The sequence below is a fragment of the Temnothorax nylanderi genome, unplaced genomic scaffold (assembly GCF_030848795.1).
Source record: "Temnothorax nylanderi isolate EJ_2023f unplaced genomic scaffold, tnyl_v1.0 TNYL_tig0847_pilon, whole genome shotgun sequence".
Classification (NCBI taxonomy): domain Eukaryota; kingdom Metazoa; phylum Arthropoda; class Insecta; order Hymenoptera; family Formicidae; genus Temnothorax; species Temnothorax nylanderi.
Genome location: NW_027249909.1, coordinates 1 through 60,591, shown reverse-complemented (window position 1 = coordinate 60,591; position 60,591 = coordinate 1). Strand labels below are relative to the sequence as shown.

The following is a 60,591-nucleotide window of genomic DNA, read 5'->3' as shown; positions in this document are numbered from 1 at the left end:
ATCTCCTCACCGCGAAAGTCGATCAACCGATCTTTCTGATCCACGACTCGCACCGTGATATCGGTGACGTTTCGCGCGACGATCGGGAGGTAAATGATCTGCGTCGGAGTCTCCGACAGTTTATATCCCGGTGGAACTTTCGGCGCGAATTCGTGTATCGCGTGCACCGAGCGTCCGTTGCTGTACGCTCCCGTGGTGATGCTGCATTTGATGCGAATTATGTTCACGCTCATGACGTCAACGGGTCCGTCGGAAACGTACCATTTGTTCGGTTTTAGGACACGATCGCGCGAGAAACCCAAAAGAGAACCGATGTTGTTCGGTTTTGTAAAATTCACTCTGTAGGCGCACTTTATCTCACTCCTCATGGTATTCTCATTGGCGCGAAGAGCGAGTATCGTTCTATCACCGCCGTCATCGTCGTCGTCGTTCTCATCGTCGTCCTCGTATATGCCATAACCGTCACCATCATCGTCGTCTTCGTCCTCGTATATGTGATAACCGTCGTCCTTCTCCGTTCGGTTTTTATCTTTTACCCGTCCAGCGTCATCGGTCTGCGCTTTTCCTCCTTTCTCTTTAATTTTTTCTCTCTCACGCGCGCGACGTTCGCGATAAAGAAGAGCGGCGCGCAGATATCTGCTCACGGCTCGCAGCTCGTACGATCCTTCCGGAACGACGATTCTCCGGTCGTCCTCGCCGAAGTAGAAGCGATTGTTCGCGGACGTAACGTTCGATATCGAATTGTACGTCTCAAAAGTCGCTAAACCCAGCTCGTATTCACCGTCGCTCAGATCCAAAGCGGGAAAGTGACTCACCGTGAGAACGCTGCTGGTTCCGGTCAACGTGAGCGTCAGCGACATCGCGAGAGAATCGTCCACCACTCCCCCAATCGATCTCGCGAAGAAATCGCAGGCACAGCTGTCCGCAGATTCTCTGATCGAATGTCTGAAACGCGCGACGATTGTACGTCACGATCGCGTTCTCGCCGAGATATCGCGCGAGCTCCCTCGGTGGACGGAGATTTCCAAACGCGTCGAAGTAAATCACAGCGTTCCCTTTTTTCGCGTAAGCGACCCAATGCGTGCCCGGACCCACCGCGTCGTCGAGATTCACGATGCCGCACTCCGCGCGTCGCACCCTCGTTGGCAGAGCGTCGCGCATAAACACCCCACGGAAGAACGGTATGCGTAGGCGACGCGCCGATCGATCGAGCTGCTCGTTCGTCGTGACGCTGTACGGAGGTAGATGCACTAACGTAGGCTTCTTCCGCGAAATTTCTTTTTCGACGATTCTCCTCGCGCTACCCCCACGCTTCTTATACGGCGCGAGGTACAACCCGCGACCCTCCATCGCGCGATTGTGTCGCTGCAATTCGTCGAGTTGTCGCTGCGCCGCTTTGCCGGCGCTCACCGTTTCGGCCACGCCAGCCGCGCCACCGATCAAGGAACCGAGCGCGCCCAACATCGGTAGAAAAGGCAAGAAGCCGCCGCGTTTCGCTGTCGGAAGTATCCTCCGCTTCTTCCTCTCGCTCTTCCTTCTTGTCTTCGTGTTTCTCCTCAATCCCATTCCTTTCCCCGTTTTCCTTTTGCGTTCCATACCCATGCCCAGTTTCGTCTTCGCCTTCATAGCCGCCCATACAGCCGCCGCGGCGAGTCTCTCACCAGCCGTGGAATCCTTCGCGGTGACGCGCTCGCGCGCCCTCTCGGCGAGCTGTCGATCGGCGACGTGTCGCTCGGCGAGCTCGCCGCTTCGCGAATACGCGACGTCGTGCTCTCGACACGCCGCGTCCAACGGATTGATGCCTTCTTCGCCGCGCGCTAGTCTTTTCGCTAGACGCGTACCGGGTCCGCAAAATTGATAGCTGGGTATGTGCAGCTCGAAGGGAAGAGCGTTTATCGCGCGATTAAGTAGACTGGCGCCGCGCATTCGGTCGCGGTTGTGGGAGGATTTATTTCTTCTTACTTTGAACGGGAAGTCGATGACTCACCATTCAGAGCGAGCATGCTATTGCACACGTAGCAGTCCTTGATGAGCGGCGGTGGACCGTCTATGTGCGTTCGCTGCCACGAACGATTGTAATGTTCCATACACGGGCGATATCTCTGCGTCTCGGGATCCTTTTTTATATGTTCCGGCAAACGGTCCCACAGCAGGTGCACGTATTTCTCAAAATTGCGCAACAGAACGATCTTTGGAACAAATTCCAGATCCTCGGCCGTTAGATTGAGAATATCATGCCTCTCCGTCAGTATGGGAAACATCTCGATCACCGATGCGCGCGAACGAATGGTTGCTTTTAGATTAATTTTTATACGAATACGACGACACGCTCGCACTATTTATACCCGCGCGCGAGGCGTTTGCGCACGCGCGACGAAACGAAACGACGTCCGCGCTTCCCTCACCCTTTCCAGCGAACGAGGAGCTCATCGCGAACGAATCGAGCTAGCGCGCGCTCGCGGAAAAGACCGAGAGAGAGGGCAAAATGCGATTCGTGCGACAGTCGGTGACGATAGGAGTCTCGAATCTGGATCGCAAAACGCTGGCGAAGTCAAGCGCTGGCGAGAGAGGAAACGGAGAATCGCGCAGGCACGGTCCTCTCCTGCCGAACGTCGTACGCTGCATCATTTGCGGTCCCTCGAATTGCGGTAAGACGAACGTTCTGCTGAGTCTGTTGGAACAACCGCACGGTCTTCGTTTCGAGAACGTATACGTGTACTCGAAATCTCTGCAACAACCGAAGTATCGATACCTCGAACGATTGTTCGAGCCTATGGACGAGATCAGCTATCGCGCATTTTCCGACAATCGCGACGTCGTTCCGCCCGACGAGGCGCTTCCCGACTCGGTCTTCGTCTTCGACGACGTGGCCTGCGACAAGCAGGACCGAATGAGAGAGTACTTTTCTATGGGTCGACATTCGAATATCGATTGCTTCTATCTCTGTCAGACGTACGCTAAAATACCGAAACATCTCGTGCGCGATAACGCAAATCTGTTGATCCTGTTCAGGCAGGACGGCACCAATCTGCGACACGTGTACGATGATCACGTGAACATCGATATGTCGTACGACGAGTTTCGCGCCTTCTGTCGCGAGTGTTGGCGACGCACCTACGGTTTTGCCGTGATAGACAAGGACAGCGCGTTGCGAGGCGGACGGTACAGACGGGGGTTTCACGACTTCGCCGTGCTGTAGAGCCGATCAGTGCACCTCGCCGAACGACGCGAGTATGAGCGCGGTCGCGGGAGAGAGGACCGCGCGAGAGATAGCCAAAACGCGCGCATCGATTCGCAGAAAATACGCCGCTCTCAGGGCTGGAAAAATGGAGAGCGAGATCGCTCTGGAAAAGAGGTACGAGCCTATCGTCAAACCTCTGAAACGGCTCGCCGATGATGTGGAACGTAAGAGTAAAGGGTTGGACAAAATTGACGACGACGACGACGGTGGTAACTTTACGTTCGCGAGAAAAATGAAAGCGACGAAGAGAGCGAAGAAAGACAGCGAGAATGACGACGACGACGACGATGCTGGCGCCGACCTGGAGCACGATTACAGGGAGGATGACAACGTATTCACGCCAATCAGGACAACAACAACCGTGGAAAAAAGAGAGTCGCGTCCAACACGGTTGAATTCGGCTCCCGCGACGACGACGACTATCGCGAGCTCCACGCCGATCCACGCCGATTCGGTCCGTTTTTTCCCCAGAGAACACGAGATCGTCTCGGAGACTACGACTCCACCCCCCGCGCTGGAGACGTCCGTCAGAGAGTCTTTGAGCACGGTGGAAGGTCGCGACGCTCTGAATAGCCAACTAGGACCGTTAGGGCGGGAGTACGTGGGCGCTCTTCTGAGCGGCGACAGTAAAAAGGAGATCGACCACGTCTACGGAGTGTATCTCGGCGAGCACGGCACGATGCTGGGTAACAAGCGATTTGACGTGGCCCCGGATGAATCCGTGATCATCGATGGTGTACGGTACAAGGGCACGCGCGGTCTGTACGAGTTGATCTTCATGCGAATTCCCAACGCTCGCGTCTACACGGAGAAGGACAAACGAACGTACAGGAGTATACTTTTCGCCACCAACGCTCACAAACGCGGTCGCAGCGCTGGCATGCCTGTCAAGGGTAACAGGGGACACAAGTACACAAAAATAATAGCGCCGCTCGTACACCCGTCTAGCAAAGTTGGAACCACGAAGGGTGCCGGATTACCGTCGGACATGCGACTGACCAACAACGCGATCGATTACGTTCACTGGGACGATCCCAACGAGTTGGTCGATCGACTTCGACTGCTAGACGCCTCTCGTCGGGCCGGCAACGACGCTCACGACAACGAAATCCTGTCGATAATCGAGGAACTTCGCGAGGCCGGTTTCGTCATAAATTGATTGGTCGCGTCGATCGCGACGGCAGTACGAATCGCGCGCCCGTCAGCGCGATGTCCGTGAACAAATTCGGCATGTCTCTGACAAATCGGTGCAACGGTGACGGAATCAACGGTGCGTCCACGGTGAGATTACGCTCGTCGATCGAATCCCTGCGTAATTACACACGCAACAATGCGCTCTTTATGAGCGAGGATTCCTACAACGCGAAGGAGCGCAAGATACGAAGAGTAGCCGCGCCGGAAATCGACACCGACGCGACGAACAGGAGTTACGTTGAGGGCGCGATCGAACGATCGAAGAAAAGCGCGACCGAAGAATTGAAAGGCAAGATAGCGGCGGTGGAGAACAACGCGAAAAGAAATTTGAGAAATGAGATAGCGTCGGTGAGGAACGCAGCGCTCCTCATTCATTTAAACTCTTATGAAGCGGATCAGCGCAAGATACGGCGCGTAGCCGCGCCGGAAATCGGCACCGACGCGGCGAACAAGACCTACGTAGATGGCGCGATCGAGCGGCTCAAGAGCGTCGTAATCGAAAAGATCAAGAAGAACAGCGCGATCGAAGAATTGAGAGGTGGAATCGCGGTGTTGAAGAACGACGCGCTCCGTTTGAACGAGGATTCCTACGACGCGGGGAAACGCAAGATACGAGGAGTAGCCGCGCCGGAGATAGACACCGACGCGACGAACAGGAGCTTCGTCGAGAGAGCTATCGTGGAGCACAGAAAGACAGCTTTGAGAGAAGCCAAAAAAGAATTTAAAGACCATTTCGAAACTGTGAAAAATACCCTGGATAAGCACGAGGTTGAAATCATCGCAATTAAGACTGTTTTAAAAATTCTTAAAGAGAATGAGCGTGGAAAAACGTAGACTCGTGGAAAAATTGCACGCGCCGGCGCGAAAAAACTTTCCTCGTCGCCGCGTTGTGGTGCGCGGTTACGACGACCTGTGGCAGGCTGACGTGGTCGAGATGCGTCCGTATTCGCGCGAAAACGCGGGTCACAATTACATTCTGACGGTCATCGATGTGCTGAGCAAGTACGCCTGGGCGATCCCGCTTAAGACTAAGAGCGGAAAGGAGGTCGCGACGGCTCTCCGAAAGATCTTTCGCGAGGACGCGCGATACCCTAGGAATCTGCAAACGGACAAAGGAAAGGAATTCTACAACGCCGACGCGCGCAAAATCTTCGACGCCCACAAGGTGAATCACTACTCCACGTATTCGGTGATGAAAGCGTCGGTGGTGGAGAGATTCAATCGCACGTTGAAAAACGACATGTGGAAGCTCTTCACGCTCCAGGGATCGTACAGATGGATAGACTCGCTGCCGCGTCTCTTGTCGAATTACAATCGTCGCAGACACAGAACGATCGGAATGCGTCCGACGGACGTGACGCCCACCGTTGCCGAAAAACTGCTGCGCACGGTGTACAGTCGCGCGAAGATCGCCGCGCCGGCGAGATTTCGAGTCGACGATCCGGTGCGCGTGAGCAAATTCAAAACGATCTTCGAAAAGGGCTACACCCCCAATTGGACGACCGAGATCTTTCGCATAGCTAAAGTACAAAGGACCAATCCCGTTACGTACCTATTGAAAGACATTCGCGGAGAAGCGATAGCCGGAGGATTCTACGAATACGAGTTGCTACGCGTCTCCGATCCCGACGTCTATCTCGTGGAAAAAGTTCTGCGTAAGCGGGGCAATCGAGTGTACGTGAAGTGGCTAGGAATGGACAGTTCGCACAATTCGTGGATAGATAAGGCATCTGTATTGTAACAAAAAAATAGTTAGACATTCGTAGACACACGCAACGTGTACTTTATTAATAAAAATTTACACATTCATCGGTTTGTTTCTTACGTGCTATTGACTTTACGATAAAACAATTTTTAGGAAGCCTATGATATTGTTTCTTTTTTTACAACGGTATTCCGTAATGTCCCCACGGAAGCGTTTCCTCGCTGTTCAACGTCACGTATCGCTTGTCGTCGTGCGGACTGAGAGCTAGTTTTTGCTCCGACACGGTGTAAACCTCGTGCAACGTCGAGCGTATGCACGACTGGCGCGTCTTCAGCTCGCGCGCGTTCCGCAGGCACGCCACGTAATCCTCGAACGTGATCCTCTTTGCGACTACGTTTCTTTTAACGCCCTTTATTCTCTTGGTGTCGTCGCGTCCGAGTACCTTGTAAGTGTACATCTTCGCTCTGAGGCCCACGAACTCCGTCATGATTGCGCCATTGTTCTCGTCCTTCATCAAACCGGGCACCTTCTCGTTGACGCGCGGTATACCGTGCGCGTTATTCTCCGCGTAATCGCTCGTGTCGAATCTGTCTATGTCGCGTCTCATACGATCGTACGCGTCTTCGCACTCCAACGAATAGATCAGACTATCGGTATACGTGTAAGCAATTCGACACCGGTCGCGATAGAGCGGCACCATGTAGTCGTAGTGAAACTCATAGAGACGCGTCTTGGATATCTCGAAAATACACATACCCACGTAGACCGGCTTGTTGAATTTTACCTCGAGCCTTCGCAGCTCGATCGCGACGAGATTCTCCGAGAAGACGCTTCTACTGTGAAAGTTCGGCTTAGCGATCATCGCCTCCGCGCCATATCTCCCGTCCCATCGCGTCACGAGACGCACGTCCACGTGATCGCGCACGTTCTCCATCGTCTTGCCGAAGACGGCATTGTTCATCAGTTTGTACATATTCCGTTCGAACTCGTTGCTCGCGCGCGTCCTAAGCGTAGTGTTCAGCTCGATGTAGCCGCGAAGCCACGGTGACTGGGTGAATCGCAGAACGCGACGAACGCGCGTCAGACGCAAACCGAGTCGCAGACATTGCTGCAGGTTTCGATAGTGCGTCACGTAGCGCGATTTGTCGTAGAGAGTAGCGAGTAGTTTCTCCTGCCGCTTACCGGGCGGTTTATCGCGCGTCGGGCACAGCGGCAGGTCCGCGTGGACGTCGTGGAGGTTCGGCGGATACTCGAGATCCACCTCCAAAATGTAACCGATATCGCTGTCCGCCGGCACGGTCGTCACGTCGAAATTCTCAGGGTCGTCGAGCCACTGGAAATTCGCGTACGGCAGCGATTCGCTCATAACCCAACCGTACAGATTGTTCACGTCGTAATACATGAGATACGTAGTGGGCTGGGACGAGTCGTACGTCGGTACGTGCCTGTTGTTAGCTCGCGCGTACCTGAGCGAACATTGACTGAGGCCGCCGCGTATTCCGCGTTCCACGAACAACACAATGTCGATGTCGGTGAGTAGCTCGAAACGCACGCTGGTGTATCTCAGCATGGCGTCCCACGTGTACCCCGGTAACGTATAATAATGCGCAGGATCCAGCCCGTAACTCGCCACACACGTGTCTCGAAAATTTTCAAAGATATCTGCCAAAAGAAGCACGTCGGTCTTGAGATACAGATCGCTGTACTCGCCGAGATCTCGCACGCGAAAACGTCGCCAGACCCTCGTCGCGTGCTCGTCGTCGCTCTCGCTCACGGTCTCGTCGGTCAGGGAGCTGTAAAAGACCTCGCGCGGCGGAAGTTCGGTCTTCCGCAGTTTATCCACGCTGTCGACGTACTCGTACGGAAACACTCCCTTGCGAGTGAGCAGATCGAGATCCTCCGTGCTCAAATCCGCGTACTCCGAATCACGTACTCCGAACGCGTTATTCTCAGCTTGTCCTTGTCCAGATAGGAAGCCAGAGTTTCGATATTCGCGGCTAAAAATTTGTACGAGTCCACGAATCGAAGCTTCACGTACCGATCCCATCTCCCGTCCGTCTGCGTCTCCTTAACGGTCTTCGCGAACGATATGTAGCTTTCCTTCGTAAGCGGCAGGAGCTCGACTCCACCCTCGAAATCGTTCGCAATTTTCTCGACGATAAAGTGCGCGTCGTAACCCGACAGATTGTGGAAAAACACGGGAATCACGCACACATTTCTGTAATTCAGATTGCAACGAGAATGCGCCGGACCTCTGTAGCGTCCGGTTAGATGACAGTGATCTCGCACGCGTTTGTCCTCCGGTTTGAACGCTTTTCCACACACGTGACAATGCGTCGCGAGCCAAAACTCGCGTTTCTCGTTCTCCGTAAGTTCTACCATCGATATATTGGTGGAGAATTTAGTCTTAACGCGATGTGCGAGAACGCGAAGCTCGTTCACGAACCACGAAACGCAATCCTCGCCGCGATGATATTTGTACGTAGATACGGTATCGTCGTAGGTGCAGCACAGATAGTAGTCCAGGCTGAACGGTACGTGACGCTGATAAGCGTATCTTTCCGTTCTCGCGCCCCCTTCGACATTCTCCCTCTCCCGTTGTTCGAGAAGACACTCCAGATCCGCGTACACCACGAAGGGAAGTCGCTCCTTTCTGTCGTGATTGTTGAACGACAGCCACTTATCGTCCTCGTTTGGAAGAACGATGGCGCAGTCGTTCATTCGGCCGCAGTCGACGCTGTGAGCGGCCAATTTTTCACGCGTATAGAAATAGTGTAGACATCTGCGAAATAACGTGTGTGTAATTACTATGTGTTTAGTATATATAAAAAATAATACCTCGTCGTTTCTTTATTCCTCAGGTTTTTTTTTACTTACCGATCGCAAACGTGCTTCGCACACCGTTTCGCAGTCAATTGCGAATTCACCAATCGCGACAGATTCTTTATCCAGGCGAAATGGCCCCTGTTGACGCCGCGTAGCGTATCGCGCAAATACAAAAGATTTACGTGTCTATGCCTCTTATCGTCGGTCAACCGCAGAGGCACGATCGCGTTGTCATCAGCGCCCCGTCCAAACTTAGTTTTTTTTTCAATTCCTTCCCGAGTTGTAAATACATTGATCGATACGTCGTTCTGACGTTCGAACTTTCCGATCTTTTTCAGATCTATGGGAAGATTGATCCCGTCGAGATTCAGCACCGTCGCGTAATCGGGATACGAGCCGCATCGGTCCGCGTTCCGCTCGACGGGATACAGAGCAGCGACCACCGCACGCGCGAAACACGTGTCGTTCTTCGACCGCACGTTGACCACCGCTTGTTTAAGTCTTATACCTCGCGGTATCTCCATCCAACATCCCACGCGCATGGGATTGCACTTGTTAACGTTCACCGTTAGGTTCAGTATTCGCGACAACGCCCATCCGCTGTCGCGTTCCTGAAATTCGTCCAACGCCGCTAGAATCGCGTCGCGCACGTGCCTGTCGTACCACTCGCCCAGATCGGACCCTAGGAGGAGCTGTTCATTCCGCGTAGAGATACTCTTCACATCGGTCTTAACATCCGCTACGAATTCTCCATTGAATATGACATTGACCTTCAGACACGAGTATCTGGTCAAATTATCCTGCACTTTTTCGAGCACGGTGCCTTTCGCATCCTCGAGAAATCGCGCTGGTTCGATATACGTAGAATTCGTCACAGCGCCGGTGAGTACGCGACTTCGGAACGCCGTATCGATCTCGACCCACGAAAATTCTCTGCTAACGCCGCTGCTGCTACCGCCGCTCCCACCGTCCAAACCGGCACCTACGACGCGTTCGAATCGTCGGCGCAGATCCTCCCTCGAACCTTCCAATCGCGCTATTCGAGCCACCAGAGCGTTCACGGCTCCCGTGTTTCCTTGCCTCCCAAATTGTCTGACTCGACAACTCTCCCGCAAGAGCCGGAAACACTCGTCGCATCGTCGTCCCCACGCGCGGTACCCGTCCGCGTCGAGCAACTCGTCGCACTCTTCCCACATCCCATCCAGAAGGGTCTTCCACCCTCGGGAACACTGAATTTCACTCGTTCGAAAAGACGACGAGACTTGTAGGTCTGAATCCTATGTATCTTCTCTCCTCCGTCCACCGTCTGATAGTAAAGATAATACTCGAGCGGCAGGCAACGCATATAATCCTTCGCCCTAACGGAGTTTCCCATTGTCGTCTCTATCCACGCTCGCTCGCGCGCAGTTCGCGCCCCGGTCTCCCTTCGCAGATGATGAGTCGCCAGATTCCATCGCGCGTCCTCCTTCACCACCGACTCGCATACGTTTGACGGCAACGACGCGTCGACTCTCGCCGATTCGTCGTCCGAATCGGACGAGAACTTGGGCATGGACTCGCAACAGCGCAGTTCGCCGTCCGATTCCTCGGACGAGTAATAACGGCGATCGTTCATTCGCGAGTACGCATCGCTAATGTTACCAACAGTTCCAATACGCATCAAAATCAATATGAAAGAAAACACCGTTGCTTATAGAAAACGTTCCAAAACGCATCCCACACGTCAAAATCAATATAAGTGCGATCACCGTCGCGTATAGTTGTTCTTTCTTTAATTATTTCATTATAGAGATACATCCGGTGCGATCGGCGATCGGCGATTCCGATTTCGCGACGGATCAGATATCTCGTTACGTCGACGCACCGCGGATCCCCACCCCTCCTGAGCGGTTCGCTAACTTTCACGATCGGTTTCCCGTATCTTTTCGACCAGATCCAATTTTTGCAAAGGTCTACGTACTCGTCACTCATACCTCATTTTTTAAAAAAACAACTGTAACTTATCCCATTCCCGGTGCGCTTTACGTCGCACCACTCATTCCGATCCGTTCGCACCACTCGCTCTCTCGATACATTTGTCCGTCCGCGTCACCGTTTGCCGCGCTGTCGCGCGCCTGTTCAATTTATACTCGTTCCTTATCTCAAACGGAGGATGTACCTACGGGATACACTCTTTCCCGGAAAAACGACAACCGCTCGCCGCATCCTTCGAAAAGAATAAAAGAAGAAAATGACGAGAGCGACCTCGAACGAGTTCGAACGCGCGTTGAAAAATAATCGCGAAACGTGCGAATTGGGTGAACGAAGAGAGTAGACGCTCTTTCCCGGAAAAACGACAACCGCTCGCCGCATCCTCCGAAAAAAAATAGAAGGAGGAAATGACGAGAGCGACCTCGAACGAGTTTGGACGCGCGCTGAAAAATAATCATGAAACGTACGAATCGGGTAAACAGGAGAATCATTTAGCGCGCGACGACCGACGCGGGAGGACGCGCGATTTCCACGCGCGGTCGGTAATACTTCTAGCCTCAGGCCGGTCGCGGGGGGTGAGGGGATTCGGGTGAGGGGGGAGTGCGCCTGACCAATCACCAACCGATCCTTTCCGTACTACTTGTGAGAACGGAAAGGCAAGACGGTGATTGGTCAGGCGCACTCCCCCCCTCACCCGATTCCCCCGCGCCCCTCACCCCCCGCGGCCGGCCCGAGCTGGTAGTACCTGTTACATAGCTACTGTCAGAAATATGTTCGACATCTATTCGCAATTCCTTTGAAATGTTAATCTGCGCCAGAAAATTTATTACTGATTTTTTAAAAATTAATACACCCTCTCGTCCAAAATTTACATCGGCTTGTTCTAATATATCTCTACCTATAACTGCTTCCATGTTTACAGACTCATGTGGTACAACATATAACGTCAAAGGGTAATCCTCTCCATCGATATATACAATAGTTTGAAAATATCCTAGCGTCTTTGACTCTCCGCCTCCGAAACCGAAAAATGTGCGTGACGAATGAACAAGTGTGTACTTTCCTAATTTTCTAAACGCGTCTTCTCTAAGTAAACTAACTGTACTACCCGTGTCCATTAGCACTTGAAAACTTACGTCATTTATAACAATACTCTTGCATACATTCATTGGAGATACATCTACCAAATTAACCGCTTGTTCCGCGTCCGATGCAGCTTTACTCTTCTTTTTATCCTCGCAGTCTTTTGCTTCGTGTCCAAATTTGTTGCAGCTAAAGCATTTTTTTCCTAAGGGCTTCTTGTCGCAATTCTTGGCGTGGTGTCCATTCATACCACAGTTATAACAACGTATTTGTGATCCGACTTCTTGATCGTCTGGCGTCTTCTTCTTAACGTCTTCTCCTGAGGACTTCTTACCAACATGTTTGTTTATTTCGTTTCGAGACCTTGCATGTTTGGTTGTTTTGTCTAAACCGCTCTTCTTCATCTTCTCGTAAGTGTCGAGCTTGTCTTTAAATTCGCGGACAGTCTTTGCTCCGTACAAAATTTGCTTATTACTTATTTCGTCGTTGATGCCGTTTATCACGTAGTCGAACAATGCATCTGATTCTATAGAGCCTCTTGACGCTAACTCTCTCATAGCAAAAAAATACTCTTGGATTGTCTCTCCTTTTTTTATCCTACGTCTTTCCAACAGTTTGTGTAATTGTGCACTGTTAATCTTCGTTGAAAATTCTTCCGTCAAGGCATCCTTTAGCTTCTTCCATGTCTTAATAACACTTTCACTTTGTATAAATAGTTTGGCGACTCCTTTCAAGGATTTCTTCGCGAACACAACCTTCTGCAAATCATTCCATCCGAACATAACAGCTGCTTCCTCAAAATCACTTATCCATCGCTCGATCGGGTATGAGTCGGTTCCGTTAAACGAACAAACAGAGTCTTCGACATCTATATAACTTAGCACAAAATGTTTATTTCCTAGTTTGCAACTTCTTTCTGATCTTGCATCCGATCTTTGAGCCTGACTTCTAACATCTTCGTCTTCCTCGTCGTCCCCGTCTGTTTCACCCACGTCGTCTAGTTCGTTCACGCTAACCTCGTATTTCTCGTCGTCGTCGTCGGCCATGTCGTCTTCGTCATCGGTGGGGCTGAGGGCGTCTACATTCATTAAGGCTCTCAATATTCTTTTTCTTATCTGCTCGGCGTTTCCTGCATATTCGAGGCCCAGAACGTTGCAGATTGATATTAAATCTCCTATTGTAAAGCGTACTGCATACTGCATCTTAGCTGCGAATTCGGGTGAAGCATCCTTGAACGTAAAAACCTTTGAACTCGCGTAAACGTCGTCGGTTATTTCTGTCTCCGTCTTCTTCAAAAACGAATCTATGCATGGCGATTATTACTGGCTTGGACGCCGTGCCAATCTTTTGGTTAATTGCTGGTACGTAACCTAATTTTCCCATCGTGGATTGTACGTTTTGCCTCTTTTTCTTAACGTCTTCTCGTCTCACGTCTTTCTATCGTCGTTTTAGCGTCTTCTCTCAGCGTCTTCTATCAGCGTCTTCTATCAGCGTCTTCTATCAGCGTCTTCTATCAGCGTATCTTGCGAGAGGTTCCGGTTAATTTTCCGTATATCCCGGACGAGCCCCCAAATTTATAAGATTTTATTTCCCACAAGTTTTACAATTAGGATATACACGAGATCCATGAGACATACGCTCGCACTCACTATGCTTTATTCACGCTCTTACGAAATTCTCCAATCAACCAGTTCCGACCTCTCCTCCTGACTGACTGACTGCCACGTCTCTCGTGCGCTTCGCTCTCGCGCCGCTCAACGCCACACACTCCCTCTTTCGGACTACGCTCTTACTCTCTACTGTTGTCGGCTCTTACTCTTCCGCGGCCAACTCAAATTAAAAGAAAATAAAGAATAACTAAAATAAACTAAATAATCTTGTATCTTATCCTAATCCTACATATATATATATTTTTTTCAAAGATATTAATGTATTAATTATAATTAATACATTAATTAATAACTATTTGACAATCCCACCCTTCATTAGTACCTCTACTTTACTCCTGTAAAAGGATTTTGCGATCTATAAAGCCGTTTCAAAGAACGAGCTTTGACTGTAATTGTCGGTAATTTGAGTCACTTTAGCATCCCCTTAACCGGTCGTGGCAGAGGACAAAACACAGGTATGACGGCGAACAGAGAAACCTTATGTTTCCGTTGCGGATATAAAGGGCATGCCTACAAGGACGACAGATGCCCGGCTAAAGGAAAGAAGTGCAACACGTGCGGAGAGGTCGGCCATTTTGCGGGAGTATGCAGATCGGGTGACAAGGCGGATGCGGACAGACAGGGGCGCTGGAAGCAAAGGAAAAACGTTAGAAAGCTGGACGAGAAGGACGACGAGAGGAGTGACGACGGAGATGACAGCCATGCGTTCGGATTGCAGCCGGCGGGTAGGATCTGGGCGTTATGCGGTAAAACGATAGACGCGAAAGTAGGAAGTATAATTTTAAATCTGTTAATAGACTCAGGGGCGTCGTGTAACGTAATTGACGAGGAGACGTGGAAATATTGTAAGGCTAAGAAAATTAAATGCGTGTCAAAAAGGGACGTAGCACAAAAAATTTACGCGTACGGACAAAGTAAAGCACTCGAATTATTAGGGGAATTCAGTTGTAACCTCGAAGTCGGGGACAGGAAAACGCGAGCGACTTTTGTTGTAATGAAAGGAAAAGGCAAAGGAATAGTGGGGTACGAAACAGCGAAAGAATTAGGAATTTTGCGAATAGGGTTAGATACGTCAGTATATAGTAACGAAATGAGAGATCAAGACGACGAAGAAATTTTTAAAGGATTAGGAAAGTTAAAGGATTTTCAGCTAAAGCTACCAATCGATAGATCGCGACCGGCGGTGGCACAACCGTTGCATAGGGTACCATTCAAATTGCGGGATCAAATGCAAAAACAAATCCAAAAGTTGCTGGATGACGATATAATTGAAGAAGTGCGGGGTCCCGACAGCGTGGGTGTCGCCGGTGGTCCCGATATTAAAAAAAATGGGGAGCTTAGGTTATGTATCGACATGCGAAGGGCGAATGAAGCAATAAAACGTGAACGGCGTTTGTTACCAGTGTTAGAGGACATTTTGGATACGGCAAAAGGAAATAAATGGTTTAGCACATTAGATATTAAGTCCGCGTACCACCAAATAGAATTAAGTGAAGAATCGCGAGATATTACGACTTTTGTAACAGATACGGGGTTATATAGACACAAACGATTAATGCTCGGTATTACCTGCGCTCCAGAAATGTTCCAGGGAATCATCGAGTCAATACTGAAGGGAATCGAGGGAGTAAAAAATTTCTTTGATGATATCGTGGTCGGAGGCAAAACAAAAGAGGAACACGATAAAAGGTTAAAGCAGGTGTTTGACAGATTACGGGAACACGGTTTAACGTTGAATAAAGAAAAATGTGTATTTAGAAAGCAAGAAGTTGTATTTATGGGTTTCCGTATTTCGGGTGCAGTATATCAACCGTTGCAATCGAAGGTAGAGGCGGTACAGAGATTCAGACTCCCCACATCGGCGGATGAGATTCGTAGTTTTTTGGGTTTAGTAAATTTTTGTGCGGCATTTATTGCGGATTTAGCGACGATAAGCGAACCGCTGCGCAGATTAACGAGGAAGGATGCAAAGTTTATTTGGGGAAAGGAACAGGATGAATCGTTTAAAACATTAAAAGAAAGACTGATTAACGCAAAGACCCTCGGGATATATGATAAAGACGCGAAAACAAGAGTAATGGCGGATGCAAGTCCCGTAGCAGTGGGTTGTGTGTTAAGGGGTTACATGGGTCTTGAAGGCAAAGAAAAAGCTTATTTTCTCGAATGTTTTTTAAAGATACAACATGAATTACACAATTTATTTTTTTTATATAAAAGTACAACATGTAAACAATATTTCCTCAAAATTTCAAAGGAAAATATTAAAAATTCAGCCGTTGGCAATTGCTTCCAGTAGACCATCCAGAAAAAAGTGTCCCCACGGTAGTCAGCATAACTTTTTTAATTTTTATCTGAAATGAAAAACCCAAAGTTTTTCTTATAGTAGGTGAGTATAGCTTGTCCTTGAACGAAGGATTTAAAAAAAAATTGAAAATTGAATTTTTGGTAGCGTTTCTTGCAAAAGATGTCATTTTTGGCATAAAATTAGGCCATGTATTGGCTTGTAAAATGAGTTGTAATCGAAGATAAAATAAATCCTTCGTTCAAGGACAAGTAAATCATGTCTAAAAGAAGTGTGCAAAATTTCAAGTCGATCGGTGCAATAGTTTTTGAGAAATTTTGACTACCGTCTTCGAAAAAGTGGTTTTGAGATAAACGCGTTTAAAGTTTTAAAGAGGAATAAAACAGAGAAAACAATTTTTTTTTTCAACTTACATGGAATCATCGATTCCAGGTCCATAAAGTAGAGGCCCTTCTGCAGCTGCAATGTCTAAAGCGTCTTTTTGTTCTTGTCGAAGTCGAATTCTGGCTTCTCGCGTCGTAGCCTCCGCTCTTTTCTCGGCTGCAAGAATGCGTTGGCTGTCTTGATTTTGCGCATATTCATAGCTCTGTCTCCCAAGTTTTACATCCATTGCATGCAGAAACGTTAGGAGAGCTGAAGTCCCTTCATTGAAAACGCCGGCAGCGATAAATGCAGCTATTTCGATGACTTTTGAACCAGCTGGGAGTATTTTTGGACTGATTTTCCAAATGAGCTGGTTCAGGCTCTCGTTATTATTTTGTATAAAGCCGCCAAGACAGCGCTCTAAAAGCGCATCCTTGCTGAGGTTTTCATAAATCGACTTGATTGCTGCTAAAATATCACTTGATAACGGAGGCTGGTCGTGCTTGAATGACGAAATGCCAAATACAACGGGCTATAAAACTCTCTCTTTTCTACAGTTTTATTCCGATCGATTTGAAACTTTGGGAAAATATTCCTGACACTTTGTACTTTTATATAAAAAATTATCAAAAAAATGAATTTTTTGAAGTTTCAAGACCCATGTAACCCCTTAACGCAAATGGACCATACGGGTAGATGGCGAGTGATAAGTTACGCGAGAGTTGCGTAAGAGTTGCGTAAGAGTTTAACGGATTGCGAGAGACGCTATTCACAGACGGAAAAAGAAGCGCTTGCGTTAGTTTATGCGTGCGAGAGAATTTATATTTAATTGTATGGTATCGAATTTGACCTAGTCACTGACCATAAGGCACTAGAATTTATATTTGCGCCCAAGACAAAACCAAATGCTAGAGTAGAAAGATGGGTATTGCGTCTGCAACAGTTTAAGTATAAAGTAGTGTACGAGAAAGGGAAAACAAACATAGCGGATGCATTGTCGAGATTAAGTACAGAGGAAAAGAAAATAGGAACTAGAAATCGAGGCATAGATGAAGAGTATGTATATTGGGTGACGAAAGAAGCCGTGCCGAAAGCAATGACGTTGGAAGAGATAGATTATGAGTCGGGGAAAAACCGGGTTTTAGAAGACGTAAGAGAAGCGATTAAAACGGAAGATTGGAGTAGACTAGAAAAATCTAGATTTAGGATGCTAAAAAACGAATTATGTTGTAACAATAATATTGTTTTAAGGAGAACGCGGATAGTTGTCCCGGAATCACTGAAACGAGCAACGCTTAAAATAGCGCATGAAGGCCATCCGGGAATAGTGGCCATGAAGAATAGACTAAGAAGCAAAGTCTGGTGGGCTGGAATAGATAGAGATGCCGAGAGAACAGTAAAAGCATGTAAGGGATGTCAGCTGGTACAAGATACTGTATCGCGACCACCGTTGAAGCGAAACGAGTTGCCCGCGGGTCCTTGGGAATCTATTGCGATAGATTTAATGGGTCCGTTGCCGACAGGAGAAAATATTTTGGTGGTAACAGACTATTACAGTAGATATTTTGAAGTACAAATTTTAAAAAGTACAACTACAGATAAAGTAATAGAGTCCCTTTTTGAGATATTTGCGAGACACGGATTCCCAAATATTCTAGTCTGCGACAACGGACCGCAATTTACGAACGAGCGATTTAAAGATTGGTTAAATGCTAACGGGATTAAAATTGCGCAAACGGCGCCGTACTGGCCCCAAGCTAACGGAGAAGTAGAAAGACAGAACAGAAGTCTTTTAAAGAGGCTAAAAATTGCGCATGCGGAGAATAGGAATTGGCGAGAGGAGATCCAAAATTTTTTGCTAATGTATAGATCTACGCCGCATTCGGTTACCGGAGTTACACCCGCAGAATTATTATTTCAGAGAAAATTAAAAACTAAGTTACCGGGAATAGAGCATCAAACGAATTTGGATGAAGAAGTAAGGGAAAGGGATGCCTGGGAAAAGTTAAAGGGTAAAGATTATTATGATAGGAAGAATAGGGTTAGAGAAAGTAATTTGGACGTTGGTGATAGACTGTTAGTCAGGGGGGAAAAGAGAAATAAGCTTAGTACTGATTTTAAAGCGGAAGAATTCGAAGTCATGGAGCGAAAAGGAAATACGGTAACGGTACGATCCAAGGATGGGAAGATATATCAGAGAAATTTGACGCAAGTAAAGGAATTTGTTGACTCGGATTCGGAAGAATCAGCATTAGAAAACGAGGAAAGTGATTAAGCGGACAGAAAGGAGAGGTTGATATAGAAGTAAGCGAAGGTAGACCAAAGAGAAATCGGAAAGTAACTCAGCGATATGGAAATTACAGGGTACACAGTATTATATAATTTCTAGTAGATTAAGATATCCTTTTGTATGCGACGCTTTAGGAGACATCCTTTTGTAAAGTGGTAGGTTAATATGTAAGTCTAGTGTTAAGATACTATGTGCTATACATTATCACTTATTGTTATTATAAGGAGGAAAGGAATGTAGGAGATAATACACATGCGCGAGACCGGCTATACCGACCGGCAAGGAATAGCGCGCGAGCCGGGACAGGGCGAAGAGCTCAGAGAGGACCGCGACAGCGTAGGGTGCGGTTCGGTAGCGTGTGCAATAAAGAACAAGTATTGCTTAAGCTCGTGTCACTCATTACCCCGAATACACTACCCTCCGGACCTATTTGGTGGGCCTGACCGATGGCGGCTATAATTTCCTCCATCAGCGGTGGCGGCGTTGGAGCCAGGATCGGCATGCACAGCGCCGACATCATTGGCACCGGCGGTACCGCCGGATATGCCCCCTCCCGGGCTTCTGGCATCACTCCCGAACTCGCCTGCGGCTCAGACGGTGAGGCCGCGTGATTGCTTGGGGGGCAGGCTTCTCCTCGGGTGCCTCCAAACGGCGGAGTAACACGCGGGGGGAGCCCGGTTTCTGACGGCGCAGGGGCTCCGAAAGGTGCGGTTGCAATATCACCATCAATACCATACTCAGCTATATTGCTTTATTGCTTTATGCGTAAATAAGAATACGACACGCACTCGTGCTCCGTATGCGTATTTTTATTTACGCATAAAGCAATTCTTCTTCTTCCTATTAATATGGCCGTCGAGCGCAGCTCAAATATAGGCCAGGATGGACCACTCGTCGTATAAGCCGCAAAGGGCGTCGTAAAAGAAAGTTGTAGGCCTCGAAAGGCGCCAATACACGGTACTAATATTGGAAATCACAGTGCAGACAGTAACAGTCGCAATACTTGAAAAAATTTTCCGTCCGGACAAACACGTCCGAACGCGATCGAGCACGCCAACCGACTTGCATAAAGCAATTGAATATAGCTATAGGGGAGACCGGAGCTAGACCGTTAGTTTTTTTTCGGTGCCGATTTTTAACAACAAAATAAATAATTGTAGTTAAATGTGGTATACCACTGTAAAGAGTAAACCTTTAGCTACAAAATTTATACAGGTAATATTTATCTACGTCGCTTTGTTTAACCGGTATAGAGCAAAAACGACAACGGTGCAAAAATTGAAATCTCAAAAATGCCGGGGTTTAACCGTTACACTGCATTTTCAATACATATACGTACATCTAATCCTGAAAAATGATAGGATACATCTTAATAATTGTTTTTTAAGAGAAAAATATAAAAATTTATTTAAAATTTTTATGCGAAACGTTATTAAAAAATAGTTACGAGGGTTCCTCTTTCCGCAGAAGTCACTCGCCCGACTTGTTTCACTCCTCGACGTCCGATGACTCTATTCGGTGTCTGAATGGTTGTAATTCCCGTCTCATCCATATTCCATGTGCAGTGAGCCTCGAAATGCCCGGAAATGCCTTGGAAATGCACCCGGACTGCTTACTGACGGATTAACCCCAAACACAAGTTTCAGGTTTGATCGCCCACAAAATATTAGACATCAACGATAATGAAAAAACTACACTGGATTCGTGTTCAGCATGCATTACTCTTTATAATCACGTACCTCGAGATTTGGAGAGCAAATATTATAGCAGATATTACAAAATTTTACCTTCCGAAAACACGTTTGCCCTCGTAAAAATCATAACACGGCAGGTAACCTGCCGAAATTCCGTTGGTCACATGGGTACCATAAGCAGCGTTTACAATGTTAATAGCGAGTTCGCACAATATACAGGTTCCGAGATATTTGATTTGGCGGATTTACCCCGTTAGCGGTCTAGCCCCGGTCTCCCCTACTCTACTCATGCTGCGAGAAACCGCTGCCCCACTACTGACTACTGGATGGTGGGCGAAGTCTGAAGCGATAAGAGTGGGAGCAGTGGCTCCTTCGCTTCTAGCAGTTAGACAGGCCTGCTTTAGACGAATCTTTGACGATTAATGAAACTGATTCTATACCATGTACAAATGTAGCAACGGAGATTTGCACTAGTACGGATATATTATTACAGCCCAATATTAAAATACAGAGACTTTCCGAGAAAGATATTGTAAATAAGAAAAACCTACGAGTGCTTAAATCGATAGAAAATGTCAACAAAAAATGTAAGATTTATTCCGAATAACATATAAGATATATTTTACATCCATATAAACAAATAAAGGAACTTAAATACTCTTTCTCCACAGCACGAGAATCAATAAATCAACGATCCAAACCTGACAACTTTCCAATCCGTAAAATAAAAAACAAAAGAAAAGCTACAACGGGCATTAAGAAAACTTGTATTTCGAGAGACTCACACTGAGGTACATTTGAAAAAGAAATGCAATTTACCATTGGCCTATGTTTATTCATAAAATTGCAATATTATCTTAAAAACAAAAAATATTATTTTATTACTCGACTAACTGGCAACAATATAACTAGTAGGCACTACGTTTCGACTCTAGGTTTGAGTCCTTATCAAGTGCAGTCTAAAAATAAGGAACATAACGTCATAATATAATAACACAGGCACACAAAAAAAAGTGTCTTGGCCGAGACACTACACTAGTGTATTCCCATGTACTTTTTCCCGCTGAATCCGAATCCGAAGTCAGAATTGTCAGATTGGCTAAAATTTATGAGATAACCACAAAAAAATGCTCAAAAACACGAATTAAAGGCAAAAAAAATTATTTTGGCCGAGACACTACACTACTGTATTCCCATGTATTTTTTCCCGCTGAATACGAATCCGAAGTTAAAACTGACAGACTGGTTCAATATTATGACGTATCCTTAAGGACGTTCTCCGGTCCTTATACTAGAGAAAATCGATTTTCTTTAGATTTTCTTAAAACTGTGAATATACGTTAATTTAGGTGTGCTTTATGCGTGGTATAAATTTCAGTACCTCTTCCGGTATAAAAAATCAAGATACTGAGCCTCAAAGTTTCAACTTTTACTATGTATGTATGTATGTATGTATGTAGATTTATTGTGTATCCCCGTAGGGTTTACAAGGCGTTTTTTTTTTATGAGGAACGTACCCAAACCTCTTACAAATCACTCCCTTACACGCCCTGGCCATATGCGACCTTACAATTCATTCTATTTCCCTCTCCCTCCCCCCTCTTCCTTCATCCCTCTGTTTATCTTCTTCTGCTTCCTCTGGTTCCGCGTACCTTCGCCTTCCTCCTTCCTGTCTCAACTGTTCCCTGTCCTCATCCGTTTCCCTCAGCCACCTCTCCGCTTCCCTCCTATCCACCACTGCTCTCCTTTCCCTCCGTCTCTCACCCTCCTCACGCTCACCACACCCCTCTATTTTATTCTACCTTCTCTCCTCCTTTCTTCCCCTGAACTTCGTCCTCGTCCGTTTCTCCTCCATCCTTCTCGTGATCTCCTTCTCCACACGACCTTACAATTCCTTTCCCCTCCTTTGCGACCTTACATTTCATTTCACCTCCCTCCGTCTTCCATCCGTCCATCTCCTTCCGCCTCCCTTACTTCTCAACCACCTCTTTGCTACCCTTCTTTCTGCCAATGCTCTTCCCCTTTCCTTCCGTCTCTCTCCCTCCTCTCGCTCGCCGCCTTCACTCCTTATTCCACCTTCTCTCTGAAAATAAACTGTGTTATAACATCATCTTCCCTTGCGACCTTATATTTCATTTCCCCTCCCTTCGTTTTCCATCCGGCCGTCTCCTTCCGCCTCCCTTGCTTCAGCCACCTCTTTACTTCCTTCCTTTCTGCCACTGCTCTTCCCTTTTCCTTCCGTCTCTTTCCATCCTCTCGCTCGTTGTTTTCCCTCCTTATTCCACCTTCACTCTCTTTCACCTCCGCCTTTACCTTTAACCCTTCCAAACAGACTCTCCTCCATCCTTTCCGTAATCTCGTCCTCCTCCGTCCCCTTCTAACTCCTCCATTTCTCCTCTCTCCTCGCTTACCTCTTTCACCTCCGCTTTTACCTTTAACCCTTCCGAACAGACTCTCCTCCGTCCCCTTCAAACTCCTACATTTCTCCTCTCTCCTCTCCTTTCTCCTTTCCTTCTCCTCTCTCTCTCTCTTACCCTCCTCGTATCCACCAATTTATCCTCGTCCATCTTCACCCTTAATCTACTCCCTTCCTCGTCGCTTTCTCTCCTTCTCCTTCTATCACCTGTCTATATGGCCGGCCCCTTCGATCGTTCGATCCATCGACCCGTCTCGATGACTCCCTGCTCCGTTTCGCACCTGCCGCGCCACCATCGACAATCCCTCTGTCTCGCGACAGGTCGATCGATCGCTCGATCGAAACTCCATGCTGCCAACTCGCTCAGCTTCCTCATCGTGTAACCTGGCCCCTTTATCTTCCTGCTTCTCATCCTAACCTCTCAAGCGTTCCCTTACTTTCTCTCATCACTACTCTTCAACCACGCTATCCTCGACTTCTCCTCCACTTTCACGGCTTCCTCCGTACCTCCTTAACAAGCTTCGCCACCTTACTTCATCTTCCCTTACTCTTTACCTTCTCAAAACCCTTTTCTTACTCCTCTCCAATCCGGGCCAACTCGTCCACTACGTCTCCCCATATATATCCAAGTTTCAACTTTTACTAATGAAAAGGTTTTCTAGGCCAAACGGTAAAAGATACGAGGTTGGTCAAAAGGACCAAAGTTGCTCCTCTCGTCGAGTTATATAAGGAAAAAATGCCAAAATAAAAAAAAATTAAATTAAAAAATTTTTTTGGTAAAAATTGAAACTTTGAGGCTCAGTATCTTTATTTTTTATACCGGAAGAGGTACTGAAATTTATACCACGCATAAAGCACACCTAAATTAACGTATATTCACAGTTTCAAGAAAATCTAAAGAAAATCGATTTTCTCTAGTATAAGGACCGGAGAAAGTCCTTAAGGATACGTCATAATATTGAACCAGTCTGTCAGTTTTAACTTCGGATTCGTATTCAGCGGGAAAAAATACATGGGAATACAGTAGTGTAGTGTCTCGGCCAAAACAATTTTTTTTTGCCTTTAATTCGTGTTTTTGAGCATTTTTTTGTGGTTATCTCATAAATTTTAGCCAATCTGACAATTCTGACTTCGGATTCGGATTCAGCGGGAAAAAGTACATGGGAATATACTAGTGTAGTGTCTCGGCCAAGACACTTTTTTTTTTGTGTGCCTGTGTAATTAATAAATAATCAGTAAAATAGAGAACAATACCTAATTATCAAATTTGAATCGTCAGATGGTAGTCAAAAGACATCCTTGTGTTTATGGAAATGTTCCAGCATGGTCATAAAGTACAACTATAGATAAATTATTTATATATAAAAAACAATAAAAATTAAGTCAAAGGACCCTCGAAATTAAAAATATAAATAGGAAAAAAGGCTGTAAGGATCGGACGCAGTTCTTAGTGCGTAGTATCAGTATTACTGATTTATTCCTCAAGTTTTACATCCATCCGTACGTTTCAGATCCAATTTGAGCCATCTTCAGCGGTATAATATTTAAAAATAAATTAAGTTCTCCTTTCAAACGCGGTGAGTTTCCTGGGGACCTATTATGGACTTGTTCGGAATGGATTCCGATCGGAATTATTCCGTTTTCCCTAGAAAAGACAATAGAAATCTAGGAAATAACTGAACAATTCCGATCGGAATCCATTCCGAAAAGTTTCATAATACGTGCCCTGATTGGAGATTTCAATTTTCTTGTTACAAAAAGTATTTATTAAAAAAACTAAGGTAACTCACCAAGTAGTCTAGAGAACTAATGCATCAATATAAGTCGAACGAAGCAAATATAAAAATATGGTATTAACATCTGGTAAAAGTATAATCTGTACTGAGAGATCCGAAAATTCTGTCGACACGACGCACAACAATTATATAATTTGGTATTACAAGAAAGGGCATGTCTTAAGTCAAAGCATCAGTAAAAATAAATTATAAAGTGTAGGTCAAACAAGTAAAAAATAAACCTAATAAATATTCAATGTATAAACAGTAACACGTGAACAGTAACACTGACGAAAGACAAAAAGTTTATGGACATGGTTTACAATTTATTTAAAACTAGATTTTTCGTCCGCGCTTCGCGCGGGCTCAAAATCTATTCCCCTCTCCCCAAACTCACCCATTAATTAGGAGCACCAATAGAACCCCGTGAAACCTTAAATTTTCAACCCCATAGTAGCCATCCCCATAAAATTAGTAATCTTTTGGTACCAGTTTCATCAAGATCAACAAAAAATTAGAAAAATTTTGCCACTGGTTTCAAGAAAATTGATCCATTAATAAAAAATCATCCATTAATAAAAAATAAAACTTATCCTTCAAAAATTAAAAGACTTTTGGCACTGTTTTCAAGAAAATCGGTCAATTAATACTTAATATTTCTCGAAATTTGAATAATTTCTGTGACGGTCAGCTGTCCGCCACGAACGCGCGACGGTGCGCGACACAGGCAGTATGACGGGAGGCGCGCGGCGCGGGCGGTAGCACGGTATCGATCGGCGGGATAGTTCGGCGCGCGCTCGCTACGCGGCGCATTCGCCGGTACCCTTACTCGTAAGGAAGATTCGACACCGACCCCTATATCAAGGGCAGCTCAGCGGGGTTTCTCCAGCTTTCTTCGAGATCGCCAGTCAGGGTGCGCTCACTACCAGGGCCCCTGACATAACTCTCTTTTGGCACGGAGCGTGCTCCTCACCCGGGGCCTTCGTTTATACCTGCCTTGCAGGGCATTAACTCTCTTCGGTAAGAGTCGACAGACACCCTGCCGCGGAAGGGTTTTCGGGGTTGTAGTGACCCAGCCCGTCGGGCAACACCGAATCCGGTGGAGACCAAGGCGCTGCCTTCTCCAACTCCGATTCCTGTTCCTGAGACCAAGACCAAGGATCCAATCCTGATCTCCAAGGTGGGAACTCTTCCACCGTGGAAGCGTATCCCGAAGACCACAACGAAGTGAAAGTTTACACCGATTGCCAACTGGGGTCATACTGACCCAGCCAATCGGGCAGCACCGAATCCGGTAGAGACCAAGACGCGGTCTACTCCAACTCCGATCCTGGATCCGACTCCTGCTCCTGAGGGTAAATCGAAGAGTCCTAACTTAATCTCTAAGGTAGAGACTCCATCGTGGAACCTTATCCCGGTCACCTTTCCGGCTCCTGAGACCAAGACGAGGTGGAAGTTCACCCCGGTTACCATTCCTGAGATCCAGGCAAAGGATCCATTCCTGATCTCCAAGGTGGAGACTTTCCTACCGTGGAAGCTACACCTCATTGATCTTCCAACCCGAACACCGTGCATTCGACACCTACCTAATCCAGGAGAACCTGAGAATTCTGTGGCAACACAGACGGACCATGTCTTCAAGACTCCTCCACGACCTCGACTTCCTCGGGCCCGTTTCAGTCCCATACCGTCCACTCCAAGAGGCAAGCCAGGGACTCCCGGACGGAACTTGGTGACCCCGACGTGATCTCGCTCTATCTCGCTCTAATTACATAAACTAATTAACGATGACCGACACGCAAGTAGGACCCACAGGGGGCGTATCAACAGAAGAACGCTCGCAAATCAACAGAGTGGCTTTAAAAGTACCTCCTTTTTGGACAGACGAGCCTGAGTTATGGTTCGCACAACTTGAAGCCCAATTTACACTAGGGAGCATAACGCAAGACAGCACTAAATATGCTTACGTCTTGGCACACATAGAGACTAAGCAAGCCAAGGAAATTAAGGACCTGATAATGAAGCCTCCTGAAGAAAATAAATATGAGAGTATCAAGAAAGCATTAATACAACGCCTATCGATCTCTCAGGAACAACAAATCCGCCAGCTCTTAGAACACGAAGAAATGGGCGATCGAAAACCTTCGCAATTCCTACGGCACCTACAGGCTTTGGCTAGCACGGCCATTCCGGAGCAGCTCCTGCGTACATTATGGATGGGCAGATTACCATCCCAGCTACAGGCTATTTTGGCCACACGGAACGCTGACAACCTAGAAGACGTAGCCGAGCATGCCGACCGAATACATGAGGTCACCTGCAGAGCTGTAGCAGTCGCCAGCGTGCAGTCGCCAACACCAAGCTCTACAATGGAAAAGCAAATTACCGGACTGACTAAGCAAATAGAAGAGTTAGAAAACCGGCTATCTCGTTCCAGGAGCAGAACCAGGAAGATCCGGAACTAAAAATATCAGATGGCAGCATCCAGTCGCACACCCCTACATTACAGAACCATGTAGCAGGTTTTCCAAAGCCTGCATGATTCGTCACATCCGGGAATAAAGGCTTACATATGGCCAAGCATACAACACAACTGTCGAAAGCCAAAGTATTCAAGCAAACCTTCACCAGCTAAGATGGTCTACAGAGAATCAATCCGATTATCCGGACAATTCCTCGAAAAGACCTGCGCAAAATTTGACGACACGGAAGGTTTTGCAGCACGACTAAATAAAATAAAACCTGCAACCAAAACTAAAAAGACACGGACAGAAAGCTACTTTTACGTATAAAGACTTAACTACAACACAACAAGTGTTTCTTCGTCATGACGCACCAACAGGAGCTTTGCAGCCACCATACGATGGACCATTCAGAGTTCTAAACAGAGGAGAGAAGACCTTCAAGATCTGCGTCAATGGACGACCTGTCAACGTGTCAATCGATAGATTAAAGCCCGCCTACATTCTGGAGCGAGAAGAACCGGAGCCAGCTCAGCCGTCAACAGGAACCACACAGACTCCCGAAGAGCCGCAGCAGCAGCAACGGACGAGAAGCGGACGAATATCACGTCCACCAGTCCGTTTCCAGGGACTCTAAAACAACCAAGGGGGTTATGTGGCGGTCAGCTGTCCGCCACAAATGCGCGACGGTGCGCGACACAGGCAGTATGACGGGAGGCGCGCGGCGCGGGCGGTAGCACGGTATCGATCGGCGGGATAGTTCGGCGCTCGCTCGCTACGTGGCGCATTCGCCGGTACCCTTACTCGTAAGGAAGATTCGACACCGACCCCTATATCAAGGGCAGCTCAGCGGGGTTCCTCCAGCGTTTAAGCTCACCAGTCAGGGCGTGCTCACTACTACTAGGGCCCTTGACATAACCATCTTTTGATACGGAGTGTGCTCTTCAGGGCCTCCGTTTGATACGGAGTGTGCTCTTCCTCCAGGCCCTCCGTTTATACCTGCTTCGCAGGGCATTAACTTCCTGTGGTAAGAGTCGACAGACACCCTGCCGCAGAAAGGTTTCCTGGGTCGTTTACGACCCAGCTCACCGGACGACACCGAGACCAAGGCGCTGCCTTCTCCAAGTCCGATTCCGACTCCGATTCCTGTACCTGGGGCCAAGACGGAGGGTCCATTCCTGATCTCCAAGGTGGAGACTTTCCTCCCGTGAAAGTTACACCTCATCGACCGGTCAACTCGAGTTCCACGCATCCAGCTCCAACCTGAGCACTTTGTGGTAACGCACATTCTGGCCTTGTCTTCAAGACTCCTCCACGATCTCGGCCTCCTCGAATCTGACTGTTCGGGACGAATAATACGCAACACACCACATTAACACTACAACTCGATCTCCTACACGATCACGCACGTCCACGTATTCGTACACATCAGAGAATTATTCAACGACATAATTATATTGTAAATAGAGCATGAATAAATAGAGCGAGATTTTACCTAACTGAAAGTATCGTTATTGTAGGAACCGACGCACCTTCGCCTGATATCCTACCCCACAATTTCCAAACCGGTTTCCAAAAAATCGGTAACAAACAATTATCCATAAAAATTATCCATAAAAAAAAATTCAGCTTGATATCTCAAAGTTTGCGGAAATTGAAGCAATTACGTACATTTTTTTTTTACAGAAATCGGAAACCCTTTTACTATAAGCAATTTTTCTAATTCTATTACATTCTTTAGTTTTTTCTACCCATATTTCATATATGATTCTTTAAGATTCGGTCAATTATTAAAAAATTGAAAAAATTTTAAAACCGATTTCCAAAAAATCGGTAACAAAAAATTATACACTTTATAGCATTCTCCGAGAAATTCTACCCCTACTTCATATACAATTATTTGAGATTCGATCAATTAATTCCCGAAAAATTGAAAAAATTTCGGTACCGGTTTCCAAAAAGATCGGTAACGAAAAATTATACACTTTATAGCACTCCCCGGAAAATTCTACCCCTGTTTGATCTATAATTATTTGAGATTCGGTCAATTATTTCCCGAAAAATTAGAAAAATTAGAAAAACCGGTTTCCAGAAAATCGGTAACGAAAAACTATACACTTTATGGCACTCCCCGGGAAATTCTACCCCTATTTCATACACTTTTGGTAACAATTCGGTCCACTAACGAATGAGTAGTTCGCGGTCAGACAGACATACAGACGTCAGGTACTTATATATATGACAGACACGTATGCATGGTGCAAAAATTCTGTATCAGTGTTTGGGAGTTAAGACTATTATTTTGTAGCTTAATATGTGACATCTCTGAAACTAGTCGCTTTGCTAAAAATTTTTTCCATCTAAGATTTCAAACGTTCTCCCAATCAAATTCGTGATCAAAATTAATTCTGTGTTAGGTAGTGACAGAATAAGTTGTTGTATTTCTGTGAATATGGTTGCGATGTTCAGAAATTCTCGTTTTTAATTGCCTCATAGTCTGACCAACATATGAAGCGTCGCAATTTTTACATGAAATTTTATACACAACATTTTTATTTGATTGGATAGGGAGAATATCCTTCTGCACTTTAATAAAATTCTTAAGTTTATGCAAACTATAAAACGACAAGTTAACATTAAGATCTGTAACAACACTTTTAAATTTTTCCGATATATTAGAGACATATGGTACTGTAAACCATGTGCGTTGTCTCTCTTTATTCGTGGGTGGAGATTCATTCTGTTTTCGAGTACATTTATTAAGCAGAGTGTGACGTCCGCCGATACATTTCTTTCTTTTTTCTTTGGGCACCCGTGCGTTAATTCTCTCTCGTAGCGTGCGTCTTATTGTTAGTTGCTTCGTCATACGCCTTTGTTATTAAGAATATGATTAATAATCGCTTGTCCTATTTCGCGGGGATACTAAACTAGTAATAGGGAGAACGTGACTTCGGTCGGCAATATTTTAGTTCGTTAGAACGAAATAATAACAGATATAACTCCTGTAGCGTTCGCCGGTCCTACCGCGCGGCAGGCGTTATCTGACTGCCCGCTATCTTGCCTATTCAGCACCATCCTCTCAACGCGTACATTACATCTTTGTTACTTATATTTTACGTCGTACATAACGCGAAAACGAATTAACCCAGTCAGATCGCAAGGAGTAACGACACATTTAAATATTGTTAGCAACGAACTATTTGAGCCCACCGAACGCGTTCGTTCACTAGTATTGTTACTTATTACCGCACCGCGCGCTTGCCCACGCGCGCGCGTACTCTCGCAGTTCGCTATTTTATGTTCCGCCTTCGCTACGTAGCTGTAGATTGATTAATCCTTATTAACGTAGATTAACGGGCGTAACTCTGAGCCAGCCGTCTCAGAGATAGTTGTAAAGCATGAAGTAAAGGAGCTATCACACCTATACGACGCTATCGCAGTTTAAGTTCGGCACACGCATCGCATGTGCATGGATTGACAAATCAATCATTATTCTCGTTTATAACCGGTGTAACATTAACGATGGCTTTTTGTGCCGCGAATCTTTCAACAGTTAACCTCACGCTATTTTTTTCTTTCAATCTCACGGATTTAGAGTATCTTTCAAGTTAGAGTCAGTGAGAGCGCCCCACGAGATCTTCAGGTAACCAGCCTGAAAGTGCGTATCACGGATTTAGAGTATCTTTCAAGTCAGAGCCAGTGGGAGCGCCCCACGAGATCTTCAGGTAACCAGCCTGAAGAGTCAGTGAGAGCGCCCCCGAAATCTTATGGTAACCAGCCTGAAAGTGCGTACCACGGGCCGCTCGCAAGGTAGCAGTTCCATTCGGCAACAACGACGGCCTTCGATCAGACTTTCAAGTAAACGAAACCTCGTAAGTCGCGATCTCGCGCCACTCTCCATTATACCGTCGCAAAAGCGCCCGCCTGTTCTACCGCTCGGCCCGGGCAGCGCTTTATCACCGCTATCGCGTCCCGCCACTAACGTAACAACCGTCTTAATTCTTCACCGTTCGTTTTTCGCGATTTTGTTGTAACAACGGAAGGTAACCCTTGCTTAATGAACAATTATGTTTTAATTTCTTTACCGTTTATCTGTTGCGTTTAAAACAACCTAGCTTCCGAAGCGCGGATCTAGCTCGCGGCTGGTCAGGGTTCGGAGTAGGCACGGAGGAAGACACAAGACTCGGTTAAAATGGACAATGTAACAAGTTTATTCTATAAAGCGTAAATGTACAGAGAGATCGCGGGAGTCGAAGACATATACAGAGATCGCGGGAGTCGCGGACGCGGATAGATCGCGGAGTTCGAACACAAAGATCGCGGGAGTCGAAGATATATACAGAGATCGCGGGAGTCGCGGGCGCGGGTACGGTAACGGCGATCCGCAGCGATCGCGGAGTTTGAAGATATGTGCAGCGATAGTGGATACGGTAACGACGATATACCGGACGCTGTACGCGGATCGGCGGGCGCGCGGGTTTGCGTAACACAGGGCGCGACCACGGTGGAAGCGCAAGCTTCGGCCAGCGGCGGCGCGGCGCTGGAGCGCGCGGAATCGAGCGGCTAAAATCCTTAGCAGATATATAGAGAACTCTTTATATCCTGGCGTCTCGGAATACGCGGGCGGGAAGCGGCACCGGGTGGCCAAGATCCTTGGCGAGTAAAAGAAGAGCTCTCTTACCCTGGTTCACTCCGGTGTCACAGGCTCTCGGATGGAAGATCGAGTCAACCGCCTAGATACTTCACTCGGCAGAGCCAGAGATGCCTCTCTAACTCCTGGTTGTTCGAATTCGGGGATTGCAGGATCCGTGAGCAGCGGAGAACAGGTCGGATCGGTTTGCTGGCTCACGGCGGAATCTAATTATTGCTAACAATTCGTCGGTTTATATACACCCGCGGTGGTGTGTCGGTGTGGCGGGGGTATACGCGACGGCAATCGCGAGCGCCGGGATGGAGCGGCGGAGCGTTCGGGAAATACGGCGTTCCGACGCCGCGACTGCGTTCGGCGGCTTTCGGCCGTTTTCGGCACCGCTCGGCGCTCCGAGTCAGTTGCCGCGGTAAGTCCGTTCGCGGACTTATACGCGAGATAATGTACTTAAAAAAGGGCACACCGTGCCTTGTCTCGCCCGGCGGGTGTTCGGCCGGGCGGCATCCGGCTGATGCTCGCCGGGAATAATGCGTTTCGGGGCGCATCATTATATCACCCCCCCTTTTTTAGAGCGCGAATTTGGCGCTTCACGGCTGGGTCCTTGGTTTGGCCGGTAGTTTTCAGATTTTCCGGACCGTACCCTCGTGATTAAAGCGGACATGCCACTTGTAGCCCCTTTCTGTCGTTTTCCATTCCCGGGTGACGTGGGCGGCGTTGTGAGGCACCAGGATTATGTGGCCCGGCTCTACCTCCACCGGGATCTTCGGGAGTAGCCGGGAGCCTACGGGCCTGAGTGCCTGTACCTCCGCGGTTGGTGGTGCGGCCGGCGGTGCGGCCGGTGGGGCGGCAAGGGCCGGTGGTGCGGCGGGCGGAACGGCCGGTGGTGCGGCCGGCGGTGTAGTCGGCTTGGCGGCGGCCTTCCTACGGGCCAGGTATTCCGCTGGCGTGACCCGGCGGCGTGGCATTGGCGATGGCGGGGTCGTCAACCACTCCATTTTCTGCCTCCGTTGCTGGTCCGACCTCTGGATCACGCATCCGACCGTCGGCACGTTTTTGCGTGTCGGCGGAGCGGCTGCGGGTCTTGAGGCCTCGGTGGCGGCGGCGACGGAAGCGGCAGACCCCGTGGCGAACAGCCTCGTCCACGTGGCTCCGAAATCCGGGCAGGCCGGGTCGTATGCGACGGGCTCGGCGAGGATCGCGTCGATTTCGGCGAGGATATCGTTCTCGGTTGTCGATGTCTCCATTTCGAAAGCTTTGACTCGAGTGTCTCATTTTGTTCGTGGAGCTAGTTTATATTTTTCTCGTCGCTATTGTTTACCGGGTGGTGGGGCATGGGGCAATGTTTCTAAGCTCCGTTATCGTCCTCGGTGTCGTCGTCGGGGTCGTCGTTGTTTTCGGCGTCGGTTTCGCCGTTGCTCTCGCTGTCGGTTTCGGCGGCAGTTTCTTCCTCGGTTTCGTCGCCTGGAGGGGGGGGTTCTGGCGCGGCTTTGAGATTTTGAACGTGGATATGTCGGATCCACTTCCCGCTGTTATCGCGCAGGTTCACGATTACGTGGGACACGATACGTCGCACCTCGAGGGGACCTCTAAATTTCGGCGCGAGTTTCGCGTTGAACGCTGCGGCTTTATTGGAGAGTGGGTACTCGCGCTTCCATACCCAGTCTTCAATTTTCGGTTTCCACGCTCGTCGCCGTAAGTCATAGTATTTCTGCTGCCGCTGGAACGCGTGTGCGAGATGTACCCTCGCGAGCTCGAAGGCCTCCTCGAGGTGTCGGCGCGTTTCGTCTGGCGGCGGTGCGGCGGTATTTGGTGCGGCGTCTCGGTTGAGAGGTGATACCGGCTCGCGACCGTAGACCAGGTAGGCTGGTGTGTATCCGGTTGCCTCGTGCCGCGCCGTATTGTACGCGAATTGCAGTTCCGGTATTCGCTCGTCCCAATTTCGATGGTTTTTATCTACGTATTGGGACACCATGGTCTTTATTACGCGGTTCGTTCGTTCTACCGGGTTACAGTGTGGCGCGTGCACGGGCGTGTATGCATGCCGCACGTGATGTGCGGCTAGCATTTTCTCGAGTTTCGCTGACCGGAGCTGCGTCCCGTTATCTGACAGGATTACTTCGGGACATCCGTGCCGGAAAAGTATCGCTTCGGCGATATTTGTCGTGACGGCGGGCGCGGTGGCACGGCGTAAGGGACGCATCTCCAGCCACTTTGAAAAACGGTCCTGCATGGTCAGGTGCCAGGTATGCCCTCCCTTCGAGCGCGGTAATGGCCCTATTAGGTCTAACGTAACTTGTTGCCAGGGGCGGACGACGGACGTGGCATGTAGTGTACCGGGCGGTCGCGTCTGTGCGATTTTATGCTGTAAGCATTTCGGGCTGTTTCGGACGTATCGCGCTATTTCCCGAAACATGCCGGGCCAATAGTAGTATTGCGCGACGCGCGCTATCGTTTTCGCGATCCCGAGATGTCCGGCTGTACGGGCGTCGTGATTTTGGTATAGTACTTCGGGGCGGCGGTCTTTGGCCACGCACTCTTTCCATTGCTCGTCGGCGGGCGTTTCTTTGAAGTCGAGATTATGGAGTACGTGACGGAGTAGTTTTCCCTCTTTTATTTCATAGTCCGGATATTCGCGTGGGGCGTTTTGTACGGCGCGCAACGTTCGGCGATACCAGGGACAACGGGGCGGGGGAGTAACGGCGGCTGTTGTGGGCTGGCGAGATAGCGCGTCTGCTACCCGGTTAAGGGCTCCCTTCCTGTAGCGGATTTCCAGGTCGTACTGCTGGAGCTCGAATGCCCAGCCTCCCGGTGGGTGCGTCGATTTTCTGCAGCCACCGGAGCGATTGGTGGTCCGTGAGAACGGTGAACGGGTACCCTTCGAGATAGTCTCGCATGCGGCGGATTCCCCATATTACGGCTAGGCATTCGAGCTCGGTCGCGCTGTAATTCCGTTCGGCCTGATTGAGAGTTCGGCTCGCGTACGTGATGACCCGTTCGCCCTCCGGGAAATTTTGCGTTAGTACGGCCCCTACTCCGGTTGCGCTGGCGTCGGTTTGCAAGATAAAACGGCGCGTGAAATCTGGACAGGCGAGAACCGGCGCGGTAGTCAGGGTCGTTTTTAGTTGTTTGAACGCGTTTTCTTCCTCGGGCCCCCACGCCCACCGGGCGTGTTTGCGGGTTAGCGCGGTGAGGGGTGCGGCGACGGTCGCAAAGTCCTGTATAAAGCGCCGGTACCAGGAGGCGACGCCTAAAAACTGTCGGATCTGTTTTACGGTTTGTGGCCGGGGCCATTGGGCGACGGCTTTGACTTTCTCGGGGTCGGTGCGTATTCCTTCGCGGTCGACGATGTGCCCTAGGTACTGTAGGCGGTCTACGCAAAACCGACATTTGGCCGGATTGAGTTTTAAATTCGCGGCGCTGAGCCGTCGGAAAACTTCCCGTAGGATTCGGAGATGTTCTTCGAATGTCTCGCTAATTAATATAATGTCGTATAGGTATACGAACACGTGAGGTTCTAATTCGGATCCGAGTACTGTGTCTAGGAGCCTTTGGAACGTGGCGGGGGCGGAGTGCAGGCCGAACGGCATTACTTTGAAATGGAAGAGCCCTTTCCCGGGCACGGTGATTGGTCGACTAGACGGGGTGAGCGGAACTTGCCAGTAGCCGATTTTCAGATCAAGTGTCGTAAGATATTTCGCGCCGCGTAGTTTATCGAGGGTGGCGGTAATCTGGGGAAGCGGGTATGCATCGGGTTCGGTCGCGTCGTTGACTCTCCGGAAGTCTATACAAAATCGGCGGCTGCCGTCTTTCTTCCGAACCACAACTACGGGGGAGCTCCAGGCGCTGTGAGAGCGTTCTATTACTCCGTCTCGCTCCATTTTCTCGACCTCGCTATCGATAACGGCCTGCATGGCCGGGTTACGGGGCCGGTATCTCTGTTTAATCGGGCTAGCGTTCGGTTTTAGGCGGATGTCGTGCGCCGTTCGGTCGGTGGGCCCGAGGAGGGCTTCGAAGAGCGGTAGTTTTTGCTCGAGGAATTCCCGTAACCGTATTTCCTCGGCCGGCGTGCGTGGTGCAATCCCCTCGGTAGCGGCCGTCCCGGGGATTGTCTGCGGGGTTGTCGGGCCGGGTGGGGCGGGTACTGCGAGTCCGATTTTCGCCCAGAAGTCCACTCCGAGGAGTAATGCGTTCGCTAGGTTCGGCATGATCGAGAAATCGTGCCAAATCGTGCGTTTCGTGGTCTGGATCGGTATACGGACGCTGCCGGGGAGGACGATGCGGTGGCCGTTGGCCAGTTGCACCTCCTCTTCGTCGGGCACGATCGCGAAGCCTAGATTTTGTGCGAGTCGCGCGGTTTTTTCGTTTATAAACGATATTTCGGATCCGGTATCGAGTAGCGCTAAAAGCGGTCTATCGTTTACCCGGATGTCTAGGTGCGGCCGGGGAAAAAATTTTACGTCGAGGACCGGGGGGCGGCCGGAGTTTCCGCGGTCCCGGCGGCGTTTTCCGGCGGCGTTTCCCGGCGGAGGGTGGCAGTCCTTTGTGAGGACTCCATCCCTGCCGCATTGAGAGCAGAATTTCTGTGCGGGGCGACGGCAATCGAATCGGGTGTGTCCCCGTTGTTTGCACCTCCAGCAACATTCCCGTCGGTTGTACGCGGCGGCGATGATCGGTGTCTCGGCGGTACTAGTTTTCGCGGGGGCGCGCTTCTTTTGATTTTGCTGTAGTCTTTCGTACTCGCTGGCGCGCTGCTGGAGGTCGCGAGGGCTATTGACGTCGCCTCGCCAGATGCGGTTCTGGTAATCTGGGTGTAGATTTTCGTACAATTGCTCGACCTGTTCTTCGGAGGAGTATCCCTCCGCCCGTCGCATGAGCGTGAGTAGGTGGGTCGCGTACTTTACGTAGGCCTCCCCGTCCTTCTGTGTACGATCGCGAATTTCGTTAACGAGTTGTAATCGGTACCGGCGGGGTAAGAATGTTTCCTTAAAATCCGTGATAAAGTCGTGCCAATCGAACCATCCGTCGCGGTTGTTACGGTACCAGAGGAGCGCGTCTCCTCTCAAGAGTTCGGGTAACCCGCGGAGCCAGTGGTCGTCCGAGAACTCGTACGCGGCGCGGAGTTCGTCGATGCGCTCGAGAAACGCCCAGAAATTCTTGCCCTAGAAATGCAGCCCCCACTTCCGCATTTGTTTCATGATCTGTGTGGTGGGGGGTGCGGGGTACGTCGGGCGGTCGGCCGGGATTACGGTTACGGGTGACGTCGCGGCGGGTACGGTCAGTGTCAGGGCCGGCGGGGGATCATTTTCTCCCGCGGGTTTCTGGAACATCTTGGGGCGGGCGTCGATGAATCGGTTTAATCGACCGCGGAGGTCTTCGATCGTGCCTTCGGTGTCGAGGCCGAGGGTCTGGAGTTCGGTTATTAACTCGGCTTTGGTGAGCCGGTAATAGTGCGCCTTCATTTTTTCCGCGTCTTGTGCCTGAGCCTTTCGGTCGGTCCTCTGTTCGGGCGCCATAAAACAACCTAGCTTCCGAAGCGCGGATCTAGCTCGTGGCTGGTCAGGGTTCGGAGTAGGCGCGGATGAAGACACAAGACTCGGTTAAAATGGACAATGTAACAAGTTTATTCTATAAAGCGTAAATGTACAGAGAGATCGCGGGAGTCGAAGACATATACAGAGATCGCGGGATTCGCGGACGCGGATAGATCGCGGAGTTCGAACACAAAGATCGCGGGAGTCGAAGATATATACAGAGATCGCGGGAGTCGCGGACGCGGATAGATCGCGGAGTTCGAACACAAAGATCGCGGGAGTCGAAGATATATACAGAGATCGCGGAGTTCGAAGATATGCACAGAGATATATACAGAGATCGCGGGAGTCGCGTGCGCGGGTACGGTAACGGCGATCCGCAGCGATCGCGGAGTTTGAAGATATGTGCAGCGATAGTGGATACGGTAACGACGATATACCGGGCGCTATACGCGGATCGGCGGGCGCGCGGGTTCGCGGAACACAGGGCGCGACCACGGTGGAAGCGCAAGCTTCGGCCAGCGGCGGCGCGGCGCTGGAGCGCGCGGAATCGAGCGGCTAAGATCCTTAGCAGATATATAGAGAACTCTTTATATCCTGGCGTCTCGGAATACGCGGGCGGGAAGCGGCACCGGGTGGCCAAGATCCTTGGCGAGTAAGAGAAGAGCTCTCTTACCCTGGTTCACTCCGGTGTCACAGGCTCTCGGATGGAAGATCGAGTCAACCGCCTAGATACTTCACTCTGCAGAGCCAGAGATGCCTCTCTAACTCCTGGTTGTTCGAATTCGGGGATTGCGGGATCCGTGAGCAGCGGAGAACAGGTCGGATCGGTTTGCTGGCTCACGGCGGAATCTAATTGTTGCTAACAATTCGTCGTTTATATACACCCGCGGTGGTGTATCGGTGTGGCGGGGGTATACGCGACGGCAATCGCGAGCGCCGGGATGGAGCGGCGGAGCGTTTGGGAAATACGGCGTCCCGACGCCGCGATTGCGTTCGGCGGCTTTCGGCCGTTTTCGGCACCGCTCGGCGCTCCGAGTCAGTTGCCGCGGTAAGTCCGTTCGCGGACTTATACGCGAGATAATGTACTTAAAAAAGGGCACACCGTGCCTTGTCTCGCCCGGCGGGTGTTCGACCGGGCGGCATCCGGCTGATGCTCGCCGGGAATGATGCGTTTCGGGGCGCATCGTTATACGTTAATAATTTCGACGCTAAGGAAACGTTGCATGTGAAATTTTGAATTTGTGTTAAATATATAATTTTGTACTATTGAACCACCGGTTTTCATCCTCAATTGCCTTGTGTATCCGATTGTGCATCCTGGAAACCATATCGCCTTATTCACGTTTTATATAAATACGCCCCTCGTCGGACGTAACAACGTACGACAAAAATTGGTGACAGCGGTGGGATAGACTTCATTAACGATTAGCATACCAACCGCGACGTTCTGATTATAAGCGTGAGTGAGCCGTGATTATATTATTTCTCTGTCTATCATCTTCTATATGTGCTTATCGAAGATCCCTCCAGACATCGATTTCGTTTAACTGCACTCTCGGTTGTTGCGAACCTCCGGTGTTCGCCTTCGTGTCGGACGGCGACAATGGCCCCACCGCGACCGATTACAACGCGACCGTAAAGAAAATACAAAAGCTGACGCGAAAAACGGAGCTTTTGGAACAGATGGTACAAACTTTCTCAGCGCTTCACACTCGGCCTGTGACAGGCGCCGTTCCATCCGAACAAGATCCGGGCCACGTCCCGGTACCGTCGTCGTTCTCTACACCGGGTCGTAGTACCGCCTTTCCTTATTCTCTTCCGCAGACCAGTACCCCCGCATATCCAAAATCTTATATCCGCGACGCCCTTGAGCTCGTCCCAAAGTATGATGGGCATAACATACCAGTCTGGCAATTTTCGAGAGCTTGCAAGCGTGCGCGCGATTCAATTCCATTCGTCGACGAAACGCACCTGGTAAACTTCGATCCGGAATAAGCTCGCCGGCCACGCGTATCTGGCCGTGGAAGACGAAACTCATTATACCGTCGATAAATTCCTAGATTCGCTTAAGAAAACCTTCGGAACCGGAAAAAACTCGAACTATTACCGCGGTCAATTAAGCATTAACTATAAGAAGCCGAATGAGCATATTCTGGATTACATCGGGAGAGTAAAATATTTAAGAAGCGCGATTATCGAAGGCGATCAAGCCGCGCTCAAACGGCAATTAGTAATCGAGGAAACTGTCCTAATAGATTCTTTTGTGTTGGAATCGTTTTACGAAGGCCTCCGGAGAGAATTCAGAACGGAGCTTAAAGCCGAAGGATATATCGGCCTAACGGACGCCTTCGCTAAAATAAGCGGTTAGAGAGGGATGAATCTCGCGCTCGCGCGCCTCGTAATGCCCAATTACAAGGGAGAGCACCTTCGTCCCTCCCCTCCGCTCCGCCAGCAGTTTCCCTCCTCCAAAGAGAGCCTAACGCCGACCGACATCTCAACCAGAATCCTGCCCCAACGGTCTCCAATGACATGTCTCGCAAAATCTGCAGTTACTGCAAGAAATTCGGCACCTCATTTCCGAATGTCGCAGACGAGCATATAATAACGCTAATAATAGTAACTATAGCAGTAATAGTAATGCTAGCGGCGGGAACGGGCCCGCGCCCGCGCCGTCGGGAAACGCCAGCGAGGCCTCGCCGACGGGGGCAAAACGGGGCCTCGGGACGCCCCGCCCCGTTTACACCGTGGAAGCCGTCCCCGTTCCTGCTCCATCCACATCCTCAGAGCTGCCTCAGGGGACGTTTCCACCGTCGAACTGACTTCCCTCTCGTTCGTGGGACCGACTACGTTTATGCTCGATACTGGAGCACAACCTAATATAATCAAGGTCGTGTCAGTGAACCCCAAACTAAAGATAGATTATACCGAAAAACTACAGCTTACGGGAATAACCACGGACGCGGTCGAAACTATCGGCTCGATCAGGGCACGAATTCTCCGGGTGCCCGTCACTTTCCACGTAGTCCCGGACGACTTCCCAATAATACCACAAAGAATCCTCGGGAGTTCGTTCTTTATAAAAAACAACGCGCAAATTAATTATGAAACCAAATGCATAACATGGGGTAATAGTTCATTCCCCTTCAAGGAACGCGAAAGTATTGTTATACCCCCGCGTACGAATACGGGTTTCATGATACGAATATCCAATCCCGGGATCAGGACAGGTTACCTACCGCGACTTTATACTCGCGACGGAGTGTTCATGGGAGACTCTCTCGTGACCTGCATCAACGACAAAGCATACATTCGAGTCGTAAATACGTTAGACGAGGAGGTAGAAATACTAATACCCACCTTAGAACTCCAAGAGGTGAGCAATATCACCGACAAGCCTAAGAAACCGTCGTTCATTTCCACTGCGAGCAACCTAGAAGCGACGCTCGTCGACCACTGTTTTAAAGAATCGTTCAATAATAAGGAAATATCGTCTGCACCCGCCAAAGCCAGCCCCCAAAAGGACTCCGTGGAAGCATCAATCCTGCACGCCGAGGAAGAAGGAACCAAGGTCGAGGCAAGCGCCAATATCTCCAAAGGTCCCCCGGAAATCGAGGCCACGAGCCCTACACCGGCCAGCGATCGTACTTACGCAAATCCCTACAACTCCTGTAGCGTCGACCAAGAGTCCGCACCTGAGGAATTGCCACGACGAAATGCTGAGGAGTATCATTTAGAGGACCTAGCCCTTTTTCTCGAAAACTGCGAAGCTAACAATCATAACCCCACCATCGAGGAGAACGACGAGTCTGAGAAGCCACGTAAATCCACCGAACGGGCGCCGGCGATGGACAAGGATAGCGAGACGCAAGCACGTGAACGCAAAGGCTGCTCCAGAATAACGGAAGTCATAAACCTGTTACGCCTGAAGCACCTGAACGACGAAGAAAGGAGAAGTGTCGTAAGTCTAATAAAGAGACATCACGACAGGTTCCACCTATCTACGGAGTATCTGGGGAAAACAAACGTGACAACACACAGGATCGTGACAACCGACGATACGCCTATCCACACCAAGCAGTATCGGTTTCCGCCAATTCACAAACAAGAGATAATGCGGCAGGTCGCGAAGCTTGTGAAGGAAGGCATTGTAAGGCACCTTCCACATCTCCATACAACTCACCGGTCTGGATCGTGCCTAAAAAGGCAGATTCCCACGGCAATAAGCGCTGGAGGACGGTAATCGATTATAGAGACCTAACGACGGGAAGACGAGGAACGATGCTTATCCCATGCGTAACATCTGTGACATCCTCGACCTTGCAAGCTCGTTCCATCAAATACCAATGGATCCCAACGACGCCCATAAGACAGCCTTCTCTACGCCTCAAGGGCACTTCCAATTTGAAAAAATGCCGTTCGGGCTGAAGAACGCACCCGCGACCTTCCAACGCCTGATGGACCAGGTCCTGGCCGGCCTCGAAGGTGTCTTCGTATATATGGATGACATCGTGGTCTATGCCAGCTCTCTGCGAGAACACGCCATTAGAATGGAGAAATTTATGGAACGGTTGCGGAAGGCCAACCTCAAGCTGCAGCCCGACAAGTGCGAGTTCTTGCGTCGCGAGGTAGTTTACCTCGGGCACGTCATCAGCGAGGACGGCGTCAGGCCCGATCCGCAGAAGATTTCAGCAGTCAAAGATTTTCCACCCCCGAGGAGCCTCAAAAACGTGCGCCAATTCCTCGGACTGGCAGGGTATTACCGCCGCTTTATACCACGGTTCTCGCAGGTGGCGAAACCATTGTCGCAGCTCACCAAGAAGGAAACGCCCTTCACATGGGGAAAGGAACAGCAAGACGCCTTCATTGCATTAAAGGAAGCACTCTGTAGCGAGCCTATCCTGCAATATCCGAACTTCTCCCTATCTTTTATCCTTACGACTGACGCCTCGAATTTCGCAGTTGGCGGCGTATTGAGCCAAAAGTGCGACGACAAGGTAGGCGACCTGCCTATCGCATACGCCTCACGGATTCTCAACTCCGCTGAGAAAAACTACTCTACCATAGAAAAGGAGCTCCTCGCCATCATCTACTGCACCAACCACTTCCGCCCTCACCTCTACGGGCAAAAATTCACTCTCGTCACCGACCACCAGCCGCTCACCTGGCTGCACAGGGTGAAGGACCCGACGTCTCGGCTCATGCGCTGGCGCCTGAAGTTAGAAGAGTACGACTACGAAGTAGTCTACAAACGCGGCAGCGCGAATAACAACGCTGACGCTCTCTCGAGAAACCCGCCTCGGGAATCTACGCCGACAGGAGAAATAATTATTACTGAAATTATCGACGTCACAGAAGAAGAGGTGAAGGACATACTTCCGTCCGTCAAATCAATCCCCACCTTCCTCGAACTATGTCCTGTCAGGAAGAGAATGCGTCTCGATTCCGGAAGCGAGTCTCCGTGGATCGGTTGGGATCATGAAGACTCCAGATCAGACAACACCAATAACAATTGCAGGAGCTGCAGTTGGAGCGACCGCGCCTGCGAGTCCCATCCTGTCAAGTTCCCCCGTAAAAGAAGCATCGACGAGAGCGATCAAGGGCAAGCTCTAGAACAGGATCGAAGACAAGCGCAATCGGCACCCCCGGTCGTATCCCTGCCTAATAAAGTTCCTACACATAGACCGCGTGAAGGAAGAGTGCGGTTCCGCGACCCACCTGAAACCCACACGCTATTCTACAGCCAGCAAAACGCAGCCAGTCACGTAGACCCAGAGGACGAAGGAAGCGACAACAGGAGAGAAGACGGGGTAAACGAACAGTCTCGCGACAGTGACGACGTCGGAACAGATAACGCCGCAGGCCACCCCGACCGCACACGAGACAACGGGAAACTCGGGGATGATAATAACCCTAAAGAACCACCCGCAATTGTGACCGAAGCGCCAGCAGGACCCGCCAAACGGAGACGGGGCAGGCCTAGGAAATTACTACCTCCGGAACCTCCTCCCGTAATCGTCCCCACCGGCGATGAACCCGTCAAACGGAGACGGGGCAGGCCTAAGAAATTACTACCACCGGAACCCCCTACCGTAATTATCACTCCTCCGATACCAGCAACCTCTGTCGACGAACCGGGACCAACGGCTGATCACTCGGGCGTAGAAGTGGGTCATACCACACAAGAAGGAGAAGGACAGGAAGGAACCAGCTACGAGGACTACGCCTACGTACCCGGCGTACCGATTACCAACGACGAGGATAGTGACTCTGAATCCAACGCGTCATCCACGAGTAATGACGATTGCTACTTACCCGAGGCTGATGAAGAGCTCACGACCACTCACGGGATAGAGTGTCGAATAAAGGAATCTCGCGATCCCCTGCTCTCTCAGGACGACAATCTAGTTCCTATCTATTCCTATGTATATATGTAACGATTTTTTCCGAATACAAGGTATTTCATTAAAAAGATTTTTTCAATTTGCACATATTAATTTGGATAAAAAATTTGAATGGTTAATTCGAAAACATAACTTGTCTAAAATAAAAGAGATAAAACTTATACATTATGTCTATGGGAGTACTATGACTGGTGCTGCTTCCATTCCGCTGTTGCCCGATCACATTAATAAAAATTCAGATACATATGAAGTCCATCTCGATCCTTCATATTTCTCTTGTACAACTATCAAATCCTCCTTTACCACTATAAAAGATAAATGGTTATCAACTTAACTTCAATACAAATTCCTGAAAATGTTCAATGTCTTTTACAGTTAGGTGAGAATTTCTCTTTAGCTATCAATAATAAGAAAAAGACTATTATTGATTTCATTAAATGTATAGAATGTAACACGAGGGGTTTACACATTAATCAGATTTTGAACATTAAAAACCGTTCCATTCCAGTTATCAATAATCTCCTCTCCCTTTCCTATAATAAATCCCCTTTATATCAGAACATATCAAACCTTCTCAAATCTACTAAATTATTTATAAATAATAATCCAAATATCATCTTTACCAGAGCTGATAAAGGCAATAGCACAGTAGCTTTAGACAGGGATACTTATATACAAAAAATCACAGATATTTTACAAGACACAAATAGGGAGCGTCCCGTTTGACCTCGTTAATATTTACCACGGTCCCGATTGACCACGTTGATATTGAACACGTTGCAATTGACCACGTTGCGATTGACCACGTTGTGATTGACCACGGTCCCGATTGACCACCGTCCCGATTGACCACGGTCACGATTGACCACCGTCCCGATTGACCACCGTCCCGATTGACCACCGTCCCGATTGACCACGGTCCCGATCGACCACCGTCCCGATCGACCACCGTCCCGATCGACCACCGTCCCGATTGACCACCGTCCCGATTGACCACGGTCCCGATTGACCACGTTGAGATTGACCACGTTGCGTTTGACCACATTAATATTGACCACGTTGCGATTGACAACGGTCCCGGTTGACCACGGTCCCGATTAACCACGGTCCCGATTGACCACCGTCCCGATTGACCACCGTCTCGATTGACCACGGTCGCGATTGACCACCGTCCCGATTGACCACGGTCCCGATTGACCACGGTCCCGATTAACCACCGTCCCGATTGACCACCGTCCCGATTGACCACCGTCCCGATTGACCACCGTCCCAATTGACCACCGTCTCGATTGACCACGGTCGCGATTGACCACCGTCCCGATTGACCACGGTCCCGATTGACCACCGTCCCGATTGACCACGGTCACTATTGACCACGTTGAAATTGACCACGTTGCGTTTGACCACGTTAATATTGATCACGTTGCGATTGACCACGGTCCCGATTGCCCACGGTCCCTATTAATCACGGTCCCGATTGACCACGTTGATATTGACCACAGTCCCGATTTGTTAATATTGGCCACGGTCCCGATTGACCACCGTCCCGATTGACCACCGTCCCGATTGACCACCGTCCCGATTGACCACCGTCCCGATTGACCACCGTCCCGATTGACCACCGTCCCGATTAACCACGGTCCCGATTGACCACGGTCCCGATTGACCACGTTGATATTGACCACGGTCCCGATTAACCACGTTGATATTGGCCACGGTCCCGATTGACCACCGTCCCGATTGACCACGGTCCCGATTGACCACCGTCCCGATTGACCACCGTCCCGATTGACCACCGTCCCGATTGACCACCGTCCCGATTGACCACCGTCCCGATTAACCACGGTCCCGATTGACCACGGTCCCGATTGACCACGTTGATATTGACCACGGTCCCGATTAACCACGTTGATATTGGCCACGGTCCCGATTGACCACCGTCCCGATTGACCACGGTCCCGATTGACCACCGTCCCGATTGACCACCGTCCCGATTGACCACGATTGAGCACGAGTTATAATATTAAGCAGTTCCTGAAATATATACAAGGTGTAGAAAAACTAAGTTTCGTAAATTTGTGTAATGAAAGAAGGAATAAATACACCAACTTTAAGTATAGGAACCATGGGTCAACAACGCTTCGTTACGGCGTAATGGGCGTTTAATTAAATTGTCACAACGACTGCGATGCAATTATTTTATTCCGTCAATTTAACATGTTTACAGTAGAGACCCTCTATACAGAGTCTGGACATAATCGATTTTGTCCAAATCCTGCGAGAGGAAGGATATACATTATTATGTATGTACAACCACTGAGATATAAGTAATATCATAGTATTTACAACACAATAATTTTACGAGAGGTTAGGAAATCTGTCATAACAACTTCGTGGAAAAAATGTATGTTAACTGTTATCAAGGAAGTATAGCTCTACTTTTTGTTGGTACTTTGCTGCCCAATAATAATTAATAATTATATTGTATCATTCTGCATCTTGATCTCGCACATCATTGTTATGACAGATTTCCTAACCTCTCGTAACATCACGTTGTACACACATAATAAGTTATTATATAGTTTTTACGCACTGAAATTGACTACAATTTCTCCAAATCCTTTTTTTTCAAACGACGTGTCATTGCATATGTAAAAGATTAGAGTACTGTAATCGGAAGGAAATGAATATCAGAAAACGTTTAATTGATTATATTTGTCATTATTTATGTAAGTATCCTTTACTTAAATACTTTTTACAAAGGCACACAATTACGTGTCATTCCTAGCAATATACTAATAAATAATAGCTCTTTCTTATTTACAGTGATATATCAGATTTCTATGTCTTTATTAAAAGTAGCATGGTATGATTTGTGCAATCTATTTCTATTAATGCTGAAATGAAAGAAATCATTAACAAAACAAGTTGCTGATGTCGAAACCTTAAAATTATTAGCTGTCTCATATACTACGTTTACGCGAGCGTTATTTCTGTAGTAACTTACGATAATTCCTTCGCGTAAACGGGATTTTGTAGTAACTTACGATAATTCACTTCGCGTAAACAGGTGCTTTCTTTTATTAAAAACAGCTACAATCTTTTATTACATACAATCTATTAATTTTAAAAAATTCATTTTTTTCCATGGATTCAATAACTACTAAATAAACCCATTAACACATATTTCTATGACAGTCGAAACTGTTTTATAACTTCCAAGTAACGATTTCATTTGTCGTACCTCGTTACCCGCAGACTTCGGCCACCATATTGGGGTCCGCCATGTTGATTTTTCAAAAGGCCACAGCTCAAATAAAACTACATATGTATAGCTATAAAATAAGCCCCGAATGAATTTTCCAGATGACCCCAATTTTTGGACAGGGGGGTGTCTGATTTGACAGAGAATGTCTTATATATATAGATATATATGTATACAGAAACTAATATAAGGCTGTCAAAAACCTAGGCTTGGATCGCATGGCTTTTTAATTCTAATTGATTGTATATATCGTTACGATCCTATTTCTCTTATTATTATGATAAATATGATTATATCTATTGTCTTTACAATAAGTATAATAGTTATAAACATACAATTTGAAATCCATTTTGTTTTCCTTCTAATATCTCCATCTAGAAATATAATAAATAAAAATATATAAGTATACCTCCGATTATAAGCTCAGCAGAAGTCAGTATCTAGTAATAATTGATTAATAATTCAAATCAATCAACAAACCATATTGTTCGTGCTGGTTAGCGTTACTTCTGCTAAAGGAACCCAATTTTCGTACAAAAAGCATTTTTGTAGTTCCTATCTTGAAGCGAAAAAGTTGTGAAATGTTTTATTTTTTTGATAAAAGGAAAAGATGTATGTTTTACTTTTAAATTGTGTTATCTCAGGCAATTACGTTAAAATGTGTTTTCTTAGGTATAATTGCGCAATAAAATTCGTATTTATGATATATCTGTTATTATCGAATATGTAATATATGCCTTACTTAACATGCAGAATCTCCTGCATGTTAAATAGTACTAAATAGTACAAAAGGATATTAAATCTTTTCAAATGCATTTTGTGTACTTCACACATTGAAAGAATATATATTTTTTGACAGTATTGCACGTACAAAAGTTATCACATTGTCAATTTTGTAATCGCTTCATATTACATTACATATTACGTACATCTAATTTTATTGCATCAAAAACTACAAAATACATTTTTGGATAACTTAATAGAGAATACTGAGAATACTAAGGAAGGAATTAAACAGAACTGAAGAGAACTAAACAGAATTAAACAGAACAAAATAGTTATAGATATTAATAGTATCACGCTCAAATGCACAGCCATATTGAATGTACATTTAATACTAAGCAAGGAATTAAACAGAACTACTGTTTCCGTCGAATAAACTTGAATCTGTCGCTTACTTATAAAATACATTTGGCAGCATGCATAAAAAATCTATTAAAAAATCTATTCCATTATTGATACACATACGAGGGTAGTCCGAAAAGTTTTGAGCCTAACATCGACTTAAAAGGAGACTATTTGACCGAATTTGACCGAAAAAATAATGTTTGAGGCTCAAAACTTTTCAGACTACCATCGTACATTGTGTTATTTTTTGTAGTTTATAGAAATGAATAAGTATCACGTTCAAATGTACAGTCATATTAGATATATATTTAAGCAAGGAATTAAACAAAACTGAACGGATCTAAACAAAAGTTTTGTTTAATTCTGTTTAGTTCTATTTAATTCCTTCGTTAGTATTCTCAGTATTCTTAAGTTATCCAAAAACGTATTTTGTAATTTTTGAGGCAATAAAATTAGATGTACGTAATGTTATGTAACATGAAGCAATTACAAAATTGAAATGTGATAACTTTTGTAAGCGCAACACTGCCTAAAAATATATTTTTTAATGTGTGAAGTATAAAAAACGTATTTAAAAAGATTTGATATCCTTTCGTATTATTAAGCCATGTTGCTTGCACTCATAAATATAAACTTAGCGATAAAGTCAGGCGGGAGACTTCAGGATGTCAAGTAAAGCAGATTACATTCTCCACTATCTTGATTCTATCTTAATATTTACCTTAATATCTAATATATATTCGATAACCACAAATAAATCATAAATCCGAGTCCTATATATTGTGCAATTTTACTTAAGACACATGAATAGCTTTCTATTTACATCAAAACTCAGTTAATTCTCACTTGTGACGTCAGTTGAACGCACGTTCCTTTTAATGCTGATGGAGAGTGAGATTCAATGAATTTTTATTCACAATCGAGACCATGTCCTTTCTACTGTACTATTAAAAGTGAGATTAGAAACTTGTATTGTTATGCGATAGCTTTGTCACCAAAATAATCAGGTAAATTTCTTTTACTCACTAAAAAACTGACGTCTTATCTGATTATTCTCAGTCTAAAGTATTCACGTAACTGAGTGACTCAGCTCACTTAAGGTAGTCGCCTCGTCAGGGCATGTATTAGATAAAGTTTTCGATTTTGGATTTTATATCAAACTATATGATCAGCTTTGCAGTCGATTTTTTCTGTGGCTCCTTACCGACTATTTACTCTAGAAAATCGATCTCGAAAATCACAAATTTTGCATTACTTCATACAGACGGCCAGAAAAAGAAGGCTCTATCACGGTTTCAATCACATATTTTCGCATTTTTCGATTAGATAAAGTGAGAAAAAACATTGCTTTTTGTACATTAGATTTCGAAGAATCCGATGCAACAACAAAATATATAGTTTACCGGAGATTTCGCTGCTAATTTTTTAGTTTATTTTAGTGAAAATGCGGTAATCGAGCAGACATTTTTTGGTTGAGGTGAGGTTGGGAAGACTTGGCTGTAGTTGCAGGTTATGGGGCTCGTCTTTCTTAGCCGAATTGGATAGTGATTGACACCCCTGTCATGCGTTTTGAAACCCTTTCTCAGTAATTGTCAAAATTCAATCGAAAAGGAGATGTGATGATTTCTCACTTGTAACCTTTCTCGACGACTCGCATGATCAGCTGATCAAAACGGAGTCAAATGAGAAAAATCACAGAATTTGGAAAAAGTAACATACTTTGTCACGTATGAAATTTTACACCATAATTCATAAAATTATTTTTCCCTTACAAACCCCTTGTTAGCAAAAATTGCCTGAAATATATTTCTGAACGTGAAAACCTACAAACAGTCACATGACTAGCACGTAGCGAGACGGCTACCTTAAGTGTAAATAGAAAGCGCTTATACTATCATAATATAAATTGTAACGCAATTGCCTCAAATAATAAAATTAATATAAAGAACGTAGATACATCTTTCTCTTTTTTCAGAAAAAAATAGAACTTTTCGTTTAAAGATAGGAACTAGAAAAGTGCTTTTTATACAAAAATTGAATTTCTTTAGCAGGGATAACGCTATAACCAGCTCGAACAATATGGTTTACAATTTATTCTGTACTTGATTATGTTAATAACATTGTTGTTCCAGCATTTTTATTTACTACTGTATATTTAGTTTAAGAAATTTCTTAACAAATTATAATTCTCTATAAAATGTATCATAAAATGACAATGTCGGATATAATTCCGTACCACTGCATTGCACATTGCTGATATCATGATATGACATTTTTCCTAACCTCTTATACTAACGTAAATTACTGCAATATGTAAAATATGCAAGCTGTATATATACGAGAAAAATAATGAAAAATGTGACAATGCAGTATCGACTATATCAATTTATTGCTCGGGATAAAATAACAAATACTATTAAATGCAGCGATAACAAGATCGCATTCAATATTGTCAATTTCAATGTAGTCAAATGAGACCGTGGTCAATCGGGACGGTGGTCAATCGGGACGGTGGTCAATCGGGATTGTGGTCAATCGGGACCGTGGTCAATCGGGACCGTGGTCAATCGGGACCGTGGTCAATCGGGACCGTTGTCAATCGGGACCGTGGTCAATCGGGACGGTGGTCAATCGGGACCGTGGTCAATCGGGACCGTTGTCAATCGGGACCGTGGTCAATCGGGACGGTGGTCAATCGGGACGGTGGTCAATCGGGACCGTGGTCAATCGGGACGGTGGTCAATCGGGACCGTGGTCAATCGGGACGGTAATCAATCGGGACCGTGGTCAATCGGGACGGTGGTCAATCGGGATGGTGGTCAATCGGGACGGTGGTCAATCGGGACGGTGGTCAATCGGGACTGTGGCCAATCGGGACCGTGGCCAATATCAACGTGGTTATTCAGGACTGTGGTCAATATCAACGTGGTCAATCGGGACCGTGATTAATAGGGACCGTGGGCAATCGGGGCCGTGGTCAATCGCAACGTGATCAATATTAACGTGGTCAAACGCAACGTGGTCAATCTCAACGTGGTAAATTTCAACGTGGTCAATAGTGACCGTGGTCAATCGGGACGGTGGTCAATTGGGACGGTGGTCAATCGGGACCGTGGTTAATCGGGACCGTGGTAAAATGGGACCGTGGTCAATCGGGACGGTGGTCAATCGGGACCGTGGTCAATCGGGACCGTGCTCAATTGCAACGTGGTCAATATTAACGTGGTCAAACGCAACGTGGTCAATCTCAACGTGGTCAATCTCAACGTGGTCAATCTCAATGTGGTCAATCGGGACTGTGGTCAATCGGGACCATGGTCAATCGGAACGGTGGTCAATCGGGACCGTGGTCAATCGGGACGGTGGTCAATCGGGACCGTGTTCAATCGAGACCGTGGTCAATCGGGACCGTGGTCAATTGGGACGGTGGTCAATCGGGACCGTGGTCAATCGGGACGGTGGTCAATAGGGACCGTGGTCAATCGAGACCGTGGTCAATCGGGACGGTGGTCAATCGGGACCGTGGTCAATCGGGACCGTGGTCAATCGCAACGTGGTCAATATAAACGTGGTCAATCGCAACGTGGTCAATTTCAACGTGGTCAAACGGGTGCCATTCCACAAATACATATACAAAAATCACTAAAGATCCTACTAAACAGCTTACTTAAAAAATTAGAGATACACTTGTGAGATGGAAAAAGCATAAATATATCTCCGACGATAAATATAAACAACTTTTATGCAGTGATGGTATTCTTCCGAGGGCCTATGGATTACCAAAAATACATAAAACGGGATATCCTTTTAGAATAATTATTTCTTCCATTGATAGTCCAACATATTCACTAGCTTACTTTCTCCATAAGATCATTTCTATAAGTATACCAAAACCGAATAGTCATATAGATAACAGTTTCGAACTAGTCAAAAAACTTAACGGGACACATATCAATAATGATTATCTTCTGATTTCACTAGATGCAGTATCGTTATTCACTAACATTCCTACAAATTTAGTATTAGAAAGTATTTCCAGTAGATGGCCATATATTTCCAATAATTGCAATATTCCAAAGGATAAATTCATGCAGGCTATAGAATTAATTTTAAATTCAACGTACTTTACTTTTGATAACATCATTTACAAACAAAAATTTGGTACCCCTATGGGCTCTCCTTTGTCGTCCATTGCTGCCGACATGGTAATGCAGGATTTGGAAAATAGAGTGTTGCAATTACTCACTTTCATTGTACCTTTTTACTTTAGATACGTAGATGACATTGCTATGGCTGTACCTCCTAATTCTATTGACACAATACTACAGGTATTTAATTCGTATCACCCTAGGTTACAGTTTACCATTGAAATAGGAGGTGACAAATTAAACTTTGTAACGATGCGCCCCGAAACGCATCGTTCCCGGCGAGCATCAGCCGGATGCCGCCCGGCCGAATATCCGCCGGGCAAGACAAGGCACGGTGTGCCCTTTTTTGATTACACTATCTCGCGTATAAGTCCGCGAACGGACTTACCGCGGCAACAGACTCGGAGCGCCGAGCGGTGCCGAAAACGGCCGAAAGCCGCCGAACGCAATCGAGGCGTCGGGACGCCGCACAGTGGTGCGGAAGTGGAAAAAACCCAAAATTTTGAAAATAATGTTTTTATGTATCGACTACTATTTTGGGATATCTAATAAATATAGTAGTATCTTATTATAAAAATGTATATTTTATTTATTTGATTTCAGGAAAAAACCTCAATTCGTAGATAGATTTTTATACTCTAACTATTGTCTAATGTCTGTTTAACCGAAATATATCTCATGTATTTCAAATGTGTACATTCTTACTTTATATGTGACATAATTACTTTTCTAAAATTGTTAACGAAAATCCTATTACATAATGATATCTAAAATTTTAAGTTTTTATTTATTTCATTATGTCTATAAAAAATGCTACACTTTTCTCCAAGCTCTTGATTATATTTTTTGACAGCAGATGCTATTACTAAACTGTCCTATAAAAATGACGTGCTACTTCTTGCAACTTTAGCTGTACTTAATTATTGACTGCAATCGCGCGTCAGTGATGTCAGAAAGCGCGGCCGCTATCATATCATGCGCACGCTTGCATCATTGTCACGTGTCTTTCTTGCTCTCTCTCTCTCTCTCTCTCTCTCTCTCTCTCTCTCTCTCTCTCTCTCTCTCTCTCTCTCTCTCTCTCTCTCTCATCTCTCTCTCTCTCTCTCTCTCTCTCTCTCTCTCTCTCTCTCTCTCTCTCTCTCTCTCTCTCTCTCTCTCTCTCTCTCTCTCTCTCTCTCTCTCTCTCTCTCTCTCTCTCTCTCTCTCTCTCTCTCTCTCTCTCTCTCTCTCTCTCTCTCTCTCTCTCTCATCCCCCCTCTCTCTCTCTTCTCCCCCCCTCTCTCTCTCTCTCCCGCTCCATCTCTCCCTCCTCCCTCTCCCTCTCTCTTCCCTCTCCTTCTCTCCCTCTCTCTCCTTTCTCCTCTACATTCCGTCTGCCCCTTCTCTCTCTCTCTCCCTCACCTTCTCCCTCCCCTCTCCTCTCCTCTCCGCTCCCTTCTCCCTCTCCCTCCCCTCTCACTCTCACTCCCTCTCCCTCTCCCTCTCCCTCTCCTCTCCCTCTCTCCTCTCCCTCTCCCTCTCCCTCTCCTCTCCCTCTCCCTCTCCCTCTCCCTCCCTCCCCTCTCCCTTCTCCCTCTCCCTCTCCTCTCCTCTCCCTCTCCCTCTCCCTCTCCCTCTCCCTCTCCCTCTCCCTCTCCCTCTCCCTCTCCCTCTCTCCTCTCTCCCTCTCCCTCTCCCTCTCTCTCTCCCTCTCTCTCTCTCTCTCTCCTCTCTCTCTCTCTCTCTCTCTCTCTCTCTCTCTCTCTCTCTCTCTCTCTCAAAAATGTTAACGCAAGGAGCATATGGACCATCAGGTGGAGCGACAAGAAAATATAGCGATGTGATTAAAGAAAGGAAAGAAGAAAATATCTTGATTATAAAACCAAAAGTACAACAAGAGAGTGAAATTACGAAGAAAACAATTAAGATAAAATTGATATAACCAAGATGGAAATAGGAATTACCAAATTAAGAAAGGGAGGTAAAGGGACAGTGATCTTAGGATGTGAGACGGAAGAAGAGAAGGAAAAGCTAAAGGCGACGGTACAAGCGGCAATGGGTGAGGAGGTCAAGGTCTCTGAGCCACAGAAGAGGAAACCTAAGATTAAAATAATTAATGTTGGTGGAGAGGAAATGAAAATGGAGGATGATGAATTGTTAGATACAATCAAGAAGCAGAATAGAATTGGCGAGGAATGCTGTATGCACTTAGTGAAGAAAATTTTAAGAGGAAAAAATAAGGATATTGAGCAAGGATCCGTAATAATTGAAGTGGATGAAAGCACTCATAAATCACTAATAAACAGGGGAAAGATAAATTTAGGATGGCGAAAGTGTCCTATATTTAATTACATTAGTGTTAGAAGATGTTTTAAATGCTGGGGCTATTATCATATTGCCAAGAATTGCACGAGACAGGAAACATGCTATAAATGTGCAGGAAATCATAAGGCGAATGAATGTACGACGGCAAAGAAGAGGTGTGTAAATTGTACCTACAAGAATCAGACATACAACTTGAAGATAAACGTTGAACACGAGGCGCTGGATTCGGAATGTCCGACATTTAAGAAAGTACTGGAGGAGGAGAAAAAAAGAGCCGGCTGGGAAGATGCAAAATAGCAACCACAGGAAGAAGCGGAATTACTCTGGTATACGAATGCACAAAGCTTTTTGGCGCATAAGGATGAAATTCAACATCAGATTATGAAGAGGGTGAATCCTGCGATTCTAGCGTTATCCGAGACTAGATTGACTGTAGAAATTGAGGATAGTGAGGTCAATGTACCGGGGTACAGTATAGTTAGATGTGATGCTGAAAATAGAAATACAGGAGGAGTACTGTTATATGTTAGGGAGGATATTAAATTTAGGATAGTTGATAAGAAAAAGATAGTGTCAAACTGTTGGTGCGTGGTGGTAGAATTGAGAGAGAATTTGTTTAAAGGTATAATAGCAGTAGTGTATCATTTGCCGAGTGCGTCAAATGGCGATTTTGTGAGATTTCTGGAAGATACGGTCGAAGATTTAATAATAAAGTACGACTGTATAGTGATAGGGGACTTTAATATAGATATAATGGTAGATTCATTTTACACAAAGAAATTTTTAACGGTAATGCAAAGCTTAGGGATGAGGCAGTATGTTGATTGTCCAACGCGAGTTACAAAAGATAGTCGAACGAGGATAGATTTAATTTTTTCGAATAAGGAAATAAAGGTACAAGTGAATGAGAAACCTAAAATAACGGACCATGCATGGCTAAAAGTAGATTTTAATATGAATAAAAAGGGAAATAAATATAAAGAATTTAGAGGCAGGGACTATAGTAAATTTAGTGTAGATGAATTTCTTAGAATAATGGAAGAAAGAACTGAGCAAGGTCAAGGGCTGGATATAAGTATAAGGGCGGAGAGATTTGTTAATAGTATAGTAAGTGTATTGGATACTGTAGCACCTAAGAAAAAGTTCAAGATTCCGAAAGTATGGGAAGGGAAAAAGTGGTATTCAGATGAAATTAGAATGGCAGCAGATAGAAGGGATGAGGCTCACAGTAGAGCAATAAGCACAGGTAAGGAGCAGGACTGGGAATATTTCAAGAATGAACGAAATGCAGTAGTAAAACTTATCAGGACAAAAAAGAAGGAATATTATGAGAATATGGTAGATAACAATAGGAGGGATCCTACAAAGATGTGGAAAATTTTGAAAGAATTAATTAAGGGTGAGCAAAGGGGTTCAGAAAACATCGATAATGTAGATTTTGAAATATTAGAAGACATGGAAGAATGCAATATAGCTGATAAATTTAATATATATTATGTAAAAAGTATTAGTAACATTGTGCAATCTATTAGTAATAAGGGGGTAAAAGGCACAGGTAGGAGACCTATTTATGTAATTGAGAATAAGAGGATTATGGAAAATTTTGAGTCAATTAGCGCAAGAGACCTGGAACAAATTGTTAGGGAACTACCACGAAAGAACGGAACAGAGGAAGGAATAAATAGTAATATACTGAAAATGGTGCTACCTGTGATAAAAGATGAGTTTGTTGGGGTAATAAATGATTCGCTTAGGACAGGTAAATTTCCAGAAGGATGGAAAACATCCACGATAATACCGATACCAAAGGTAAACAAACCAAAAAAAGCGAGCGAGTATAGACCGATTAATATGTTACCGATATATGAAAAAGTATTAGTGTTCGAGAGCACGCGGATGCGCGTTTGATGGCGCGAGGAAGACGACCACGAGGAAAGCGGTTCACACAAGTCAAATACGCATAGGTCCACTAAAATAAGTATATTACAATAAAGTCTCAGTATATACAATGGATACAGTGTTCCTTTACTTTTAGCAAAGCAAGAGGCCGTAAACGCGCGCACAGATGTTAGTACGGCATGCAGCGGTGGTGAAAGCGTGTTCGCGAAGCGCGATAGCGAAGAGCGAACTCAAAGCGGTGTACACAGCGGTGTTAGCTAGCGTAGTTAAGCGGTTTAGCGAGCGGAGATTTTGTGCGATTGACTTTCGACAAAGAGCGCGGTGCGCGACGAAGCAAGCTCTTTTATACGGGAGCTTCTTCTCGCAATAACCAATTGTTTCGAAGCGTTGTCGGTGACCTCCGATTTTCCCTTGTGATTGGCGGCAAAGGGCTATGACACGCATTGAGTCGCGCCTGATTGGCAATCGGCGGCCTACGTCACCGCATCGCGTCGACGCGAGACGAAACATTGCTAACCGGCCGTTAGCAATGTTGTTGTTTGTCACACCGGTGACTGTTTATAGCGTGGGTTTCTCCATCGCGCAAGGACATGAAAACAGCGTTTTGGAAACGTCTTGAAAGGTATTGATTGCGAAATGCCTTTAGAGAAGCCCACGTTATAATGCAAAGTATTCAGAACTTACATTAGGATTTTTATTGAAACGATGAACTTATAATACAGAGAAGGCACGCGCATTGTGCCCTTTCATTTGACGAGACCGATGCACGCTACGATGCACTCGTGATCTCAAACATTCCCGCCCGCCTAGGCCTTACGTGACGAGACGGACAGGAAACGGAAGCCTATCAGGTGTCGCGGTAACTGCATTGATTATCATCGATGGGCGCGATGGATCGCGGCGCGCGCGACCGACGGCACGACGGCGCTGCGCGACGACGCGCGGAGCATGCAATGATCACGTGTTTCGCCGCGAGCGTGATTTCGGGCGCATCGTAAGCAGCGGAAAACGCGAGGGAGTACGCGAGTGAATTACTGTGTGACGCGTGGGTACAGTGATCGGTGGAGTGAACATTTTAGTGCACAGTGATCGCAGGACGTGGTGGCAGAGGGCCATGAGCAATTAAGCGTTGGCTACGCACCTGACAGTGCAACCGGTAAGTCGATAAATGCGAATCGACACGACGTGAAACGCGATAAGTGAGTAATATCGCGAAACGACCGGACAGAAATATACGTACGAAGATGAACAGCGATAAAACGCGCGAGAAAGCGGACAGTAATAACGCGAGAAAAGATACGCGAGAAACCGGGTGGTTTTCTGTGGCTCACGTATCCTCAACGGTGGTGGTGGTGTCGGTGGTCCCAGGAAGCCGCCCAGGAGTTGGCTGCGGTGTGACACAGTGCGGTCGGCCGTGATGGCATTGATCTCCTCCAAGTAGTGGATTGAGTGCCTGGTCTTGTTCTGCCGGTGTGAGTGTCCCGCGCCTGATCGCCCGGATAGTGGTCGTCGATGCGGCAGGTGGTGCGTCGCCATCGCAGACACCGCGCGGTGTAGCGTAGAAGACGGTGTAGCGAGGAGCCTCGAGGGAGGGTGTCGGTCTCCGGTTCGATCTTCCCGACGGCGGATTGAACGACGCCTGTCCTTCCGCCGGGATGCGTGACCCTGTGGTCCAGAGGATTGGAGCTGTGGACAGGCTCAAAGTGTTGCGAGCGTGTCGCGTTAAGTTGGTGACCAAAGCGGCCGCGGACAGTTCACGTGGAAGCCCGCCCGCCGTGCAGGGTTCGCGCAGGTCGGGTTGTACGGCGATCGCGTCGTCGACCGGGTCTTCTCCGGGCACGACATCGTCAACGGACTTGCGGGTTTCGGCGAGGGTTCTTCCGGCGGTGATGAGACCGGCCATCCGACGACCGTACCGGCCAGCGGATGTGCGCTCGTGGGTGTGCACGGAGTGTCGCTCGCCCTCCTCTTCCTCGGGAGGTGAGCGTGACGAAAGCGGAGTGAGCTTGGCGTGAGCTGCGGTGACCAAGGAGGGTGGTCGCGCCGCAGCCCCCCTGACAGAATCCATCCCAGGATGGTTTCTGCGCGATCGGCGTTTTGCGGTTTGCCTCGGCGGAGGACCATCCTCCAGGATGGTCGAGCACACCTCAGCGCCTAGAAGCAGCTCGACTGGATCGTTGTCGGCGAAACGAGGATCGGCTAGCGGAAGTCCCTGCAGATGAGGCCACGTGGTGCTGCACGTGATCGCGGAGCCCTGGTACAGGGAGAGAGACGCGGAAAGCACGAACGCGACGGCGGTTGAGCGCGGCTCCGGTGGTCGAAGACGTGAGACTCAACGACACTTTGCCCCGAGTGGATCCGGATTGTGAGCCGCCGATGCCGAGGATCGACATTCGGGTGCGCGATCGCGGCAGGCGCAGCCGCTGCACAGGGACTCCGACACGATTCGACACTTCGGAGCCCTTGGTCGATGAGAGCTCGAACATCGTGTGGATTTCCGTGACGGTCGGCAACGATCACGCGCGCGGGTCGCGAGGAGGATTCGCGTTGCGGTCGTCGGCCTTTCCGACTGCGTGAAAGCGCGCTGACTTCAGCGGCGGGTTGCGGCTCGGAGACGTATGCGTCGTGGAGCATCGAGTGGTGACGCGAATACACGTCATGCAGTTCCTGGTGGACTGACACCCGTGCCACCAAATGGTTGCCGAGACAATTAAAGCACAGCTTGTTGGTCTCGGCCACTGACAGTCGTTCACTGGCTGACTTGGCCTTGAATTCGGGGCACCCCATGAGTGAGTGCCTTTCGGTGCAGAGTGGACACTGTGAGGCTCAGTGCGCTGCGCGGCGTGCGCTTTTGCGAAACGTGATGGCTCACTTGAGTTTGTGACAGTGTTCTTCGGGTTCGCGGCGTTCAACGTGAGAATACGTCTTGTGATGAAGTTCATCAGAGTGTCGTGACTCGGCGGTTCGAAGGAGTCTCCCGAGGAGGATTCCCACTCCAGACGCGTTCGCGAGTCGAACAGTTCAACGACGAGGTGGTTGAACAGATCCATGCCGTGCGAGTCGATGGGTCTTCCTATGCTCTCCTGAGCGTTGACGGCGGAAATGACAGGCGTTATGGACGCGGCTGAGCTCATCGGCGGTGGCGGCTTTCATCTTCGCCACGGCGGTAAACGTGGCGAAGTTGGAGCGTATCAGCTCCCTCTTATTTTCGTAGTGTTTGCAGAGGATCGCCCACGCGCGATTGTAATTTTCGCCAGTGATTGTTAACGACCGTATCAAATTTTCAGCTGACCCTTGGAGGCACGAGCGAAGGTAATGCAGCGTTCAACGTGCGAGATGGACGAATTGTCGCCGATGACCGACCGAAAGAGATCGCGGAAGGACGGCCAATCCTCGTAGGCACCCGAAAATTTCGGCAAGTTTATACGGGGCAGCGAGAGGTTCTCGACGCGCGGTTCGCCCCCCTGCTCTGGCGGCGTGGAAGACGTGGGGACGATGACGCGATTTTGTAGCGATTTTGCCAGTTCGGACAGGACGCTACGCTGAAGCACGTAAGCACTCTCGGCTTGGTCGAGTAAGTCTAATTTGGCGTACTCACTCTCAGCGTAGCGGTCCTTGTAGCAGGCTCGAACGAGGTCATGCTGACTCTCGAACTTTGCCCAATGGTCGTCGAGGAGGCGAATGCGAGTCTCGATGGCGGAGAGGGTGATGTTCGCCTGACCCATCTTCTTCAGGTTGTCGACGGCTTTGGAGATGCGTACGAAGAGTTCGTGTTGGCTGTTCAGCATGGCGCTCTGGTCAAGACTCATGGTGTCTTCTGTTTTAGGTACTCCCGATCGCGGTGCCGGCGATGATCCGGCTCGAAGGACCAGAATGTTCGAGAGCACGCGGATGCGCGTTGTGGCGCGAGGAAGACGACCACGAGGAAAGCGGTTCACACAAGTCAAATACGTATAAGTCCAATAAAATAAGTATATTACAATAAAGTCTCAGTAATACAATGGATACAGTGTTCCTTTACTTTTAGCAAAGCAAGAGCCGTAAACGCGCGCACAGATGTTAGTACGGCATGCAGCGGTGGTGAAGCGTGTTCGCGAAGCGCGATAGCGAAAGAAGAGCGAACTCAAAGCGGTGTACACAGCGGTGTTAGCTAGCGTAGTTAAGCGGTTTAGCGAGCGGAGATTCTGTGCGATGGACTTTCGACAAAGAGCGCGGTGCGCGACGAAGCAAGCTCTTTTATACGGGAGCTTCTTCTCGCAATAACCAATTGTT

The 60,591-nt window shown here is 47.5% G+C and overlaps 1 pseudogene; it reads left to right on the top strand.

Annotated features, from left to right (window-relative positions):
- Nucleotides 1–53,878: 53,878 nt before the first annotated feature.
- Nucleotides 53,879–55,048, top strand: LOC139785622 (uncharacterized; annotated as a pseudogene).
- The last annotated feature ends 5,543 nt before the right edge of the window (nucleotides 55,049–60,591 follow it).